Below are 72,089 nucleotides of genomic sequence, written 5' to 3' on the forward strand. Positions count from 1 at the left end.
GGGGGCAGTTCAGGGCATGTTACAATGAACACACACTCTCCCTAGTGGGAGCAAAGCATGCTGCAGCAGAAGGGATGCAAGTGCAGGGCCAGGCAAGGTTCTCCTCCTCCCGAAATAGGATTACTGTGAAGGCAGTCACTCAATACCCGGGGAGTGCCTTGCTTTACTCTCTAGAGGCCCCTCCTGGACTCCTGAGGTAGTGGCTGGTCTCTTCAAGTAGCCGCATCCAGCTCTGCTCAAATGGGGGAAAAAGCCACTGCTCCGCAGGGGTTGTGTGAACCACAGAAAATGGGGGCAGTGTTTACATTTCAAGAGAGGCTCTAAAAGAGATGAGAAAATAAGTTGCCTGGGACCATAGAAGGAGGAGTAAACAGTAGAGAGAAGCCCCATAATGAGGAGAAAATGATGAGTCCTGGAGGATCCCTTTCCCCTCTCAATAAAGAAGAGAACACTGTGTATGTAATGACCTATTTACTTTCCTGATGCAGAAAAGCCTGTATGTGTATGCAGGGGCATCAATAAAAACCATTTCTAGTGCAGCCCCATGTACCAAACAACTCCTTGGACCATTATCAACACCAAAAAAATGTCACCGTGGCCGATGTGGGGAACCCACCACAAATAGGCCCGTCTTCAGCGTCTTGGGCAGCCTTCCATAATGCTCTTTGCAAGCTGCATGTGTAGGTGAGCCCCAAACTCCTTCTGCTCACCATGAAAATTACCCCAACTGCATAATTTAGTTCTGTAGATTATAGCAACAAGAGGAGCAATGCAGCCAAAGGATTTGGTCAGAATCTGGGTTGAAAGCAGCAGCAGCTGCTGGGATACTAGCAGGCAGCACCCAGCCAGAAGTGACCACACTGAGCTGTTCCCCAACTCCTCACGTGATCACATCCCAGCTAGAGCACTGCCAAGCCAGGCTGGAATGTCCAGGTCTCAGGCGGAATCCGCCACCGCTGCATTATCCTTCACAGCTGCTGTTCATGTGCTCATTCTCACTGGGAGAAGAGGCGGGGAAGAGGAGGGGAGCCAGAGCTATTTTTAAACACCCTGGGCAGATCTTGGAAAGCACAAAGTGGTCACAAAAGCATGGGCCATGTTTTCAAAGATGATTAGAACGATGAATCAGGCTGGTTTGGGAAGGAGGGTGGTGGCTGCCATGTGAAATGAAAGCCTGCAGAGAGAAGCACTGCAGAGCAGAAATAGGTTTAGAATCCCATGGAAGGTACAGGAGTTATTCTGTGCAGGCTGGACCCAGGAATTTGTATAAGAAATCATGTTTATTACCAGAGATGGGCTCAAGCTGAAATATTCTGATATGCATTTTCCACATCCCAAAGTTCAGGGATGGTTGGATCCACAGTTCTATGTAAAAAGTTGAGGCCATTTGGAAACAGTTCTAGAACTGGATCAGATGGTTCAAATTTCAAAGTGGAGGAATGTTTGGATCAAGGGGTTTTCATTTGCACCCATCACAATGTATAGTCCTTTACAAAACACAGAGGAACAAATTCATCCATGGTGTAACTGCACTAGCAGAATTTGGTCCATGACTTAAGCCCAGGTTTATGCCTTGAGGAGCTGACAGTCTAAATTCAATGGAAATAATACAGACAATTATAGACAGGGTTTGAGGGAAGGAGCAGATGGAGTTGTAATCAATCAGAAGTGAAGAGCTAGGTGGGAAGGATGGAGCTAGGGAGAGATCTCAAATGGGAGATGAAAGAGGCTTGGTGTACAGAAAGTGGAAGACTTCAAAAAGACAGAGCATGGGGTGGAGAAAGGGCATTCAGGACAGGGAGGGGCACAGGGTCAGAGAGAGAGAAAACCACTTTGTGCCTTACAGGTGAGACAAGGATCTTGGATTTGACATGCAGAAGTAGAGGGACCCAGAAATGGGATATGAATGTTCAAATCTCCTTACAATTCTTGCACAGCTCCGATTGACAGAACTCTTGATTTAACTACTTTGGTGCTGCAGCTTCCATGCTGCAATTACATTTGAATTGGTTATCTGGTGCCAGCAGTGGAGAAGCTCAGATACCATGGTGACAGGGGCCGGATAAGAACTTAAATAGAACAGAACTGAATATAGTGCAGGTAGGTGTGAAGCAGTGACTGTCACCCATAAAAGCTGGGTGAACTGGTGTTGGTAAAAGACGGGAGAGGTGAGCTGTTGGGTCCATGGAGAAAAGATGGGGCTAAAGGAAAAGAGACAAGGGAAACAACTCTTTTCCTGAGCTCCTTCTGGAAAGCAGCCTAAGGGCTCACGCTCTGGGAGTGCCTGTCTATAACTAAGTTGTTAAACTTCCCATAAACATGTCTTTAATAGGCAAGCAGCATTTAATTACCATACAAGCAACTACATCCCTTTACAACTCTTCCAAACCCTTCCTGTAACACTTTCTCCCTTCTGCCGACCAGCCGTCTCCTCCATAGCCTGCCATGCCATCTGTTCTGTAACCCCCGCCCTCCCTTGAGCAAAGGAATCAATAATGATGACCAGAGCCCTTAGTCAGCTGTGGAGGAAGGGGAGGGAGAAGGGGGATAGATTTTCAAGACAGGACAAGTGCTTGCCATTAATATGCAGAATCCCAGTACATCTCAATTACACACCTCCCACGGGGGCCTATTACAGCTATCCTGGGCAGCGAACATGTGTCAACAGAGAAAACATCGAAGACTTCTCCAACACATTCCAAAATGAAATGCAGAAAAAATGGGATCTGAGCCTGTCTGCAGCTGCTGCTTTTTCTTTTTTCCAGCGTTTTTCATGTTTAACAGCCGTGTACCGCCCCACACGTTTGACATTTATAGGCTGCGGTTGCAGAGTTCCCATCTCGCTCCACATGGGGGAGTCTGGGACAGCACTACCGCCACATCCTGGTTCCATGCAAGTCATTTTGTGGCTTATGTTACAAGCCAACACTCCCTACTTTTTTTCATACAAAGCATGTGAAGTCCCAGAAAGGAATGGCAGTGCAGAGGGTATATATACATATAGGAGGGAGATATAATTCCTCCTTGAAAAAGCCTTTCTACCCTTAGGATGACAAACACAACACAGACACTCCCTCTATTCCTGAAACACCCCCACCCCCAACCATACAAAGAGAAAATTAAAATCTGAACAAAAACCCTACCCTAAGCAGAGCTTTGATCCTGAAAAGGGAGAAATGAAGAGACTCCATGAGGTTCACTAGGAACTTGCTATTGATTTTACACAGAAGGCACTCAGATATTATGGTGATGGGCAGCAGTATAAAACCCTGAGAGAGAGACAGAGAGAGAGGATGCTTAGAATTAACATCTTGTCTTCTCTTGTCCATTCCCAGTTTAGCCGGGTAAACCTCATTGGCCGTTCTGTTGAATATACCATGTGCATCCAAGTAGAACATACCTACTGAGTTGCTTATAGGGGACCAGAATTTCCAAACTGCATTTTGTCACACACCCTGCTTTGTATGCATATGTACCTATGCGCTGGAGTTTGTGTGTACAAGTCAGGCATGCACAAAAGGGCACAAGCACTCAAGAAACCCAGTCTGTACCAGGAACTGCCAAGTGGAATGCATTTCTCATGCTACTGAATATACCTGCTAAAGTCTAGGTAAAACACACCCTCTGTGTTGCTTACCGTACAAGGTACAGCCAGATAGAATGCTGCTGGGGTGCTGGTGAAATCTATCAGGCATTCCAGTGAGTTCAATGGCCAACACCACTCCAGCTGACTCAGTGACTAAGGGGTTAAGAATGGAGAGATGGACATGGCAAAGAAACTGCATGATTTTAATTCCTTTTTTGTTTTAAGTTTGACTTTTGGGGGCCAAATGCAGAAATGTGGTGAACAGGTGCAACTCCTGCTGAATTCAACGGAGTAACACCTGGTCTGAATTTGCTCAGTCGATATTATGTGGCCCAGGAATGGACTCCAGGCTTCCAAGATGTTTTTCTGACAAATCATCTATGTTGCTGCACCTTTGATTAACTGTATAGGTCACTCTTTCACTGTTTGCTCTCCACTCTTTCTATTATCTGAGAATATTTGTTGCTACCATTAGCTTGATGCTTATCCAGTGTTTACCTTCTTTCTTTATCTTTAGTCTAGTTGCATTTCCTATCATGCAGTGTTTGTTGGTAAGAAGTACTTATTTCTGTCTTCAGCCTCGTCTTTAATATATCCAGTATATTTTTGGCTGCTGGTTTCTGGAGGGCAGGAAGTTCCTTATATGTAATCTCCTTGTATATAGCGCCAAGCTTGCAAATGAGCTCATCTCCTGTTTAAGCACTTAATTAAGGGCCAGATTTTCACAAGAGATTAGCATCCAATATATTGAGCTGTTTTGCAAATGTGCCCTCTTCTTTTGGTGCCTGTTTAGGCATCACTCAGAAGGGGTGCCAGATAGAAGGTATGCACTCAGAGTGTGCCGAGGGTCCCCAAGTTTGGGGCAAGGGCTGAACTCTGTTCAAGCTCCAGGAGCTTGAAACACCCCAGGGACCTGGAGTGGTAGAGTCCCCTCACAGCACTCCGAGTGGGTCACCAAGCAGGGAGTGCTCGCAAGAATCTGCGACACCTATTTTCCCCCTAACTTGTGCTACCCCGCTTTCAATTTTTCCCTCTTATAAATGAGAGTGAATTACAGGACTCAAAGTGAGGGACTGATAGCCCCAACTAGACTCAGACATGTGTTTATTCATGAACATTTGGATAAGTGAGTTTTTATTTCAAGAATATTCCTGGAAAGAAAAAGTATCACGAATACTGGTGAAATTAAACAGCTGTGAGAGTATTCCTGCCGGAAATGCACTCAAGGACATTTTGAACAGTTCTATGTAATACTCACACAATGGATTAGTTGAGCAATTATGCTTGTTTGCAGATATTCTATGGATGGGAAAAAAGGGATAGGTCATCCAATCAGGGAAAAGAGACAATACCATGTGACTTAGGTGACCGAATATATGGAATGGATATTAAATAAAATATAGCAAATACTCATTGCAAGTAGTTTGCAAATGAACCATCATTTAAATTTATTTGTACAAACGATTGCGAACCACTGCAAAATTGTAAGTAATGAATAAATTAATAAAAGTCATGACCCATTTGGTGAACAGAAAAATAAAATGGGGTTAAATTAGTGGGATACATTATTTGTGATGGATAACTTAATCAGCTCTCTTCAGATGACATTTATGGACACAACTCTTATCCATTCAATGGAAAGTGCTTTAACAATGGTCTGCTCCAGTGCAAAATGTCCCTAGAAGATGTTCCATCCCTTTAGATCAGAGATGCTTTGAATGGTCAGTTTTGTGGATGAATGGTACCTTTGGATGACACCTACCAAAGATAAACTTTTTTTTGAACATACCATAGATTTTGAATACCACAAAAACTGGCCAGTTTTGTAAAATCTGCAATGATTTTTACACAATGTTACATACATTCCCAGGACATGTTAAAATGTTAGTTAGTTATGTTGTTTATGTAATCATACTGAGTTAGATCTCATTGAAGTCAGTGGGGATGCATTGATACATACCAGCTGAGGATCTGGTCCAAAACACATAAGAATAGCTGAGGGAGATGCAATTTTTAGAAGGATTAGCACCTAGAAATGGAGCCTTTAATCTCTAAGTATTTTATTTAATTCCACCCCAAATTTGCAACTATCTGATGGGCTGTTTGGTGGCCTAGCAGAAATAAGTTAGTGGCTTCAGACCATGTCCTTGGAAACATACATCCACATCACACACTCAAAACACCCTGCCACCACAACAGACACTGTTGTTTGTAGGTGTAGCAGGGGAACAGGAAAGCTCAGCCTCCATGGCCCATTTAGGTACTGACCTATCTGCTGAGACAAAAAATGTGAAGACCAATTGTGCTGTTAGATTTTGTGATGTTGACCCCTCATTAGAAATTCGACTGAGACCCACCAACTCATTTCACATAGACCACACCAAGCAACCAATAGATATTGTTCAGTGTCAGTTTGAGCCTTGATGTAGTGACCTGAAAGGCTCTGTATCTCTTACCAATTGTCTGAGTCATCTTGTCTCCTGCTGTGGTATTTCCAGTGCTTCTTGTTGTCTTTGTGCTAAGCATCAGACTTACTACAATACCCTCTTTGACTGGATGAATTTGGCTAGCATGCTCTACTATTGCTCTGATCATTTCAGTATTCTGTCATTTGATTGACTTGTCGTTGCACTCCTCCCCCGGGGGAAGATGTGAGTGTGGAATAGGAAGAGCAGACAGCAAATTAGAGTAAAGAATACTGAAACGGTCCATATGGTAGGACGCCCAGCCATTATTCATGGAACAGTATAGAAACAGTTATATGCCTGAATCTTGTTTGTGTAAAAAAATGTAACTTGAGCAGAAAGCTGCAAAGAGCCTATATATTGTCAAGGCAAGGGAAGGAGAATTGAAGAGTCTAGAAAATAGATGTAGCCAATGGTTCCACCTTGGAAAGTTGGCTTTTCTGGTGACCAGCCAGCCTTTAAAGTTACAGGAAAGACCAACTACTAAGAGAGGAATGGCAGTGGTAAACAATAAATTAAAGGATCCACCAGTGACCCCTGGAGAACTGGGTTCAAACCTGGAAGACATAAATGATACGAGTTGCATGGAAATCGGTGTACATTACAAAACTAACGCACCAATGTGGCACAGTTGCAGTCTATACTCAGCAATAATAGTGGGCATTATGGGTCAAGATTAAGTGATATTGGCAGAGATGTGAGAGGAATAGAAGGTCAGGTGCATTGGGTGTGTGAAGGGCCAGCGACTGGCACAACAGGGGATTGCATACATCAGGAGTGAGGTGCATTGGCAAAGCGGTGTAGGAAACCCTGGAGTGGAATAGCAAAGGGTGCTGCAGGTCAGAATTGGGGTGCATTAGAAAAACTGTGGGGAGTACGTGGTCCAGGACTGGAAAAGCAGGGCTGCTTCCCATCATGGCTGAGGTGTTTTAGAAGAGCTGTGTTGTTAGCCCCATGAGAATCACGGTTTCCCTTTCCTTTACTGGAGAGCCATTGAACAGACTCATTTCTGTTTCCTGAGACCTGCAGAAAAAGCAAACAGCTTCTTTCTTAACATTCATACCAACTGACTTTACTGAAGTTGTGTAAAAATTAAAGAAAAGAAACTATCCTGTTTACTTCCAGACTGAGAGCTTATTCGTGATAGTTGAGTATTTAAGAGCCAAAGTAAACAATCCCACAGGACAGAGAGCTGTACAGTGGAAAGGACACTGATCCAGCCTCTGCATTAGCTGGCTGACTGTCACCACTGCCATACATATATAGCAGATCACTCATGGGAAGATTCAGTCTTTCTCTGGACATAGAATTACTCTGCATCTGAAGAGCACAGTAAACCAGCAGGAGCTATGGCGCTGCAACAGTTCTATGTATGAAGGCCAGAAATTTCAAAAGTAGACTCTGATTTGAGCCACCTCCATTCTTGGGTGCTGAACTTGAAGACTCCTTAAAATTCATCAAGTCTGAAATGATCTCCAACAGCAATAATGATGAGTGTGCAAGAAAAGCCTTAAACCCACAGAGCTGTTGAATACTCATAGATTCCAAGGCCAGCTGGGACCACTGAGATCATCCAGTTTGACCTCCTGTAGAACACAGGCCATAGAGCTTTTAAGTCATTGATAAAAATGTTAAAAAGCATAGGGCTGAGAACAGGACCCTGCGATACTCCACTGGAAACACACATGTTCAATGATGAGTCCCTGTTTACAACTACATTTTGAGACCTATCAATTAGAGAGATTTTAATCCATTTAATGTGGACCATGTTAATTTTATGTCATTCTAGTTTTTTAATCAAAATATTGTGTGGTACCAAGTCAAACGCCTTTGAGAAATGTAAGTACATTACATCAGCACTATTATCTTTATCAACCAAACTTGTAATCTCATCAAAAAATGATATCAAGTTAGTATGACAAGATCTATTTGGCAATCAACATGGGTGTACAGAAATCATTATATTCCCCTTCTTTAATTTTTTATTAATAGAGTCCCATATCAGCAGCTCCACTATCTTGCCTGGGCTTGATGTCCGACTGACAGGCCTATAAATACCCCATTGATCCCATTGACCCTTTGTAACTACTGGTGCAACACTACCGTTCTTCTAATCTTCTGGAACTTCCACCATGCTCCAAGATTTATTTAAAATCAACATTAAGGATCCAGCAAGCTCCTCAGCAGCTTTTAAAAAAATTCTTGGATGCACGTTATCTGAACCTGCTGATTTTAAAATGTGGCGCTTTAGTATATGGTGTTTAACATCCTCCTGAGATACGAGTGGAACGGAAAGTGTCATTTTCCTAGAATGAGCCCAGGTCATCTGTTTCCGCCCCCAGACACAGAACAAAACTATTTATTGGTCCCTTCTGCCTTTTCTGCATTAATTCTGCATTGATCATTCTACCATTTCCATCCAGTAATGGACCAATACCATTGTCAGGGGTCCTTTTGTTCCCAGCACTGTATAGTTAAAAAGCTCTTTCTGATTGTCTGTAGCACACGTCTGTTCACTGCCTCCTGAATGCCTTCTCGTTGCCAGGGTGCCTGTGCAGTGCCCGGCCCCCGTTTTCTCCTTCATACAGCGCTCCATAAGCAAACTCCACACAGCCAAAGGAAAATCAGAATATTCCCACTTGAGGTACAATGTATTCAGTCCTCAGATAACATACTGGCCCTCCAAGCCCCAACCAGTTCAGTGTTGCTGTCTCCATAGTTGGGGGGTTCCCAGCCCTCTTTTCCAGAGCTGGGTCACAGTAAAATGTCTCTGTAAGAGCCAGTCTTGCTCCCTGCAGCTGCCTCTTCAAGCCAGCTACAGCTTCTCAGTATTCTGTTTCCTGAGCAGCCCCCAACTTACTGCCAGGATTCCTACTCCTGGCAGCCTCAGCTACTGTCCCTCAATCACCACCCCCTTTTCTCTGCAGCTTCTTTCTCCCTTTTAAGCTGGAATCACCTGATTCCTCTTAGGTGAGGCTGATCTTGTAACCTGGGCTGTCTTAGACCCAGGCTCCAGCACCCAAGAGCAAGCCACCCTGGCCATAAATTTCTCCTTGGTCACTTTGCTTCCCTTATCAATTGTCTACAGTTCTTAGCTTCTCATTTCTATTCATTACTATCAACTTCCCCTTGCTACCATTTTTATTATACTATAAAGCATTTTATTGTACTGTATAGCATGGGGAGAAGCTAATGGGTTTAACTGATTTGGGGCAGGATCTGGGAGGATAAAGGAGAAAAAAGTTTCTGACACCTCTATGCCCCCTGCCCTCCACCTTGATCCTGGGGCTAAACAAGAGATGGTTTGGAACCTAGCTCAAGTTAGATCAGCTTAAGCGGGGCCATTAAGCCAACTAGGGATTGCAGAGGTACTGCAGTGATCTGGCTATGCCCTCCCCCGCAGCCACACCCCAGCATCAGGGTTGTAAAGTAGGGGCTGTCGTGACAGAATAGCCAACTTTATGCTAACTGGGATTTCCCCACACCAAAGGGATCCTTAACTGACTGGTTAAGCTAGACTTACACCTGCTTGGGGCTGCTCAAGTGATGCAGAGAGGCCATAGGAGGGTCCAGGAGCTGGCTCATGCAGCATTTACAGGATCAGGCCCTATATCATGATAGCAGGTGGAGGACTGATGGACTCTTCTCAGCTGTGTTCCTCTAAGACACCTCTTTCTCTGCATGTCACTCGTGGTAAAACTAATTGGCCTGTCACTAGCAAGCCACCTTAAAAATTACGGGATGTCAACAGCCATCTTAAGGCTCTCTCTCTAGGGAACAGTGACAAAGAATGGGGTGACCCACAGCTGGTGTGTTCATTTACATAAGAGCCTACGTAAGTTCTAAGTTTGACAGAAATAACAAATGTCCTCGTGGCTCACACTGGCATGGTCCTTCCCCCTCGAGCCTCTTACTAATAGCAATTCCTAGAGGGATTCTCATGACATTCAGCTGGGCAGTAACTAGGGCTTGAGACTACTTCTGAAAGCCTGATATACACATGCAAGGAGGTCCCCTTCACGTGTATTGATACACGAGATGTTGGCATTTTTGTTGGCTAAAGAAATTAAGGTGGCATTTCCTGCTGAATTTTAAGCAGGCCAGTAGTTAAAGGTAAATCAATAAGCCGGTGAAATCACCAGTTACATGGCCTGGCACCAGCCTAGGGTATCAGCCCTTTGAACAGTCAATCATTTAAAGCACTGTTAAAACACACACATGCATTGCTATGGCAGGGAAGGGTTGAAAGGCCTGCCGAGTCTTATGGATCCTCCGTCAGCCCAGAACCCTGTCTGCCCCAAATGGAATCATGCAAGCAGCTGCCAGGATTCTCTGTTGCAAAACAGGATGAGCATTTTCTGGAGTCCTGCAGCGGCATTCAAGTGGGTCTGTCAAAAAGAGAGCAATAGGCTAAGATTTCAAGCTCCATAATCCCCCACCTGCGAGGTACAGCCCAACCCATTCCTATAACTGTTTGCCTCTGGCCTAGGGATTGGTGAACCAGTGGGAATAACCCTGGGGCAGTCAGTGATCACTCTGTGCCCAAAGTGCTTCCCAGAGCTCTGGTTTATTCTGTGTTTGGCCCCAATCGGCTGTGCATAACAGCAAGAGCTTCACAGCACCTCACCCAGACTGTGTCTGAGAAGCTCAGCCCTCTATTACAGATGAGCCCCATGTGCAGAGTTCCAACCCAGATCTGGATGCAGGCTTTCCCAAAATCAGATCCAGGGGTTTGGTTTGGCCCACAGTAGAGAAAGCCCTGAAGCTGGTATGTAGATTGACATTAGGGTGACCAGATGTCCTGATTTTATAGGGACAGTCCCGATTTTTGTGTCTTTTTCTTGTATAGGCTCCTATTACCCCCACCCCGTCCCCATTTTTCACACTTGCTGTCTGGTCGTCCTAATTGACATTCAGAACTGGGCTTTTGGATTGGGCCGGTCACTGCCTCTTGTGGTTCAAAAACGTTCTGAGGAAGTGTCACCCTATGCAGTGCCCAGCTCCGTTCTTCATGGCTCCTTTTCAGCTCAGCACCCAGACATCTGGAGCCCTTGGCCCGACTGAACCTCTGACTCCATTTGAGGTTGGCCCATCCCTGCTCTGGCCCTTCTACCCTTTCGCAGCTCTATGATGCCTCTCATTCTACCTCGCTTGCTTCCTTCTCTCATTCCCCGCTCCCCAAGGATGGCAGCACTTCAAAACAGCTTTAGGGATTCTCTGCAAGGAGAAAACAAGGAAACCCAGCGACAACAAGCTAATCAGCAAACAGCTGAGCCGGGGATAAATTCACATGGAAAGCTTGTGTTTGTTTATTACTAATGGGTAACGAAGATGATAACCTTTTAATCCAAAACCATAATGAAATATGCATATTTGTTAATGTGCAACTCTAAAATGCAAATCTTGCAAACACAATGAGGAAGGGCAAAGAAAGCGCTCGGCACCAAACCTAATTTATTCCTTTGGCTTCAGACATTTATCCAAATTGAGCTGTGTATGTAATATAAAGTCAAATGAATATGTAATTGTAATGTATATGTATAGCCATTTTCTTCTCGAATATGCCAACTGTTTATCATAATAGGAAGTAATACATATTTTGCAGGATAAAAGGTTACCTATTAAAATATTTTATACATCCCCCTTAAGCTTTTGTATCTATAAAAGCTCTATTTACATAGAGACAATATCTGGTTTCCCTTTTGAGATACAGCCTGACTTCAAAAGATATAAAAGAGATTAACAAAGTAAAACCAAGATTTTTATTCAAGTCCTTTTTCTTTTTCCCCTTTATCCAACTGCACTGAAATTAATGAGCTTTGCTGGACTTGTTCTAAATGGATGTTTTCCCACTTTTTTGTTTTCAGCCCCCGAATAAATGGCCTTTTCCTGTTGCTCTGTGTTCCCCTTTTATTTGCATATTTATGCACTAGGGACCCAGCTTTACTGTTAACCCTGCTTGCCGTAGCTTCTGTAAAGCTCCTCATTGCGAGCCCAGCAATTTGCAGGCTACAGCACAGTGAGCTTGGTGTATGCAAGGTTGGCTAGAGCCAACTTGCTCATGTCCCGGGTCGAGATGAATAACCATAACACGAGAAAAATAAGACCCAGCTTGAACCTTCCTGCCTGAACTCAAACCAAGCCGGAATGGAACCTATTTCTGCGAGGTGAAAAAGCTCAGGAAACTTTCTCATCTTTCCAGCTCTCTCTCGGGTTCTTTTATGGCTCCCATCACGATGGCATTTGAAGTCACTAGTCTGACAGTAGTCAAGCCTGGCCCAAAGCCTACTGAAATCAGGGGGAATCTTTCCAATGATTTCAGTGAGCATTGGATCAGGCCTAGGGTGACCATATTTCCCTATGCTGAAAATGGGACACCTGTTAAGATTACTTCTATTCAAGCCTGTTCAAAGGCAATCCATCAGAACTATGCAGTGCAAACATTTAAATTAACTTCAAGTTGACTGAGCCCCTGTTAAAAGAAATATTGCGTAGTTGGATTCTTTTTATTTACCTTCTTATCTTTAAGGCTTTAAGGTTCACACTCCCGTACACTTCTCCTACATGGGGGCAGGGGTGACCGACTGACCCTTCCTGCCCAGCGCTCTCCACCCTCTATGTCTGGCTGGGCCACCGGAGAGGACCTGCCTCTCCTGGTACCTGACGCCACATCTTCCCGAGGCACCACATGGGTGGGGGGCATGCAGGGTCACATGCCGCCACTCCCCAGATTTCTGTCAGAGTTCACACCAGAATGTGTGGGAAGGAAGAGAGCCGCTTCCAGCCACAGGGGAGGAGGAGGAGATGGGGAAGGGATGACATGGCCTGTGTCTTTGAAGAGCTCATCTCTCTCCACCTCCCTTCCCCATGAGACTGGAAGCAGCTTGTCCCTTCCTGCCAACACAGTGAGGAAAGGCAGCTAACTCCTCCAGGCTGCTGCTGGCCACAGACATAACCCAGCTGCCTCCGGATACAGCACAGGCAGGAAGGGGTTAAGACCTAAGGATGCATTGTGTACCAGGGCCCGGGGAACCCGCCAGAGAGGTGGCTCAGCAGGGGAGGGTGCCTAGAGGACAGAGCAGCCCTGCGCTTCCTGGGGGCAGGACCTCGGGCAGGGTGGGGGCTAGTGAAGAGGGTGCTAAGCCTTTGCTCCAGGGGACTGCTGTGGAGCCTGCAGCTTGGGGTGTGAACAGGCTGGAACCCCCCACCACTCCAGAGCTTCCCTGAAGGGCAGAGAGGTTTCCCCGTGCCGGCGCTGTGCAGGGCTTTAGCACATGCAGGGCTTGGCTCCTCTAGGCCAGCACCCCGGGCCAGAGGGTCTTGGGCTTTCCTTGGGTGCCGGCCCAACCAGAGGCATTGGAGGAAGGAAGGACCCTGCCGGCCAGGCTGATGGTGAGCTGAGCGCTCCGACCAGGGGCCGGTTCTCCACACATCGCTGGGAGTGGGATGCGCCCTGCCGGGGTGGGATATGGAGGAGCAGCAGGGCTGGGGGCGGCGAGTGAAGGGGCAAAGCAGGGAGAGGATAGAGAGAGAGGGAGCATGTAAAGGGCCGATGGGTGGGCAGCAGATGCAACACATAACCAGCTGCCTCCTGGCGCCTGCCCGCACTCACCAGCCACCGTAGCTCACAGTGCGCAGCCAGGGCCGTCTGGAAATAGGATCGGGGGTGGGGCCTTGCTGGCCAAGACCCAGCATGCAGTGGGGGCTACGCTGACGGACCAGCATAGGGAGTATCCAGTCCTGAGCTCTGCATCTTTGCCCCGCCACCAGCGTTGCACACCTATCCCCATTGTCGGGCACTGGACCCAGGGCCGGCTTTAGGCCGATTCAGCCGATTCCCCTGAATCAGGCCTCGCACCTAAGAGGGCTCTGCGCCCTTGCCGCTGCCGGTACACCATACCAAGGCAGCCCTGCTTCCTCAGGGGGCAATTTAAAGGGCAGCTGGAGCCCCGGGCCCTTTAAATAGCCCCTGGAGCCCCCCGCTACCCCAGGGCTCCCTTGGCTATTAAAAGGGCCCGGGGCAGTAGAAGCAGGGGTGCCCCGGGCCAGCCCCTGTCTCCAGCCAGCCCTGCACCCCCTGCCCTCAGCCAGCCCCTGCTGTACCCCCTGCCATGCCTGCAGCCAGCCAACTATCAAAACATAAATTATTTTCCTAATATGAAAGTGAAAATCTGTAATTAATATTCTTTTAGAACGTGGTGACGTCTATCAATATGGGTAAGAGATCAAGAGACATTAGTAGAAAGTACCCAAGTGGGAGTAAGAAAAGAGCCATATACAAGGCAAAGGCAGTTGAAAGACAGAAGCAAAAGGATGCTTTAAGCAAGTATTTTAGCAGACCTGATTCTACTGTTGAGCCAGAAGAGCTCAGTGAAGATGCAGATATGATTGAAAATTCTCCCGGAGAACATACGACACAGACAGAGAACGACAGCAGTGACGAAGAATTTGAAGAGCCAAATCAGTCTGAAGAAGACGCTCAGGACAGTCAAGGTGAAGAGAAGACTACAAAAAGGGCTGTAACTGATGCTGAAGATACTGAGGGTCAAGAATGCTTTTCTGATAATAAAGATGCGAGTGGTTTAGATCCAGAGCAGAAAGGCAACTTCAACTCTGCTGACCAAATAGAAATAGCTGATGATCCTGCAACTTGGCCAGAATACATTAGCCAGCGTATCAGGGAGTATTTAGTAAAACAACAGCTGCCTAAAATTATTGTAGAAGATTTCTCTAAAAATAAGATTGGGGAACACTTTTCAAAGTTTCACTGCAAAAGAAAACTTTCAAATGGTGAAATTGTACCTCGTCCATGGGTGATATACTCAGTGTCAGCTGACAAGATCTTTTGTTATTACTGTAAGATTTTTTTCCAATAATGTGACAAGTTCATTAGCATGTAATGGTTTTAATGACTGGTCTAAAATTCATACAAGATTGGCCGAGCACACAAACTCAAAAGGACATTTACAAGCTGTGCTTAGTTGCTGCGAGCGTCAGCAAAGGTTATCTGCTGGAAAAACCATTGACACAATACAACAAAAATGTATTGACCAAGAAGCAAAACGCTGGCATCAAGGTTTTGAGAGACTAGTCGCTGTCGTTCAGTTGCTAGCAGAACAAAACTTATCATTTCGTGGATCTGATGAACGGCTGGGAATATCATACAATGGAAATTTTCTTGTAGTTATTGAATTACTGGGAAAGTTTGACCCGGTGATGCAGGAACATTTACGAAGAATCAAGAACAAAGAAATACATGATCATTATTTAGGAAAAAACATTCAAAACAAACTTATTAGTATTGTAGGGAATGCTGTTAAACGTGAAATAATAGCTCGAATTAAGGCTGCTAAGTATTTTGCTATTATACTTACTGCACTTCTGACATTAGTCACCAAGAACAAATGTCATTGACAATTAGGTATGTGGCTGATGGTGTATCACCAAATATTCCGGCAGGCGTATATGAACATTTCATTAAGTTCATAGTAGTAGAAAGCAGCACAGGTGAATATTTGTACAATATCCTTTTAAGTGAACTCGAAGACCTGGGATTGGACGTTGCAAATATCCATGGGCAGGGCTATGACAACGGTGCAAATATGAAGGGAAACATATCAGGTGTACAAGCATGGCTTTTGAAAACAAACCCAAGAGCTTTTTTTACGCCACGTGCATGTCACAACTATAATGTCATTTTGGGAGACATGGCCAAAACATGTCCAGATGCGATGAGTTTCTTTGGAGCCTTGCAGCGTATTTACGTCCTTTTTTCTGGATCTACTAAAAGATGGACTATTTTTAGAAAACATATTACTGGCCTTTCTCTAAAGCCTCTTTGAGAAACATGATGGAAATGTAGAATGCAAAGCGTCAAAGCTCTGCGGTACCAAGCAGGGGAGTTTTATGATGCACTCGTTGAGGTAGCAGAAACAATTGATGATGCTCAAGCAAAAAGTGAAGCTGAATCGCTGGCTATTCAAATGAAGAATTATAAGGTTTTGGTTTCGCTAGTTTTCTGGTATGATTTACTTTTTCAAGTGAATTTTGTGCGCAAAGAGCTACAGAGTGATACAATGGATATTTCTGCAGGAATTTCTTCATTCGAAAAGCTTTGTAACTAGTTAAAAATGTACAGAGAGAAGGGTTTTCAAGAAGTGCTAATTGGTGCCAATGAACTTGCCAAAGATCTAGATGTGACTCCAGTATTCCAGACTAAAAGCTTGCGCAAATGAAAAAAAAATGTGAGTACGAGTCTGCAGACGAGCCTTTTTCTGATCCAAAAGAAGCTTACAGAGTGCAATGCTTCAGTCAAGTCTTAGACAAAGCTTTACAATCACTTGAACCAAGGTTTGAACAGTTACAAAAGCATGTGAGTTTATTTGGATTTTTATGTGAATTCAAAAATCTTCCCAAGGACATTATGCGAAAATCTGCTGCAGATCTGGAACTCGCATTGACAGATGTGAAACTAGTGCAGGAAAACGAACAAGTTTCAACTGTAAAATCAGTTGACATAAATGGCTATATGCTTTGTGAAGAACTGGAAGCATTAAAGCCAATTCTTCCGTCTGATTGTAGAAACTCCCTAAAAATGCGTCAATTTCTGGCATATAATAACCGATCAACAGCATTTCCAAATTTATTTATAGTAATTCGAATCTTCCTGACTATTCCAGTAACTGTAGCCTCAGGAGAGAGGAGCTTCTCGAAGTTAAATCTAATTAAAACATATCTGCGATCAACAATGCAGAAAGACCGATTAAACAGTTTGGCAATCATGTCAATTGAACGTGAAGTAATGAAGAGCTTACAGTTAGGCAATATACTGAAAGATTTTGCTGAACAAAAAGCAAGGAAGATAAAGTTTTAAAAACATATAGGTGAGGTGTACAATAAAGTTCCTCTTAACCAACTTGATATTTATAATATATGATGCAATGTATGGAATATATAATTTTGTTATTATTGATATAGTTATAGAAAGTAAATAATACACGGAAGAAAGGAAAGGGGTTTTTTTACGTGGGTTTTTTTTTAAGTCATTCCTGCTGAGGCCCCGCCGAAAATGTTCGAATTGGGCCCCGCACTTCCTAAAACCGGCCCTGACTGGACGCCCCCACTCACTGCTGGTGAGAGGGTGGCTGGCGAGCAGGGATCAAGCCAGCAGCAGGACCCACCAGTACTGATGGCGGGGAGGGAAGCAGAAAATACAGGCCAATTTGCCCATTTTTAAGAAAAAGTTGGGACATCTGCAGGAGGGCTTAAATACGGTACTGTCTCTTTAAAAATGGCATATCTGGTCACCCAATCAGGCCCGAAGCAAGAAGACAAGTAGGAATAAACTGGATTCTCTTTTAAGCCTTGTTCAATCTCCCTCTAGTGTTTGGTTATGTACTGCATTTACTCATGCCTGCCCCATTCGGTCGACAGTAAGTACAACAAACTTAAAGTTCATACGAAATATTTGTCACCTCATTGTGTTTCTTGGTTCTCTACAGGAGCAGCTGTGCCAGATGAAGGCAAGAAGAGGTGGAAATAATGGTAATATTTAGCTGTTGTCTGTACATTTCAAAACACTTTACAAAGGAGAGCAGTCTGATTATCCCCCTTTCACAGAGGGGAAACTGCGGCACTGAACAAGGAAGTGACTTGTCCAAGGACACCCAGCAGCAGAACCTAGGTCTCTCAGTCCAGCATTCTATCCACTAGGCTACCCTGAAAGGTACAGGGAATGCATGACAAAGCCTGCTCTTTACAGCCCCAAATTGTGCAAACACAAGCGATTTGGACCGTACAGAGAAGCATCCAAAAAACTGGTTGCTTATTAAAACTGAGTGACTTCCTGACATTTTGAAGTGTGCCTAACACATTCTTTACAAGATGCAGAAAGGAGAATTTTGAAATGGACTTCTAACGCAGTCCCATGAAACAAAGTAAAGAAAGTCTATAGATTTACTCCTCCTCTCTCCATGTCCCTACGAAAAATAAAACAGTCTTATAAAATATGGCCTGGAACTATTCAATGGCTCATCCACCCATAGGCTGCAGCTTCAGTTCTCTTCCCTGTCAGGGGCCTACAATTCCTTCCTCTAATAGAATTGATCTCAGGAGGCCTGTGGAAAGTTCTCTTACTAAAGTCTCAGTAAACTCTAAGAAGACATCGGTAGGAACCTTCCTGCACTGCTAGATCAACTGATGCTGCCAACTTCAATAGCAGCCAGTGTCATAATAAGATCAGAGACCTTGAAGTGAAGCCAAACTTTACAGTTGGAATCAGTCCAGCTACTAAGGGTTTGCAGGAGGGGGAGGGGGTCTTTCTTCTTCCAATATTATTTGAGACTTAGATAAATGTTAAAGGAATAGCAGCAAGCTTAAATATTTCTTTCAATGCTGACCATCAGTGAAGACCCCACTCTGTGAAAAGGCAGCATGGGGGAAAAGACACATTTGCTTTTGTGGAGATCTGGGCAGGGGCTGGCGGGGGGCGGGAGAACCCTGGCAGAATAAAAAAAGTGTTTCACTAAAAGTTTCCAGTCATTTTAGACTCATAAATCCTGACACAGATTAATGAGAAATTAATGCAGTGCAGAAATTACTGGGTGTGACAAACTGTCGGTCAACAGCAGGAGTGCCTGCCTGCTCGTGAGATGGAGCGGTGGGTATCCAAAGGGTAAGAATGCTCAGCAGCCTGTAGTTGTTCTTTAAAGAGGAGTGGGGGGGGGGTCAGCTGGGGAATTAAATAGCTTTATTCTGTAGCTTAGTGAAGGTGGAGAAGTGGTTACCCTACCTAAGGCTCGTTGGGATGATTTACGTTGAGATCCTGTTGTCCTATTCATATTACCAATGAAAATTGCTCTAGCACCAAATCATATTATCTTAGCAATTTAATGAAAGAGAGTGTGGGGAGAGAGACACAGAGGAAGAGACTATAAAAATGACGGAGGTACATTTCACTATTCATCTCTTCTGTTTGCAAAAAAAGAAATTTAAACAAGGGGAAAATCACCCACTTTGCTACCTGTTCTCTCCCCTCAGATCCTAGGATGACATTATTTTAAGTGTTTAACCTTCGGGAGGGTTGGTCACCGAAGTCACTCCATTTATTGGCAGCTTTTGAGTGCATTGTTTACTGCTGCAATAGAGAATTCTGCAGAGACGACTTTTTCAGATACAGGTGCATGAAACAGCTGGAAAGGCTGATTTGTCTGACCAGAGATTTGACCCCTGGACCCTCAGGGTATGGCTACACTTGAGAGTTGCAGCGCTGGGAGTTACAGCGCTGGTCGTACAGCTGTGTAGGGAAAGCGCTGGTGTGTGGCCACACTCACAGCTACCAGCGCTGCAGTGTGGCCACATTTGCAGCGCTGTTGGGAGTGATGCATTATGGGCAGCTATCCCAGCGTTCAAGTGGCAGCAACGTGCTTTTCAAAAGAGGGGGGTGGGGTGCAGTGTGACAGGGACCGGGGGAGAGAGAGAGAGTGGATTTTTGGAGCCGACACTGTGTATCAGCTCCCTGCCTTGCAAAATCAGAAAATTTTCCCCTATCCCTTACTCTTAACTGCAAACAGCCTGCAGACCAGACAAGCAGCTGCTCCAACGGACTCCCTTTCTCTCCCTCCCCCCGCTGTTTCTCTCATCAAGCAAACACTCTTCCCCGTGCCTGCCTCATTCACAGCAAGGTAGTGGGTTATCTCAATTGATTGTTCACAGTCAGTTACAGATTGTTTGTTTTTTAGATAAGCAGCTCCCGGAGCCCCGAGTTCACAACAAAACAAAGAGAGGCAGCATAACAAAACAAAGGGAGTAATTTAGTTAAAAGCATTCTGGGATATATCCTTATACCCTGGAGGCCAATAACAGCGCTGGTGTGTGGCCACACTTTACGACCAGCGCTGCAGCACCAGCGCTGCAATGCTTATACCCCAAGCAGACCCAGGTGTACGGCCAGTGCTGCAGCCAGGGAGTTGCAGCGCTGGATGTGCCCTGCAGGTGTGGACAGTTACTAATTGCAGCGCTGGAAAGCCTCCACCAGCGCTGCAACTCTCAAGTGTAGCCATACCCTCAGATTAAAAATCTGCAGCACTACCAACTGAACTAGTCATGCTCACTGATAGGGCAACAAAAGGGTTGGAGCAGGCATATGATAGATCAGGTGTCGGCAACCTCTGGCACGCAGCTCGCCAGGGTAAGCACCCTGGCAGGCCGGGCCAATTTGTTTACCTGCCGCATCGGCAGATTTGGCCGATTGTGGCTCCCACTGGCCGCAGTTTGCTGTCCCAGGCCAATGGGGGCGGCGGGAAGCCATGGCCAGCACATCCCTCGCTCACGCTGCTTCCCGCCACCCCCATTGGCCTGGGACGGCGAACCGCGGCCAGTGGGATCTGCGGTTGGCCGAACCTCCCGATGCAGCGGGTAAACAAACTGACCCGGCCCGTCATGCCAGAGGTTGCCGACCCCTGTGACAGATGGTCCCCTCTCCTGTTGTCTAGGCATCCGGGGCTAGATGGAGATTATGATGTTGCTTGCTTAAGTGTTTTGGGAGCATTCTTTGTAGAGAGCCTGGGGAAGGCTGAAATGTAACCCTCTCTCCCTCCTTAATTTTTTACAAATAATGAGATAAGGTGATGACAATGGTCCCTTTCAGAGTAAAAATATGTACAGGAGAAGAAAGTGCTCTTAAGTGTTAATGCAAAGAAAGAAACTGTGACCTCATGTCCCAACCAGTCCATGCAAATTTGCAATCAGAGCAACAACCTGTGGGTGTGGTTTCAGAGGAGGTGGACTTTCCATAAAAGGAATAGAGAAATATTTTTGCAAATGCTGCAAAAGCACCTTCCTTTATGGCTTCTGTTGATCCCACACCCAGCAGAATACCCGTAACCATAGCAATAGGCACTGAAGTGTCTCTATTGTGTGTAGAATGGATAGTGGCAGCTGATGGTATCAGCAGAAAGAAGTATTCAGACAGTACAACTGTGGATGATGAGTGGATAATGAGACTGCAGTCCCAAATCCCAGGAAGATGAAAATCCAAAACCAGGTAAATCAGGTAGGCAGCAGAACTCAGATACCATGGAAATGGGCATGATAGAAGAACCTGATTAGAACAGAAGTCAGAGGTGTACAAGAACAAATGTTCAAGCCAACTCAAATGTGACTGAGACATCACTACATACCATTTCTAATAGAGCTGTACATGCAATCTTCTTTCTGCTCAATCCTGACATGTCTTTCACTGGAGTGGGTTTGCTGGAAAATCAGATTGTGGTTAATCAAGGAAAAACAACGAGGAGTCCTTGTGGCACCTTAGAGACTAACAAATTTATTTGGGCATAAGCTTTCGTGGGCTAGAACCCACTTCATCAGATGCATGGAGTTGCATCTGATGAAGTGGGTTCTAGCCCACGAAAGCTTATGCCCAAATAAATTTGTTAGTCTCTAAGGTGCCACAAGGACCCCTCATTGTTTTTGCTGATACAGACTAACACGGCTACCACTCTGAAACCATTCAGTCAGGAGTTTCAGCAGCATAGCAAGAAGAACAGGACTCATCTTTATAACAGAGACCTGACTGATTCTGAGATGGATCAGTAATGGAGACCATGCCCCCACAACCAATGACACACGCCTGAACACCACACGATCCATCTCCCCAAGCATGTTCCATCATATGCATATTCTCTATATAATGGCAATATGACAACCATATGATAGTAATAGGACAACTCAGAATCTCTCAAGGATCTGGGGCCCAGCACTGAGCCTATGCTCTCCTATGTTCCATGTGTGGAGTGGTAGAGATGCACATTATAGATAACTTGATAGCTGTAACTTGCAGCCTGGTTGGCACTCTTCAATTCTAGGAGGGGATTGTACTGAGAGAGAGAGATTTGGCCTTTACACATTGCCATGACATGTAGGAAAATTTCCTGTACGCCCCCGGTCAGAACTCTCCCATACCTATACCCCCAACACATTCACCGCAAGAAAATAATGATTAGAAATAGGGCTGTCAAGTAATTGCAGTTAACGCACGCGATTAACTCAAAAAAATTAATCGCGATTAATCACACTGTTAAATGATAGAATACCAAATGAAATTTATTAAATATTTTTGGATGTTTTTCTACATTTTCAAATATATTGATTTCTATTGCAACACAGAATACAAAGTATACAGTGCTCACTTTATATTATTATTGTTATTACAAATATTTGTACTGTAAAAATGATAAATAAAATAAATAGTATTTTTCAATTAACCTAATACAAGTACTGTAGTGCAATCTCTTTATCCTGAAAGTATAACTTACAAATGCAGATTTTTTTTTGTTACATAACTGCTCTCAAAAACAAAACAATGTAAAACTTCAGAGCCTACAAGTCCACTCAGTCCTACTTCTTGTTCAGCCAATTGCTAAGACAAACAAGTTTGTTTACATTTACAGGAGCTGCTGCTGCCTTCTTCTTATTTACAATGTCACTTGAAAGTGATAACAGGTGTTTGCATGGTACTTTTGTAGCTGGCATTGCAAGGTATTTACATGCCAGATATGCTAAATATTCGTTTGCCCCTTCATGCTTCGGCCACCATTCCAGAGGACATGCTTCCATGTTGCTGATGGTCATTAAAAAATAATGCATTAATTAAATTTGTGACTGAAGTCCTTGGGGGAGAATTGTATGTCTCCTGTTCTGTTTTACCACACTTTGCTATATATTTAATGTTATAGCGGTCTCGGATGATGACCCAGCACATGTTCGTTTTAAGAACACTTTCACAGCAGATTTGACAAAACGCAAAGAAGACATCAGTGTGAGATTTCTAAAAATAGCTACAGCACTCGACCCAAGGTTTAAGAATCAGAAGTGTCTTCCAAAATCTGATTGAGATGGGGTGTGGGGCATGCTTTCAGAAGTCTTTAAAGGACAACACTCAGATGCGGAATCTATAGAACCTGAACCACCAAAAAAGAAAATCAACCTTTTGCTGGTAGCATCTGACTCAGATGATAAAAATGAACATGCATCCATCTGCTCTGCTTTGGATCGTTATTGAGCAGAACATGTCATCAGTATGGACGCATGTTCTATGGAATGATGGTTGAAGATGATGGGACAAGTGAATCTTTAGCGCACTTGGCATGTAAATATCTTGTGACCCTGGCTACAACATTGCCATCCGAATGCCTGTTCTCACTTTTAGGTGACATTGTAAACAAGAAGCGGGCAGCATTATCTCCTGTAAATTGTAACCAAACTTGGTTGTCTGAGCGATTGGCTGAAGTAGGACTGAGTGGACTTATCGGCTCTAAAGTTTTACATTGTTTTATTTTTCAATGCAGTTATTTTTTGTACATAATTCTAGATTTGTAAGTTCAACTTTCATGATAAAGAGATTGCACTACAGTACTTGTATGAGGTGAATTGAAAAATATTATTTCTTTTGTTTTTTACAGTGCAAATATTCGTAAGAAAAAATAAATATAAAGTGAGCACTGTACACTTTGTATTCTGTGTTGTAATTGAAATCAATATATTTTAACATATAGAAAACATCCAAAATATTTAAATAAATGGTATTCTATTATTGTTTAATAACGTGATTAATCGTGATAATTTTTTTTAATCGCAATTAATTTTTTTAATCGCTTGACAACCCTATTAGAAAGAATACCTAGCACTTTACCAACATTAACCAGCCCAACAACCCTATGTGACAGGTAAGTAAGTACTGTCCTCATTGTATAGATGGGGAAACTGAGACAGAGAGATTAAGTGACTTTCCCAAAGCCACTGAGAGAGCCAGTGTCAGAGAACCAGGATTAAGACGCAGGAGTTCCTGATTCCCGGACCTATGTCCAGACCTCTGAACCATGCTTCCCTCTCAAATCATCTTAAACCCTCATTGTTTCCAAGCTTCTATGCATGAAACGGGTTGTCTCCCTCAGCTTTGGTGTCAATATTTCTCTGGGTTTCTGCTGTTCCTCAAATAAATATGGATGGATCTATTCCAGAAACACTGTGACAGGCTGTTGTCTAGTCCCAGTGATGATGACTCTTGAAGTGTGTATATTGATCCCTAGCTCGCCATAGTCAGGATGTGGAACATCAACTAATTTGGAGCGTGCCGAGTTGCACCACAAGTGCCTTAATAGCACAAGTGGGTCACACAGTCATGCAAACTGCACTTCTCTGACTGTTCCACTTGCTTTTAACACGCACATTCTGTAGTGCTGCACCACTGTGCCTAACACACTTTCTTTTTAACCTCCCAAAATGAGGATGAAATGAAGAAAAAAAAAACAGAAAAAGAATCCTATTTGTCAAAGAAAATAATGGCTCAGTGGTTGCGGTGAAATAGAGATATTGTTACTTAGTGATAATAAGAGAAAAAAACATTGTCGGAATGATAAGGCCATTTCTGCTGTCTCCCCAAGTGATACTATCTCTGCTACCATGCGTCCTGGAATATTGTTAGGATATTTCATGAAGTGTCTTTGGCAGAATAAATAGACCAAGCTTATAGTTAACCCACTCCACCTCCAGTCCTCCCCCTTCACACAACAGCCTCTGCTTTAATATCATTGTCGTGCTGGTTTATATTCCCCAGTGCTTCTCTCCCACTTCATCCTAAATGTGTTGCTGCTCCATGCTTAGCTGATGAGGGACCTTTCACTGATAAGCAGCCCAACTTTGTCTTGCAATAGGTCATCAGCCAGCCTGCCGATCACATCTTGAAAATTACAGGAAATGTTGTTAAAAGTGCCAGTGAAATGAGGTGTGGGGAGGGGAAATAAAAACACTGAAACAAGGATACAGGGATCAGCTGAAAATCTGCTGGCACAAGGCCTGATGTTCTTGCAGAGCTTGGAGATAAAGCTGCTGACCCTTATACTAAGAAGCTGAGATTTTCCTCTCATGTCAGTTTGACACCTGTGCACCATCAGTGGAGTAACTCCAGATTTATGCCAGTGTGAGAAGAGATTCAGACCCTATCCTAGTCTTGTGCACCTGTCTGTGAGGGTGTGTGAGAGTCTCATGTATATTTGCACAATGGTCACCACTACAAAGTCAATATCTATCCACAAAGTCGTAAGCTAAGGAGTGATCTCCTGTCCTAAGTGTACGGGAAATGGTGTCTCAGGCCTGGTCTACACTAAGGGGGGGGGTCGAACTAAGGTCGTAGCTGAACTCGAACTACCTTAGTTCGAAGCACTCACCCGTCCAGACGCCGCGGGATCGAAGTCTGCGGCTCCCCCGTCAACTCCGCCACCGCCGTTCGCAGTGGTGGAGTTCCGGAGTCAACGGGAGCGCATTCAGAGTTCGATATATCGCGTCTAGGAGACGCGATATATCGAACTCCGAGAATTCGAATGCTAGCCGCCGACCCGGACGGTAAGTATAGACGTACCCTCAGATACTGCAATGTAACTCCTGGCAAATGTTCACTTTTTAACTATGACCCCAGTATATGAGTATGATGATGATGATGATAATAATAATAATAATAATAATAATATTTCTATAACCATAGAAACTTGTCTTCCTGAAGGGTCCAAAAGCATTTTACAGACTTCAGGCTTGAATCTTAGTTCAAAGGAGTTGATCCTGACTTAAGTGAGAATACTTAGATGAGATAATATCTGCCTACCAACCTCCACCATAGAGTGAACAACGGTGATTGAACTTGGGACCTTCAGCACAGCCTTCTACCAACTGAGCTAACTCCATTAGCTGGTAGCAATAGCAGGCTCTTATCCTTGTAGGCCTAACCTGACATGAGTAAATTGACATAAGTAAGACCTCATTTCTCAGTGGGTATGACTGGAGAAGCGAATGGAAGATTAAGTCCTAAATCAGAGTATAACAAGGATTAGGCTGGAGTCGACCTAGCTAAGACAAGCAGGAACAGATAAAATAAATGGATTAAGATAAATGGAATGTATCAGGTTATATAGGAACACCACATCGACAGAGTATGCTGTACATGGATTGGTTCCTGAAAAGTAACTGAGCCAATCACAAAGTGCGTGATGCAGTGTATAGTCAGGAATGCAGGTGTTAGTAAAGATGCAGATAAAGAAAAGTTTTGCTGTGTAACTTTGGATTTGTGATATCCCCTGTATCGAACGTGGCCAGCTTGGGCATAATGTTGCTGTGTGTCAAATTAATGTACTTGAATTCCAAAGTCAAACTGAAGTTTTGGGAACCAAATGGAAGAGGTTCTCAGAGGAACCCAACAATCCTCTGTATGGACCAATCACCAGAGAGAGGACATGACACACTTCTCCCAAGAAGTACATGCCTGTCTAAGGTTTATTGCACCCTACTATAGAACGTTATCTAAGGAACAAATGAAAGACCAAATCCAGGGACTTACATCTGCTTCGAATGTCTCAGGGTTGGACTTTTGGCAATTAATAAAGATATGCCATTGCCATCAAAATATGGACCACATTCTTCCGCTCTGCCCACTAAATTATGTCATACCAATGAAAGCTAAGGAAAGGAAAAATCTGATTGGCTATTCTGCAAATCTTGATAAAATCCTTTATTCAGAGAAAGCCTTTCCAAAGGCCAGGGAGGCGGAGAGGGAAACGTGCTCTGAAAGAGGTGTGACATGAAAATCTGCTTGCAAACAAAATGCAGCCTGTTGCTTCCTCCATCATTGAAATGCAGCCATCTCTGGGGTGTAACACAAAAGCTACTTAACAGCACTGCAAGCAACAATTTAGAGCAAGAAAGGTCCATGTATATGCATGTCTATACATATCTATGACGTATGTTTATTAATTTATAAAATGCCTTTCACTCCTGTCTTCAAAACCATGACTGAAGCTGCAGGAATAAAGATGATCATAACCCCAGAAATTCCCCAGGAAGAGTGAAGTCAAAATCTTTGGAATGAAAGTCTGTGGAGAAAACAGATTTTCTTTTTTTTTTTTTGAGTCAATATTTGAGGCACACCATGTGAGTTGTGGTAAGTATATCAAATACAGTGAATCCCCAGATTATCAGCTTTGAAGGCATTAGCTGTTGAAGGAAAACATCCACCCCCAACCTGTAGAATTAGAAAGGGCTAGAAAAAAAAAAGGCTTGTGAAACAGTGAAAAAATCCCTAACAATCCATCTGAATAAATAGGGCACAAAGTGTCGGCATTCCTATTAGTGTCTGTCGGTCTCGCTTGTGGGCCTGGTTCTTTTTCCTCACAGCTATTACCTGCTTTGAAATCAAGTTGACAGAGAGCTACATAGCTAATCAGGATGGGGGGGCAGATGCTCTCTTCAAACATCTCCTTAAATTCCTAGCTAGAGTCATCCATCTCCTCTTAGGCTCTCTTTTGCATCTTCCTGGGGCCCTTATAGAAAACGGTGTTTCGTGAGGAGTATAACAGTTGGCAAATGCTGGTTTTAAGTGCATTCCTACCTTTGTGGATTGATCATAAAAAGATCAAAAGTAAATAATCTCCCTGGTGCTCTTTTGAAAAGAAGCTAATCAAGCTTGGGGGGGAGGGAAGAGGGGAGGGGTTTAGACTTAAAAAAATGATTTTATTGTAATTAGTAGGAACATTTTTCCCCACCTCTCCCCACACCCCATTTCTCCTTTACTTGAGATTTCCTTGTTATCCCTCTGCTATTTTATTTTATTTTTGTATTTTTCATTTAAATAAATACTTCAGGTCTCCTTCCTACATAAGGGAGGGACTCCGAAGCAATCCTACAATAACACCACATTCAAAATAAAGATGGGTATGAACCAAGCATCCCCTCATCCCCATCTGAACACCTCCAAACTCTGGAGAAGCCCATCTCCAGGTTAAAAAGGTGGATCCAAGCTTCACAGCTGGCTTACTTCTTTGTAAGAGGCTGGTGCAAAATCCCAGGAACAAACACAGCCCCAAACTTGGTGGGAAGTTTGAATATGTACTCAGATCCAAACTTTGCCACTTAGGTCAATATCCCATTCAAATAGACGTGAAAAAGTAAAAAAGTTAGCAACAACCCTTCAGCCACAAGGCCATCTCCCCAGTCACACAGGAAAAGGCAGCGTAAGCCAAACAGCAACTGCTTTGTTCTTATACAGCATTATAGCCACTTACAGTCTGCAAATATGCACAACACTCTGGTCTCTGTTGGATCTGACAGGCGCTGTCCAAACTCCAGCAGTCGGCCTTGAATATTGATAGGAGAGTTTTAGTCGAAGCATTCAGATAAAAACAAGCCAACGGAAGACAGGGGGGAAAAAAACATTAGAAAGGGGTCACGGCTGGATTTGCTGAACAAATGAGCTCTCTTGTGACTAGGAGATCTCATCAAACTCCTCTCAATTTTATAATAGGAAGCAGCATAAGACAATGGCTGCCCTTCAAGTACAGCGTGGGAACATGCAGGCTGATGCTCAACAAGAAAAGCCCACCTAGAAGGGTATAATCATAAATTCCCTTAGGAGAGCTTTTCCATGCTGCTACTTAATCTCTCCTGCAATATAGTTGTGCTCACATTTCAAATATATCGACTGCACAGCTACATTCCAATAAGGCCCTAAACATATCGTTACTGTTAAATATGGATTTATTTTGCAGCAGGGTGGGAGGGATGAAGGGCTCCACTGGCCTGCAGTATATTTCTGGGTTATTTGGTGTACAGACAATGTCTTCCTTTAACAGATCTGGGCATTATTGTTATCGCAGTAGCACTATGAAGTCCCGGCAAAGACCAGGGCCCCATTGTGCTAGGTGCTGTACATACAAACAGAAAGCGAGAGTCCCCGTACCAAACACTTTACCATCTAGACAAGAGAAAGGGTGGGAGAAAGGGGGCATCATTATCCCAATTTTACAGATGGGAAGCTGAGACCCAGAGATGTTCAAAAGAGGTTTTCAAAGTGGCCTAAGGTGTTTTTAATAGGAATTAAGCCTCCACATCCCTTAGGCCGCTTTGAAAATCCCACCCTAAGTGAGCTGGCCAAGGTCACAGAGACAATCTGTGGCAGAGCCGAGTCATGAACCCATGAACCTAAGACCCAGTCCAGCGCCTTAAGCATAAGACCATTGAAGTCATTTTGAGAGGCCACTGATGTTGAAGTCAACGGGAATCCATCTGCTTGGACCCAATTATAGGATCAGACGCTGATTTCTATCAACTCTAGACACAGATGCCTGTGGTTCCAGCCCAGCAGGACTCGAGGTCCACTTCCATTTCAGAAGGCATGCATTGCCATGGTGAGCAGAACAGTGACAACCAGGAAGCTGAATCCATTTTATTGCAGGGAGTGGATATTTCCAAACAGCAGGCTGGCTGAGCCTCTCTCGCAAAGCTTTTTTATCTACCTGTACTCACTGTAGACCTAAACGAGATACATCACTGTACAATTAAAAGTTAAACCCTGTGCACATCAGTGCTGGATCTGACAGGGACACATGTCTAACTTTATTACCATGGTTTTGTATTTTTTCAGCATCACCCTACAAACAGGTCGCAGTTTTGATTTATATTTTGCCATCTGAAATGCATAAAAGATACGGCGCTTTTGCTTCCCCATTAATCTTCCGAGGTTTTGTTTGAAATTTTATTGAAGGTGACATGACAAATTACTGCCGGAGTCAATCTGTTCTTGAAGAGGGAGTCATTTAAAAATAAAAGAAGAACAGAAAAGAAACGGGTGAATAGGGGTGTGGGGGGGGGAGGGAGGACGCACTAATGCAAAGTAAATGGCCTCTCTGAATATGTGCTTCAGTTCATGTGCCAACGGAGCATCCTTTCAAAGGCAGCGCTGCCGGAATGAGAATGGCAGGCCAATTACCAACACGGCAGGTTCATAGATTCAGAGATAGCAGGGCCTCAAAAGACCAGTTGGGCCATTCAGGAGAGTAAGACTCCTGCATTTATTTTTTTGGCAGAACTGCTCACTACATCATTCTCAGCTGAGGCTGTCTGCAACCTATTCTTAAATCTGTGTAGTGACTGTGCTTCAGCCACATCCTCTGGGAGTCCATTTAACTGCCCAGTTTTTCTGACTGCTGAGAACATATCCCTGCTGTTTCGAGTCAAAAGTTTTCCATGGGGGGCTGTGGCTGTTTTGTGAGGCTGATAGCTAAGGTAGGAGCACGGTGGACGTATCTACAAATATCCTGCATATTCTGGATGTTATTCTGATGTATGTTGTCATGTGACATGTCCTGAAAGCTCATCTTTCCTCATGCTGTGATCCACTGACTTTAATGGGAGTTGGATGGCCCCAAATAAACCCTGCTTCAGAAAAGTGTGACCATTTAAGACAACTGAGAATGTAAAACTATCCCCCTACAGCTTGTATTCTGTCAGGAATGCGCAGCAGTGATGGCAAATGGCCTCTTAGGGTATGTGTTCACTGCAGAGTTAACGTGGGTGACTGACACCCATGTTTGAGCACCCATCTTAGCCCTGGCCCGGGTCTGAGCAGCCATACTGCAAAACCATACTCGAGTTACCGTGTTCTCACTGATGCTGCACCCACCTGTGTGCATTGTTAGGACTTCTGAGGTTATAGCCCATTGGTTCCTTGTGCTGCCGTAAGCTGATCTGATCTGTGAGTCTTTCCCAATGAACTGTGGGAGAAGTTTTCTGTCTTTCTGGGCATATGGGGGAAGTGTGGGAAGGCACTGGAGGATTCAAGTTGTTTAGTCTGTGTCTCGCTGCTGAATGGACAGATAACAGCTCAAGTGGAAGAGGCACCTGAGGTCTAACCCACGCCCAGCTGGGACAGTTAGCCTAGTTGAAAGCACCCAGGTGAGAGAAGTTTGTTTGCAGCTGGGACGAGGATAGGGGCAACACCTAGGTAAGAGCTCAGGCTAAATCTGCAGTGAAGACAGACCATTAATCTTGTAGATCCATTGCTCTCTTGGGCACTGTTTCTAGGATCTATTGTGCTGAGGTCAGCCAGGTGAAGTGAACCATGAGTGAAGTCTGTTAACCTGTTATGCAAGGTGAGACGAGACTAAAAAGGAAGTCTGCACCGGAGAGGTGTCTGTGCAGGTATTATTGGAGATTCAGCGTTCTGCTGCCTTAAAATATGGAGAAGACAATGGATTTACCATCCCTCTGATAAAAGGGATCCATTAGAGCACCCCATCTCTGCCCCTGCAGCAACTCATGCCCTGATTTTTAGAGATAAATAACAATAATAAAAAGCTACAGTATTCAAATTGGTGCATTTCTTTCCTTTGCTGTTTTATTAATTCAACTAGCTGCTAAGTAACTCAAGCACCCTGCTTGCCTCAACCTCTCACCCAATGGCAACTCAATTAATTGTTAAGTGCCTAGAATCAGAGGCCTCCTGAGCATTGTCTGTTTTGGAAGAAGCGGGAATACTAAGGAGCTTGGCAGTGAGCTCTATTTGCATGTGGCAGGTCTCAATAACTCACTCAAGTGTTTGACTGTCTAGCAGTCGGGTGGCCACTCATTGAAAGCAAGAGTTGACAATGAAAAAACTCCTGCATTTTTCTCCTTCTCACTGGGATATTTATAGAGCTGGACAAATAGTGCAAAAAAAAGTATTTGTTGAGAACTTGACTCAAATCATTTTGAGGTATTAGTGTGATTAAATATTTGACCTGTACAGTTCAAATGTATGTATATGTGCATGCTAATGAGGGACAAGATAGTAGAAAATAAGGCCCTATAGCTGTAGAGATCGAGGGGTGAGAAGTTGGGGCAATGGTGGCATTTTACACCCATTGGGCGAAGAGATAAATGACTACACAAGGTGCAAGGCAGTGGAGAACCAGGCCCAAAGTTTGTGAAACAGGCGCTCTGAAGAAAGAAGGTACATGGCAAAGGTTTGGATTGAGCAGGTATCACCTGTGACCTCATGGACTGAGATCCCAGTCATTAGTCAGCTGTAACACAAATCTAACCCAAACCCTTTCCTAAAAGCAAAAGATACGTCCATTATAGCTGATGACTTTTGATCTCTTTTCATGAGGTGAAAGAAGGCCCTGGGGCTTTTGGCTCCTATCACAACACACTCAAGATGTGCAGGTGATTTGGTATAAGCAGATTAATGAATGTATTTAAGGTCCCTTTGAAAAAAAGACAAAGCACTATAGTAAGTGTTAAATATGATTATTAATAATATTCACACTTTGCTACGTGTTACTTCTACATATTTTAAGGTGTTGGAAGGAGAGTTTATTTATACAACCAGTAATGCCCCTGGTGTTTGCTTCCCTATCTAGTTTCAACACTTTCTGCAGACAGAAAACTATCTTCTTCTTGTAAATATAAGGGTATCTCTCTGCATGAACAACCATTTTCACCACCACCTCACCAGGGCCAAATTCAGAAACACTTGTGAAAATCTTTGATTTCACACATGTCCTGGTGAAGCAAATATGAGCTGAGTCATACACAGCTCTGAGTAACACACGTTCTCGCACTTCTGGTCTGAACTGGTCCTACAGGCAGGTGCATATGGTGAATTTATACTAGAGACACAGCCATTCTGAAAAAATGAATTTGTGTTAATTTAGTGTTTGAATCCTTATCTAGAGACAAGTCATTTTAAGTGTGACCTTGCACTTCCCCCTCCATTTACTGACAATATAAGTCAAGGATATTCCTATTGCACACAGAATTGTTTGTTACAAAATTACAGCTGCAAATTATTATTTCCATTTAGACTTTATTTACTGGGAAAATAAAAACGTGACAGAACATGCAATTTTATAACAAGCAGAATCTAACGATTCTTTTAATCACTTAGCCAGACTTTCCAGGTGCATCTTGGCAGAATGCACCTGCTATACTGCTGAATTTTCCATGCACAGTATGTCCAGATAGAAAACGCCTACTATTTTAGATACACGTAAGGTAGAATGTACCTGCTGTGCTAGTGAACATACCAGGTGCACCCAAGTGGAAGGGGATTGGCATGCCACCAAAGTACAGTACATACAGGTAGAGCAAACCTGGGCTGCTGCCAAACATTCCATATACATGGGATTCGGATATTTCTTTTAAACTCCTGGGTGCTCTGGGGTTGTTCTAGCAAGTAAGCTACTGCCTGCTGCAGAATATTCCAGGTGCATCCATGTTGCACACACCTGCTGTGCTGCTAATGTTTCAGGGATGTCCCATTAGAACACACCTATTATGCTGCCAGATGTTCTAAGTACCTTCTAACAGTCCATTGGTTTCAATGGAATGTTAATAGTATGACAGTAGCACAGCAGTTGTGGTGAGCATCTGGCAGTGAAGGCGTTAAACCTACAGTCAACGGCAAAACAGCAGGCCGGGATGTGATTTGGGCATACTTCTGCTGGAGTGTTGTAACAGTAGCAACATTTCCTCGGGAGGAGGTATGCATTTTTGCCCAGTTGGCTGGAAAAGTAAGTGATCTAGAGCAGACAGAGTGAGTCTGGAAGTCATGGCTTCTCTCATGCCAAGGTAGCTACTGTTCTGGGTTTAGCTTTTGGATATAGAGGAGACGTTCGGTATCGTAAGGTGTTCAGCACAGGGTGCGGAAATGCTGGGATAGCAGCTGGATGAGGCACTAGTTCAATTAGTACCAGATCGTACAGGAGCCATCTATGCCAGTGCAAATCATCAACAGTAAAGGCCACGGCCAGGGGGATTTGTCTGAAAATCTGAATAAAACAGCAGCGATTTGACATCCCCACCAAGTGGCTGAGCCCAGTGAAAAAGCAGAACAGAAAAACAGGCCCCACTGAGATGAGGGTCAGGGTGAGGTTCTGAAAGGGGCTCAGTCTGACATCCATCCTGGGCAGACACCTTACTAGTACTCTCCTTTTACTGGATCGCTTTCCTTCCTGGTTTGTCTCCTTATCTTCCTCCTTCTACTTTTACATTTATGATGATTGATTGTAACACACAAAACATGCCTTTACTGTCCTTCTGCTGTATACTCTCCACTCTTGTATTCCCTATAGCCATTAACATCATTTTGGGAATACAGCTTGAGTGAAAGCTGGGATACCAGAAACAGACTCCAAATGACCCAACAGGCTCCAGGAGCCGGTTACCCACTGAAGGGCTGGAAACATTTTCCTCACTCCTTTCTGAGCAAAACCTGCCTTTGTGAGCTACCAGCAAGCACAGCCAGATAAGGAAGCCTCTTCACAACAACCACCTGGCACCTCTCATTGTTCCAAATATCTTCTCTCTGCTCCTTCAAATCCCTCAGTTCTTTTTCCCAGGATCTTACGGTGACCTCCTTACAGACCACATCTCCCACACCATCCTGCATTTGAGTTAAGATCCCATCTGTGCGACATATCTGCCGTAAAGTGCAGAGTGTAATCTTGTAGAGGCAGGTTCTGTTGTCTTAGCATCAACAGTTTTGTCTGTCCCTTGCAGTCTGCTAGTCTAGTTCTAGGTAGTTTTATCTGCTCTACACACATCTAATAATAATGGTAGGAGCCCAGTAGCTGATTCAGACATCTGTGGTAGCTGGCTGGTGTGACTGTACGTTGGATAGTGACCCCTGCCATGTGACTGATGACCTTTTGGAACACACATGCAGATGGCTGGGGCCAGAAAATGAAGAGTAATCTTTGGCCAGCACCCTGTGTTTCACACCCTCGTTGCAGCCAGCATGTCGCAGTTTCTGCAGCCGACTAGTTTTTGAGTTGTTAGGGGGGGAAAGAAGTTGAAAGTCTGAGAGTTTGCATGAATTTAAAGCTGGATACAAGAAGGATGCACACCCACTTGTCTATCTAACATCTGCCCCAGACAGCAGCTTGCTTTTTCAGAACTAGCAACTCTGGCATAAATAGCAAGCCAGTCACTTACAAAGGGGAATGTTATCAAAGGATATGGCCCCTGTTCTCCTCCAAAATATGAGTTACTCAGGAAGGCATCTATTACTTATTCCCCTCATCCCCCAATAAGTGCAGGTACGAAGTCTTTTAGAGGAACAGTTGGCATCTTTGGTGAGGCTCCTTTCATTCTGTATTCCTATCTGAAATGCATTCCAAAGGAGATACACAACTACAGCCACAGCAATGGAGCTGGGGACCATACAAGAGGATAGGGACAGTGAAAGGGGGTTGCCAGAGACTTATACACAGTATAGAGGATCTTGCACCACTGAGTTCAAATCCATGCGCCTGCAAAGTTTAAGGATATTTAGGTCACATTTTTGGTTTACCCATTATATAGATGGGGACCATCTGCCAAGTTCAGATTTGGTTCCAAATTTGCTCAAAGTTCAGGCACATTCAAATCTGAGCTGTTCGTTTGGGCTTCTCTCTAATTCACACAACTCTTGCTAATGCCCGTGTAAAATGTAGTGTATGAAATCATCCTTTCTTGTTAATAGGAACTGGGGGACAGATTTTCAAGAGCGCTCCCCTTTAGACACCTGGTTTTCAAAATTGCTCAGCACCCAAAGAGCACCTACCACTTTGCTGGAACTTCTGGTCTCTGCATGCATAACTCCTAACCCCTGCCAAGTTAGATACCTCATAGTACCCACAAGAGTGCCTGTCACTAAGGGTTATATGGAAAACCAAGCACGTGACACGGGTAGCAAGAAATTCACATACTATCCACCCTCACCAGAAATGCCACACAGGTAACCCTCTTTAGAAGACACAGGTATGAGAGACACTCCCTGAAAAATAGTGTCTCCTGGCAGGGAGTGTGCAGGCAAAGGATTTTGTGACTGGAGAGCAACTATCACAACAGCCCTTCTCTTCTGCTTGCTTACTCTCTCTCTCTCTCTCTCTCTCTTTTTTTTTTAAAAGAAGAGCAGCAGCAAGATCCTATTGACAGCCCTTCTCCTCTAACTATCCACTTGACTCAACACAGGCCATGCTCTTGAGGCTTGTTAAGGAAGGAAAAAAAAATCCCACCACTGTTTTCTTCCTCCACTTTCTTCTTTTTTTGATTAAAGAAAAGCAAGCAGCCCCCTCCTCCCTACTCTTTGGCTTGCTCCACTATCTTCCCGGCTGTCAAATGCTCCAACATTCCTTGCACGTAAGTGTTTTGCTTCAAAAGTTAGGAGACGAGAGGGAGAGGGAGAAAGAGAACCACATTGTACAGTCCCTGTTGATAAGGTTCAAAGCAGAGACGCCTCAGAAGCACATGCAGTTGCTTGTTTGCTCTCTCGCTCTCTCTCTTTTTTTTTTTTTAGAGCTAAATTCCACAGTAGTCTTTGCTTTCTCTTGCTGCCATTATCTATCCCTCACACAGGCTAGAGGTAGGGGGAAGGTAGAAATTATCCTGTTTACCTGGCATTATTTTTACCCCCACCCACTCCTTGAAATGTCAGCTCTAAGCTGCTTTGCACTCCCCTCTTTTAATGGCATTTGTAAAAAGGAAAAAAAAAAGCCTGCACATGAGGTTTATTTATTATTTTCTCTCTCTCTCTCTCTCACACACACACACACCCCTCTACAATGAAACCAGCTGGGGCTGCCTGAGAAAAGACCCTACCTACCTTCTCTTGCCATTAACATATTCCCCCACCTTGTAGTTCTCTGGAGTGTGTTTTCCTTTTCCCCTTAGTACCTCCCTGTGATTTTTCCCTTCTAATCTAGCACTGGAGTGGCAAGTGAGTGATGCTACATTATTACTCATGTGGGGAATCCAGCCAAGAATTTCTAGGCATAGCAATATACTCAGAACCATCTGTCTGTTTTGCTGAGGAGAAATAGGCAAAAACAAGTCCTATTAAACTAGCCATTGCAACCTACAGTCATTGGGGACATCAAGATAACATTTGAGTCACTTCACTGGGATATTTTGGGGCAGAAGCTCTCCCTTTATTATCTTGAAGGAGGATTTCTAATGGTAGAAAAAGAACTATTGGGATCCAGTAAAAGTTAAAGAGACCTGGAAAGATTATCCCCTCACATCCCAGCTGTTTAATATGAGCATTAATCTACTCAAGATGCAATACCCACTCCACAGGCCCCCTAAAAAGCAATAGATTAGTCTCAGAGAATCCAATTTATAACTTTCCTCTCCTTAGGCGGGTGGGCATTGAAGAAGATACCTTGTGACCTACAGGTGAAAAATGTTAGCTCCCAGATGAACTAGGCACCTCTCTACCTCACTCTGAGGTACAGGGTTTGTTAAGAGCTAATGTTTTACACCTGTGACAGGTTAAAACCCAGCCTGAATGTCTTTTCCCCTCTCCCAAGCAATTCAAAGCCTTTCAGCAACAGCTTTTCTTTTGTCTGCTCTTCAGGCGAACAGTACTGCTGGTAAATGTACCGTATGCAAAGTGAACACCTGCTCAGATTGTCAAGCCCAGTGGTAATAAGGCTCAGAGTGTCTCATCCCATTGTAGGTGACTGATTAGGGCAGTTGCTCAGTCCCTTTTGGAGTTTTTCTGGAATATAGCAGCTGTAAGTCCTCAGCTCAGACAGTCCTTCCTTACCCTACAGCAGGGGTCGGCAACCTTTCAGAAGTGGTGGGCCGAGTCTTCATTTATTCACTCTGGTTTAAAGTTTCGTGTGCTACTCATACATTTTAACCTTTTTAGAAGGTCTCTTTCTATAAGTCTATAATATAGAACTAAACTATTGTTGTATGTAAAGTAAATAAGGTTTTAAAAATGTTTTAAAAGCTTCATTTAAACTTAAATTAAAATGCAGAGCCCCTCCAGACTGGTAGCCAGGACCCGGGCAGTGTGAGTGCCACTGAAAATCAGCTCACGTGCTGCCTTTGGCACGCATGCCATAGGTTGCCTACCCCTTCCCTACAGCATGGCTTCTTGTGGGCTTTTATAGCAAAAGACACATTAGAAAAGGGGGCAGGGATTATGGCTGGGGAATGTTGGTGAATAGGTAGGAGAGGGGAATATATCTCAGTGGTAAACAAAGCCTGTTTTCTTTTCTTTTTTTCCCCTGATTTGTGTCACATTAGCCAATGGAGAGGAGTTAAGGATTCAGAGCTCTTCTAAAGGTCTGATCTGGTCTTTTTCAACTAAACCACAAAATGGATCTTCTGTGATATTTGGATTATGTGTTTCTCCCTAGACAAAGAGCAATTGTCAGCCTGAATGACTTGTGGATCAAGAGAAACAATAAACCAAAAAGTGTGCACAAGAAAAGTCTCCATGTGTGAGAGAGAACACGAGGTGTGTGTGTGTGTGTGTGTGTGTGTGTCACAACCCTGCCCCCTGAAATGTAATGGGGCAGTGCATAGAAAACAAGATGACAACAGTTACATAGCAACATACACCCCATGGGTGGCTTCCCTTTTTTAATCTGAAGCTAGAGATCAGCCAGGGAAGTTCAGATTCAGACTTTATGGTTCCAGCCCATTCTTATAATGGAACAATCATGGACTGCATATGTGAGCCCACAGCTCATGAGATGCAGATCAGCTTCTAGATTTGACCTTCCTGATTCAGCCCTTTTCCCATTGTAACCACTCCAGAATGTGTTATTTACATATCTATTTGAGGGCTGGGATAAGTCTGCCCTGTGCATTACATAGCACCCGATGACAAGACATCAAAGTTCCTTTCCGCCACCTGCGAAACAGACATTTCAAAGTTAAATATCTCAGCCAGTTTCCATTTTTCTTTCCAATACCTGAAAAGATTGCACCACATTATGGACTAATCACCTGTCAAATTTAATTTCTTAAGCTGAAGGTGCTTTAGAGTCATGCGGATGAAAGGGAAAAAACTCCAGCCAAACCCACTATATTATTATTTTTCATACTAGGACAAACACTTAAAAATAGCAGCATTGGCTTTCCCTTTTGTTTAAATGGATAGTAAATGTGTTACTGTCAGGCTAGGACATTCTGTGCAAAGTGTTAGCCTCCAATGTGTGTTCATAGCGAAACTGTAATCTCATGAATGTCATGAAAATACCAGTAGTCCTAGCTAGAAGCAATGACCTCCTCTCCCTAGGTACTGCATCTCAGCATTGCAGGGGACAGACCTGATGATCTAATAAACCTTTAACCTCTCTAGACACTAGGCTCATTACAAAGAGGGGCTAGTAGTACCCACCCCTTGTACAAGTTGGCCAACACTTTTAAATTTGTTCAGGGGCTTTTAACTTTGTCAAACTTCAAGCATTTGGGATGAAATTTTACATGCTGGGTGTCTACCTCTGGCTGAATTTTTTGGAAAGTTGCAGCCAAAAGAGTTCAGCCATTTCCAAGCTGAACCTAGGCAAAACATGTTGTTTTGCCATTAAAAAAACATTCCAGGCAACTTTTTCTTTCAGAAACCCTAGCACCTCCATTGCTTTGGAGAAAGAACTTGAAATTTGGCAGGGAGGTGACCTTTGTGTCATGGATGTGCCTTTTGCTGTTCCTGTGAAAATGTACCCAAATTTGACACTGTTTTAAGCCTTTCCAAAATCTACATACTCAAATACTCAGTAAAGTGCTTAGAGTTTAGCTGCTAAAATCTTGGATGATTCCATACTCTCTGAGCATGCTCCAGCCTGTCAGCTCTGAGTTCTGACTAGCTTGACATGTGCCATCCCCAGAGTGAAGCTGGACTCTTCTGTTGTCATTGCTGATCCTGGCCTCTCTGGGCTGGGGTGGGGCCATGCATTGGAAGTGAGATCAGGAAGTCTTTCTCTCCTGTGTTCTCAGCTCACCCTTCCCCACCCCGCCCCCCGCTGGTGCTCAGGCAGTGTAGAGGCATCTGTCTGATTCAAATGCAGAGGGGACAAGACCCAAACTTGGGGAAGGGAAAGGAGCAGATTGGGACAAGGAACCATGTGAAACTGGGACTCGGAGCCAAGGGAGGTGGGGAGACAGATTGGATGAAGAACCAGGAAGCGATAACTGCAACTGGCTGGGCAAAGAGACTGGGGACAATGAGTCGGGACAAGGGGAGGGAACTGGGCAAGGATACCGAGACTGGGAGTGTAGGGGAGGCTGATACTTGGACAGGGAGCCCAGAGAGGGAGATTAGGACTGAGTGGTCAAGGAGAGTAGGACTGGATGAGAAACATCAGAGATGGAGACTGAGACTGGGTAGGCAAGGAGAAGGGGACTGAGTCAAGCAGTGAGGAGTAAGGAAGTGATAGGACAGGGACAGGCTGGAGTCAAAGGGATCAGGTTTGAGAGGAACAGGCAGAAATGTTTGTGACCGCTAGTGAACACTCCCCTCCAGAGACTGGAATGGAATCCAAGGTTCCTCAATCTCATCATTCCACTGCTGTCAGCAAATATCAGTGAAACACACTGGTAAAGTATGTGTCTTCTCCTCCTCTAGAGCTGGTCCAGACAGTGGATTACAACCTACTACTACTGTCATGGTATGGTTGAGTGACACTGGAAGAGTCAGAACTAGAACCTAAGTCTCCTAACTTAGAATTGGGTCTAACCACTAAGCCATATACATTTATGCTCGTGATTGAGGGGAAAAACACAAACCAGCTTCAAATAGCATTTTCTGATTCACCGAAATCAATCTAAAACCATAGAATCATAGAATGTCAGGGTTAGAAGGGACCTCAGGAGGTCATCTAGTCCAACCCTCTGCTCAAAGCAGGACCAACCCCCAAAACATCATGGTTTGCACGCACGCACACTTACACGGGGCACGTTTCTGCTCTCACATTGCTAGTGGTGTAAATCAGGAGTAACTCTACTGAAGTCATTGTAGCCGAAGGGGTGTAATTGAAAGCAGAATTAGTCTCAAGATGTGTGTGTTTCCACTGAGTCTTCTCTGCCTTTGTGGATAGCCTCATGGGGTAAAAGCAACTGGAGGGGGGAAGCATTTAAATAAACTCTCTGAGTGATCCCTCCCTCTGGCATCTGTGAACAGGCTTGTAAAATGGCTGGAGTCAGCTGAGCAGATGTCCCTATAAAAGCGAAGAATGGCATAAATTAATTCATTCATTAAGGTAAGAATGTGCTGCCTTTGAGAAAACCGGTGCTAGTCTGCAGTTGCCATTTAAAGGAATTGCAATGGTGCGCAGAACAGTTCACTGTGGGCAGATCTGAGGGAAAGGGGCTGTTGTAACGGTGGGGCTAGTGGGTGCTGCTGAAACATAAATCACACACATCACAGGAAGGATTAACATGCTGGGAACATGTTCTTTTTTCCTTCCCCCGCTTCTATTTCTGCACACACAGGAGCTGATTTTAATACATCAGCGCTGGAAAGGGAGCAAGCACAGCAAGCGTGAAGGTCTGAGTATTAGTCTAAAAAAGAGATGAATAAATAGCCTTGGGATGGTGCTCATCTGCGCGTTCTCCACCCACTGCCCTACTCCATGCAAATACTGATTGCTCAGCTGAGACCACTTACCCCTTCCTAGGTGGCTTCTGTCTCTCCCCATAATATGAGCTCCCCGCCCCACCTTTCTACAGCCTGGGGCGAGTGAGGTGGGCATGATGGGAGACAAAGTCTGCTCTCATTTTACAGTCTGGCAGAAAAGGGACAGGTCCTGCAAGGTGTCCAAGTCCAAAGAACCTCCTTATTCCTGGAAAGGGAAGCAGAAACTAAGGGTCTGATTCTCCACTGCCCTGCCCCTTGTGTCGTTGTTTATATCTGTGCAAAATGGGCTGGATCCTGGGCTATGCCAGAGCTGGGCTTGGCACAGCTTGGGGTGGAGGGGTGAAAAGGTGATTGTAAGCCACCATTAGGCTTTCTCCCTACCTCTGATCCATTCCCCTGGGGCAATTTAGAGACATCTCAGTGCTGCTATAAGTTATTCCTGTTCTCCATGGCCGCAGGAAGGATTGCTGGATCATGCCCCCTATTGCAGCGGTTGGGAGAGACGATGTCATAGAATTGTTATGCCAGTTTTATGTCATCTGGGGATTCCTCTTACGCACATTGATTCCTGGGGGTGAGGGGGAAGCCATCTTTCTGGCTATTGGCAGTGCTGGAGTAGTGATAAGAAGCTGCACCATAGGGAGGGTGAGAAAAGGCATAATTTGACTTCTATATTGGGGGGGAGGGCAGCTCCAGTCAGGCAATGGGGCTGCGCATGGGGGGGGGACAAATTCCATGCCTGTCCAAGGCTGCCCCCCACCCCCAAACTATGCCCATGAGGGTAAGGGCTAAAAAGGTGTGAAATGAAGGAATAACCAGTTCTGATTGGGTAGTGTTTTACACACACTTAGCCCATGTATCAGTGATGAAACAAGGTGCAAGGGAGGAGAGACGCAAGTCCTGGGAGTGTGAAATACACCAGGTCCCGTGCTGATGCACATGTCAAGATTTCTCCTTTTCAAGATTCCCCTGACTCCTGTTAAGGCTCCCTCCTATTCACGTGTCTGAGTATTATGTCTTGCCGGCACGTGAACGTTAATCTGGAATAAGGGAGGGTGTGAATTTAAAGTGGCTATATTGTAGCTAAGGGTAAAGAGCAAAGGCTGAGTTTTGGGAAGCCAGTCTCCTTTTCACACTGAGATCTATAGTTGGCTGTGGAGGGGTCTCTCAAGGGAAGAGTTGGCAGTGCTATCTCCTGAGCCATTTAAAACTGGACCAGAGAGATCAGTGGAGAATACAGTGCAGGGAACAATCCTCTACTGGGCCCCCAGGGGGGTTGAACTAGATGGGACCTAATAGGTCTTTTCCATCTCTGATTTCTATGATGTGTTGTACACAAAGCAAGAAGCAGCAGCTAAAATCGATGCAGAGCCGGAGCCGAGCTGAGAGGTTTTAATCAATCTCAGAAGTCATTTATTGTGAGGATGCAACAAAGCGACAGATTATCGCTATTACTCAAGAAACCAGAACATGGATAGCAAGAAAGGAGCACTGAGCTCTTCCCAAGCCGGGGCTGGAATGTGCTGCGGCTGCCTCTTTCTTGGACTTAATAGCAGCACAGCTAGAATGAATAGCCGGGTGGAGGTGGGGGGTTTGATTACATTCCAGCTACTGATCAGTGGTGGATATAGAAAAGGGCTGATTTCTTTAGCTCCATAGACTAGAGGGGAGTAGGAGGGAATCAGAGGCAGCTTGCTCAGCCCCCCAGGGTGGAGGGAGTACCTTGTGTCACGCTCTACCGACCCCTCTGGCTGAAGCTCGGAGGAAACAGGGAGCAGATCTCGGAGGAGCCCTGTCCATGGTCAGAGGGAGGGTTATTGTGATGTGAGTGTTTGGGGGCGTCGAAGGAGGAAAGACAAATAAGCGATTATCCCAAGGACCACCTGCTCTGCAAAATGAACTAATCAGAGGGGGACTGGGTGGGTTTGGGGACCTGGGCAGGAGTCTTGGTGGAGGGTTTCAAGTGATTTCCAGCACCTAGAAGAAGGTCTGAGTGCCCTGTTTGTAGAGATGGGTGCACACCAGACGTCTGCTGTAAACATCCCTAAACTTGGAGAAAATTCAGATCTGAATTCCAGCTTTGTGTCTGATCACATCTGTGTCATGGGGCCCAAACTAAAACCTCAGCTCTGAGCACCTCTGAATTCGGAGGAAAGTTGGGATCCAGGTCCATACTGCATAGCTTGAGGCCATCTCTCTCCAGCTGTTACTAGACACTTACAGCAGCAATAAGGGTTTTACTGGTTGCGGGAGGATAATTGTCATGTTGTCTTAGTTGTGACTGGCTAAAATACTACTTGTATAACAGTGGGTAAATGCACTTCAAAACTGATGCTTTTATCAAGTATCAGTGCTTGTCATGGCACGGGTACCAGCTGAGCCTCACAATTTCACGAGTACTGTAATTATCATTATGTAGAACAGCTTTTGATAGGGTTACATCTGCAAGGGAAGGGATTGGATATCCTAAGAGAGATTTTCCATCCTTAACTTGTATTAAGTTCAGAATACAAATATGCTATGACAGTGTGCAAATATTCAATAAGTGTGTGTGTGTGTGTATCTATATCTATCTATCTATATCTATAAGAATTGCCCAGGAGACGATAGAGGGAGGGACTACTGAAAGGAACTCTTGGTTCTTTAATGCCTTCCCTCACTTCTCCCCAACCAGAAGACTCCCACTGATGCTCCCACACTGTCCTCCCTTCTACATCTCCTGCTGAAAAACTACAAGGCTGCTTGGCTGCTGCCACACCCCGCAGCTGAGAACATTCCACAGGCAAAAGAGCTTTCCATTCCCGGGTGATCGCAAAGTTTGCCTGGCCCTAAGACTGGCTCTGCTGATGGCTCCAGCTCCTCTCCACCATCTGGAAACCCTCCCAATCTTCCTAACCAAAGGACACCCCCACCTGGCACCTGCTAGAAATCTTCCTTGTTAATCTCTCCTGAAACAGACACCCACTGGCTCCCCCCACCCTGCTGCCAGAAACTCACCTAGTCCCCTTGACCAAAAGCACTCTCCCAGCAAATGAGAACCTCAATTCCTCCCCGACCTATACACCTATCCAACTGTCTACCAGAAGCCAGCCATATCCCTTCTGACCTAGAATCTCCACTGATCCAGCAGCTGGAAGGAAAACATCAACAGAACCTCCTTTATATTATGGCAGTACCAGCAGTTGTGTCCTGCTCCTGGTATGGATAGAGAGATTAAGTGTATCAATTTCATAAAGAAGGACCAGATCATGGCTGTCCTATGTGCCTGCACAGGGGAGTAAGGGAGGTTAAGGTGCACCCTTAATCCCCTGGGCCAGCAACCTTAAACATGAGTAGCAGTGCAGGGGACAAAGCAGACTCCACGGGGCCTCTGTCTCTCCACTACACATGTGGGCAGAAAAGGGGCAGAAAAGGAGTGGATGATGGATCTTTGGCTCTGACTCCAAATGCTTAGACAAGGCCACTGGGGGAAGTACACTGCACCAGGTATAGGGCTGGTGCAGAGTGGGTTTGTTCAGCCTGGAGAAGAGGGAAACTCTGAAAAGTCACAGTCTACTCCCTGGGGCCCACTTCAGGGAGTGTGCAGCAACAGATTGCCTATTGCACAGGTCTGTGGCAAAAGCCATGATTTAGTCCTAATTAAAAAAAAAATGTTATCGGTCCACGAGGACATTCCTGCCAACCAGCCAAGGGGCCAGGGAGGAAGGCTAATTTTTTTCCCAGTCATTACCTCATTGTTTTCAGTGCTTGTGTATTTTGCATCATCATGTTCAGTTCAAAACATCCGTGTCTTAACTGTGAAAACTGAACTGAATGCATAAGCACCTGAGAGGTTTATAGAAGAAAACCCCAAACAAACAAAAAGTAATCCTTAAGATTTCTTTAATGTCTTTTTTAAAAAATGGGGGTGGGGGGAGAAGTGGGAGAAGGCGAACCTAGCAGAACAACCTAACTATAAAAATGCAACTGCAGTTGCTAAAAGCCCAATCTATTTTCAAATGATGTGCTCTAATGGAATGTTGCTGTACATCTTTTGATGAGACAGGAGTCTATTTAAAAAGACAGGCGCCTTCGAATGTGCTTTTAAACCCTGTCTGTCAATTAGAACAACATCAAGGGTTCAGTGGCTGGGAAAAAAGATGACAGTAATGAAAAGCTGGGAGGGCAGGAAAAGAAAAGAAAGATAAAGACAAAAAAAGGTAGAAAAAGAGGAAGAGAAGGAGTAAAAGGAAATGAGATTACAAAACCAGAAAGGTCGGGGGAAGGGGGAGGGACAGGGCAGAATAAAGATTCATGCCCAAGTTAAAATTTGTCCCCTAAGGAACATGCTCGTTCGTAGGCCTGGACTGTGCTGAATACAGGGAGAGCAGATAACACAGTTGCTCTCATACAGCCTGCCCCTGTTGTCTTTCAAAGTTGTATCACTTTTCACTGGGGTGGCAAAAGGCACATCTCTGACGCAAAGGCCACTGCCTTGCCAAATGTTAAGTTCCTGCTCCAAAGCATGGGGGTGCTAGAGCTTCTCAAAGAAAAGGTTGCCAGAATGTTTTAACATGAGCAAAATAAAATATTATTTCCTAGCCTCATTCTCAGAAAGAGGCAAACTGTTTTGGCTGAAAAATTCTAATCATCATAATATAATTAATTCATTAATAAAAAGAAGCCTGAGGGAGACACCTGGTGTGGAAAATTTCAGCCCTAAATGTTAAAGTTTGGCAAAGTTATAAGCAACAGAAAACAGGGACTTATAATAGGACTTGTCGGGTATCCTTAGTACCAGCCCTGCCTATAAGAAAGTGCCTGTCATCTGAGAACTCATACGACCTCACAATGAGGTAAGTCATGTCATTACCCCAACCTTACAGATTGAGGAAACTGAGGCACATAGAGGTTAAGTGAGGTGCCTGAGGTCGCACAGGCACTCATGAAGCAAGGTCCATAAGCACATGCCTAACTTTAAGCACATGCTTAAAAGCAGGCACGTGCTTAAGCAACCTCCGCTGAATCTGGGCCACAGTGAGAAAGCAAGGAAGAGACCTCAAGTGTCCAAATGCTCTTTCCCTACTCTAGCCATTAGCCCACATTGCCTTCTACCTCTCACTGCAGCTCAGCTCTCTGCATTCCTCTTCCCAGCTCTTGGGAAACTGCTTGACATTTACAATTGACTAGCTATCTAGACAGCTAGGAGAGAAAGGATGACCCAGTCACTCTGTGCTTCAGTTCCAGCTGTAAAATGGGATACTAGCCCTGCCCTACCTCACAGGCGAGAGTAAATACATTAAAGACTGTGAGGAGCTCCACACCAAAGTAATGGGGGCCATATCAGTACTGTAGGTTGCTCGCTTCTGTTGCCATTAGCATTCCCTGCGCCGCAGAGGTCATCACAGTTTCTTCAGATAAAATGGGGCGGGAGGAGGGGTGTTAAAGCAGAACAACTTGTTGCTTTGTCCCTTTTATTGTAAAGACCAAGAGCCATCACAAGTAAAAGCTCCAAACTCTCACTCACTCTGCTGTGATTTAGATTCTTTGTTTAATTAGTTTCTAGGCTGTACGTTGTTTATAGCCATTATTTCAATGCGCCTTTAAAAGTTAGACCATCTAACCTACTCCAGTTCTCAGACAAACTAAATAAATCCCGCTCCTTCCCATTCCATCCCATCACTCACACTGCAGAGGTAGGGAGGCGTCCTTCTTACACGCGGAGTTGTGTATAAAAGGCAGGACGTGACTTCGTGAGATTTCATTACAGCCATTTGCATACCATGATCTCCCCATTGAATCCCTTCTCTTGTGTTAAGTATTATTTTATTTGTATGACTGTAACTCCCAGGGGTCCTAACCAGGACTGGCACTCCATTGTGCTGTCTTCAGGAGCAAGGCAAAGCCAAACAGATGTAGGCTCCTTGCAGATGCAACACCACCGAGGCCGAGCTCCAACTAGGTCCATATGACTGGCTGGCTGGCTGTTCCATATGTACAAACCTACAGCAAGACAATAGAGTTACACTAGCCTAAAAGTAGTGTGACAGGAGACTTCTATCTCTAGAGTGGGCCAAACCAAATTCGATGTCCCTAGCCCCATCCCCACACAGAAAGGCATTTGGGAAAGTTTATCTCAGGCTCCAAACTTTCTGGCTCAGTCTCATCTCAATGCAAAAATGTACCAGTGTTCTACATTTCTCCCTGGAAGGCACTTTGTGACTATTGAGTCATCTTAATAACACTGGTGCTAGTTTGGTGCTGAACATTTAGGGTGGGAGTTTCTAAGTTGCCCAAAGGAATCCCACTGGTGCCTAACTCCCTCTGAACCTTTGAAAATTCCAGGCTTAATAAATGTTATTATTGCAGTTCCAAAATATCATAGCAAAATAACTAATGGCAGTGCTGGCCACTCGTGAACATTCACAGGCTCAGCAAATATCCTTCCATTATCCCTGTGACATATTCCTTACTGGCCAAATCCATCCTTTCAAATTCATTGATGCTAGTCCATTCAGTCCTATGGCTCTGGGGTTCAGATTAAACACTGGCATCCACAAGTGCAACTTCATTGAAGTCAAAGGAGTTGTGCCCCTGTGTGTCCAGAAGGGAAAAGGCTGGATAAGTCTTAACCCTTGAGAGGAGAGGTTCCCCACAACAACTCTGTTTTGATGTAATGGGGTATTTGTAGATTTCATAGAATCATAGAGCATATAATCATAGATTATTAGGGTTGGAAGGGACCTCAGGAGATCATCTAGTCCAACCTACCGCTCAAAGCAGGACCAATCCCCAAATAGCCCCCTCAAGGATTGAACTCACAATCTTGGGTTTAGCAGGCCAATGCTCTAAACCATCTGAGCTATCCCTCCCCCCCAAAAAGAAAAAAAAATAAAGGTTGGAAGGAACCTCAGGAAGTCCTCTAGTCCAACCCCCTGCTCAAAGCAGAGCCAATCCCCAGACAGATATTTACCCCAGTTCCCTAAATGGCCCCCCCCTCAAGGATTGAACTCACAACCCTGGGTTTAGCAGACCAATGCTCAAACCACTGAGCTATCCCTCCCCCACCACCTTGCTGTGTTGGGTAGTATAGAATGGAAGTCTTGGCATGCTATACCTCTATCCATTCACATGGGGGCAGACAGAAAGGACACTTTTGAGGTTAAGGTACTGGGGCGTAACTCAGGAACTCTGGGTTCAATCCATACTTTTTCGCACATACTTCCTGTGCATTCAGTAGAGAAGTCACTTAAACTCTCTCTGCCTCAGTTCCTCATCTGTAAAAGCGAGGAAATATACTTCCCTGGCTTATGCGGCGTTGTGAGGATAAATTCATTAATGTTTGTGAGGCACTCAGATGCTCCAGTAACGAGGGCTATATAGTACCTAGATAGAGTGGGTACATTTAAGCAACCACTGCATAAATCTCCAGTCATCATTACCCTGAGAAACCTGCTGTTCTTCTGCTATTTATGATCCCCTCCTCCCAAACCTACCCTGACTATGACTCAACCCACAGTCTTTAAAGTGTGCAGTGTATTGGCATTTATATAGTACTTTTCATACACTTCCTCTCAAAGCTTTTTACAAAGCCATGAATTACATACCTGTCACCCACTGAATTCATTCATCCAAAAAAGATGCAGTCATTACGCACTCAGCAATAAGCCTCATAATACTACCCGCCATTGAGTTTTTATATGTGTGCGCCAAAGAGATAAAGTTACTTTAATGCCATCGCTGCTATTAATGCAAGAGAGAGCATGGGGTAGGGGGAGAGAAGTAAATGATGGGTGGGAGGGCTGGGGTCTCTCTCCATACCTAGATGTGAAGATGCAGCATATATTAACTTCTTAAGAGGCTGCAGCTGTAGAAACCTAATTGTGTGAGTAGCAAGGCGTCCTCATTCTAGCCTATAGGGGAGATAATAAAACAATAAAATACTTTGCATTTATTTAGCTCCTTTCATTCAGGGATCCCAAAGTGCTTTTCAGATATGCATTAATTCCCATAAAAACTCCCGAGAGGTTCTCATCCTTAGGACCAAGGCGCAGACAGGTTAAGTGACTTTCTCCACGTTGCACTGTGACTCGATGGCAGAAATAGAACCCAGGAGTCCTGGTTCCCAGTTCACTTCTCCAAGGAGCAGATTTACTGCATGCCCATCTATTTCTGCCATACCCAGGATCAGCATCCGCTCTTTGTAATCAGTTGTCTAGTGGGCAAGGTTGACTTTAACCTGTGTACTAATAATCGAGCATACGCATAGCAGCTAATTAATATCCCTGCTCAGCCCAAAACCCTAAAGGCAGACAAAAGCCTTGCCGGGAGTGGGGAGGGCAAAGCTGTGTCAGCATATAGAACATTATATATGATTATATTATATTCTACAAAGGCAGGGGTGGAGGTTGGGGAATGGCAGCAAAAAATGGAAGACATAATGGAGTATATAGACCTATGAAAAGTCTGGGGAGGGGGAGGAGCAAACCAAGCTCTGGATGTAACTTGCCCCATAGCTAATGATGCTCCTGAAGGAGAAGTCAGAGGTGGGAACAGAATTTGTGCTGGGCGTTATTCAACCAGTCAGGAGATCGGTGTTTCAGCATCAAGTCTTGGGTCCTTTATTTGGCAGCTGGGCTGAAATTGTCAGCCTCAGCCAGGCTCCATCAGTGCGAAGGCTCAGTCCTAGCATAGCTTCTGAATCCAGGTTTAACTGGGGAGCAAGCCCCTGAGATAACCTCCCTGATATCTCTTCTTCATTCATTCCATTAGTCCAACTGTTACTACTATTTGCAAGAGAGGGTCTTGTTAGGTTAGTCACTTCTACCTCTCTGCATGTCCTGTCACTGAATCCTACATTCATTTATGGTGCTGCTCTAGTAGAGAAGAAGACAGAAAGAGACAGAATGGAAAGAGAAACCAGGGAAAAGAAAGGAGGGCAAATCAAGGAGGATAGGCACTCTGGCTGAATGTTCACACTCCACCCACCTTTCCCATTCAAATAAATGAGAAGCCAAGCAGAAAATAGTCCCCTCTGTCAGGTGATCACACAGGGGCTATGATTGCACCTGAACAGGTTCCAGTAGACTCAGCTCGTTTTGTAGGGGAAGGAGTCTGGTCACCAACTCAAGAAAGTAGCTCCTGTGGAATCCACTCCAGAAATACTGGTAGCCTCTTTTTTTCCTAGCCCATGACCCACTTTCTTAATTATTTTGCCAGTGGTTAGAGAACATCAGGTGTTCCCAAAATGCTCAGGAGAATGTCAAATCTCTTAGCGTGGGCTTCATTGTACCAGACAGAGATACAGAAAGAGCACTCAAGACAAAGGGGTATGTCTCTGCACTGAGAACAACTGAATTCTGATAAAATAAGGAATGACCTAAACCTTCCTTCTCCCCGTTCTCAAGCTGAACCTATCTCTGGAAGAATCAAAATAGCAGTAACACTTTGACTTTCTTGAAAGTCTCCCATCCAAGTAGTGAATCAGCCCAATCCTGCACAGCTTGCAAGATCAGACACTATCAGGATAGCATGTCTGCCCCAGTTATATCAAAGGGAGCTACCTACGACAAGTGATTAGGCAGCCAGGCCGATAGATGATTAGACATACATACAGACTGATGATATCTAGACAGATGTCACAGCTGGGATCTAATTTACATCCTATCCTAAACTGTTGTGTAATATCATCATTCACTATTACAGAGTTGCTGCATTCCATCCTAGGTGGATGAAGTCTGTGCTGTATGTACAGAGCCTGGTTCTGGTCTTTCATTTAAATAGATCAAGAGTAACTACACTGAAGTCAATCATCTTACGCTGAAATAAAACCAGGGTAAGTGGGGGTGAATCAGGCCCAAAGTTGTTAAATCAGTTTGTAAATACCTTTTTGATTTTTCTTAATGAATGGCACCATCTGAATGCACGCCATTAACTTATGTTAAAATTATACTAATGCTAATATCGCCTTTAGCTCCCTTCCTCTACTATGGTGCTGAATGCTGAAAAGCTAACAAGTGATCTAAGCCCCTCATTCAGTTACAGTTCCAGGAAATTAATTTGGGTGCCAAACACTTGACTGAATATATAAAAACAACCCAGTGAGCACCCGAGTTCTGCATCCTCTGACCCTCACGTACCTTTCAAACACAACACCATGCAGCGAGGAAAAATAGTTTCCTTCTGCCTCCTCTATTTATAATATCTAAAAATGCAGAACTGATTTTACTTATGCTCATAAAATCATACTTCTCCATGGGAATTTAGAGATTAAATATGCTTTTAAAGCTTTCCACAAATGGCAAAGTAAAACATTATGATATCAAAGCAGAAAAGAGTTCATTACTTAAAGCCTAGTTTTCATCATAATAGAATATAAAGATGTTTATTCTACATTTCTCCAGCAACGTTCATACCAAAGTATATTATGGAATATTGTTGAGATTTTCAAAGCCATATAGGGGATTTAAACATCTAGTTACCTCTAATTTTAATGGAAAATCAAGATCAATGTCTAAATCTCTTACATCCTCTCTCTACACATACACCCACTCACCCACTCTTTGAGCAACCACTGAAATGCAACAGCTTCTAATGAGAACCCAGTAGTTGTTTATCAAACTGCAATGCCACACATCAGTTTAAGACAGGAAGCCAAGAAGGAGATATCTAACTGAAACTGCAGGAGGACTTTAGGGAGGCAGGATGCTCCACTTGATATGACCAGGACAGCAGAATTAACATCGTAACTCTCACAGAAAGTCCCATAAGTTCTTTGAGAGCCAAGATTTGTTAGAAGCTTGGTCTTAACATCTCAGAAAATATATCCAAGAGGCAGAGACTCTAGATCCTCCATTTGGTTAGTACCTCCAGCCTGTGCCATGACCAGCATTTAGGATGGTATCTTTGTGGATAGTCTTACTGGATGATTCCTAGAAGACCAGCAGATGTTTCAACTCAGGCTAATCCCACCTGTTAGGACATTATAAACTGAATGAGTTACAAATCGTAATACCACTGCACGAAGCACCTGTGTGTTGCAGATAGAGACAAGGTGGGGAATAAAAAGGAGCAGGAAATTTAAACCTGGCTACAGTTCACAGTGATGTCAAGCTGCAGGAAATGAAAGAAAAAAGTGAAGATTTATGAAAAAAGTGGCCAGTGTAATTATTATGTGTGCAGTATTGATTAGAGAAGATCACGCTGCCCCCAAATCGAAATGGCTTTTACGTGTTTGGGCCCATCCCTGATAAAAACACTTTCTTCTCTGTTGACAAGGCCCTGTTGCCATGGAAATACAGGGCTGGATGCATTGGCAAAGGCACGTTTCGATAAGGCAGGCCTAATGGATGTATTTTCACAACATTCACAGTTCTTTTCTGCTCATTTTCTCCTGGACAGACTCATCCATTCCTTCTATTTTGCCACTTGATGAAAAAATATCTTTTTAATCTTTTAATTTAGCTTAGATTTCCCCTCCCTCCAGCACTCCGGGTTAGCAATTAAACTACTTATCTGGAGGCGCCACACCAGGGCTGGATCCCTGTTTTTCATTATCAGGCTTTTTTTCTGTGAATCTTCTTTACTGCTTCCTGTCCATTGTGGTTGTTACTGCATAAGTAACCTACGCCTTCATGGTCCTGCTACCAAAGACAAGTATGAGCTGAATTCATTCCTGGTGCAGCTCCACTGAAGTCCTTAGAGCCATAAACAATACTGTGTTGATTGGCACACACAAGCGTACGTATCTCACTGGTGAGTGTGTGACAGATCCTCTCTGTGCCCAGTCTACACAAGAGGTGACTCTGTTAGAGACTTTTAGCTAAAGGTGTTGCAACTCAGGTTTGTAACTCTGCGTGTCCCTGGTACCGTCCCCAGTACCTTAGCCAAGATGGTGGCCATCACACAGACATATCCTGTAATTTGATACAGTAGGCTACCCTAGACTAGAGTCACTGATGCAAGTGGAGTTACAATGGGGTTGTGTTTGTCTCAGCATGTGATTTCCTGCTTAGTTTTCAACTGGGATCATCATTTGGCAACTTTACACTTCAGTGGATGGGGCTGCTCATGTGAGAAAGTGCTCACCAATATGAGAAATGGGCTCACAATATGGACCTAAATGAACCTCTCTGTGCCAGATTGTCACCTGCTGGAAATGGGCACAGCTCCATGGATTTTGGCGCAGCTGCGTCCCATTTATACCACACGAGGTTCATCTATACACATTGCAACATTTTCATTCCTTTTAAAATAACATGCAGACTGGAGTAGAAATGGGCAAATTTTGCACACACACACACATTATTCCATGCTCATTTGAATTTTGAAATGGATTTGTTTTCATTGACTTTGAACACCCTTTGAGTCTGTTTTCCATGAATATCCTACTAACCATATTCACCAGGAAGAATGTTCAAGGAAGCATCACATTTGAATGTGTGGAAAGGGAATTCTGAATTAATAAATTCAGTAATTGCACTAAAAATATACACATCCTACCAGGAGGAGAGAAACATGCCATTTGACAGATGTGTTCAATAAAAACCAACCAAAACACCTTGAATTCTGAATGCTCACAATGGACTGCTCCTGAGAAAGAGTTACAGACCCAGAACTACTGCTTGCATCAGCAAATGATTTCAAATAACCAATTAGTTTGAGAAGAATCTACAGTCTGCCCAGGAATAATTCACAAACAGTAAAAGAGGCAACATTCATCCAATAAATTATTAATTGTGAATTATTTGCCCAGCTCCAGTCAGGAGAAATGGCTCAGGTTATTACTAATTAGACATGGACCCTAGGTCAGCTGTGTGAATCAGGCATCATTATGGAAGTGGCTGAGAGCCATTACTGTACAGTGTCTTATTTTAAAGGAGTTGGGGTTTCAGGATAGCTCCTAAGGACAAATGTAAACATCACAAAACCTGCCATCGCGAGTGTCTGTAATGGATTATTTTGTTGACAGTGTCAGTGCAGAAGCCAAGGACTGAACAGGCATGGACACTGAACTGTGCTTTCATATTTCACCAGGCCAGAGGTGCTGACTTCCTGTGTTCCGGGGGATGCTCGATCCACACTCCACCCCAGGCCCCACCACCACTCCACCCCTTCCCCTAAACCCCCACCCCGTCCGGCCTCTTCCCACCCTGTTCTGCCCTCCATGCCTCTTCTTGCCCCCACTTCTTCCCTGTCCCTCCCCATGCCTCCTGTATGCTGATGAAAAGCTGATCACCGGTGGGTGGGAGGCACCGGTGGGGAGGGAGGGGAGCTGAGCCGTGGGGCTGCCGATGGGTGCTGAGCACCCACTGTTATTTTCCATGGGCAATCCAGCCCTGGAGCACACATGGAGTTGGAGCCTGTTTCACCCCTAGAGGTCAGGCTTCAGACACACTATTGGGTCCATATCAGTATGTCTATATGGCAAAAAAAAGACCTGTGCCAGGGAGTCTCAGAACCCAAGTCATCTGACTCAGGCTCAAGGGCTGGAGCCAGAGCTCCTTTGCTGGGTTTCAGAACTCAGTCCCCAGCCCAAGACCAAACATCCACACTGCTATTTTTAACCCCATAATGCAAGCCCTAATCAGTTGACCCAGGCTCTGGGACGCACTGTCGTCAGTCTGTTTTGGCAGTGTAGACATACCCTCTGTGGGAAACTTGTACTGTTCTATTGGTTGAGTGACTACCCATAGGACTTCAAACGTCAGAGCCATCAATCAAATGCCTTTAAAAAAATTTTAAATATAAACAATGCTCTTGAAAAGTGAAGAAACGGGAGTCCTGGGTTCTATTCCTGATTCTGCCTCTGTTAGTACAGCACCCAGTGTAATGGGGCCCTGGGCCATAACTTGAGAAGAGAAGGCAGAGAAGGAACATGATAACATCTTCAAATATGTAGAAGGCTGTTATAAATAGGATGGTGATGGTTGTTCTCCATGTTCACCAATGGTAGAACCAGAAGTAATTGGCTTAGTTTGCAGCAAGGGCGATTTGGGTAAGACATTGGGAAAAGCTTTCTAACTATACGGGTAGTTAAGCACTTTGCCTAGGGAGGTTGTGGAATCCCCATCATTGGAGGTTTTTAAGAACTAGACAGACATCTGTCAGGGATGGTCTAGGGATACTTAATTCTGCCTTGGAGCAGAATTATAGTGATCACTGGCCCTTCCAATCCCACATTTCTATGATTTCCATGCTACCCAAAGACTAAGAATCACCATAATAATAATAAGAATTCTTTGTGACTTTGGATAAGTGATATTATCTCCCTGTGGCTCAGTTCCTTCATCTGCAAAATAGGGGTCATGATACTTACCCAATTTTGAGATCTTTGGATAATGAGTACCGCGTAAAAAGCATTATTATTATTAAAGCTAATATTTTAGACTACAGATGCTCATACAACCCAGGATCAGCAACGGAGAGCAGTCCTGGAAAAGCCATAATAGAGAATGGGACTGCATGATGTGACTTGTGCTGTATTCCACCACACCCCACCCCAGTTGTTATTGACAAAAGACTGAACCAGCTTTCTGTAGTATCCTCGACAGAAGTAGTGAACCCGAAGGAGTATGACAGTCTCTCCCAAACACTCCTGGACGAGTTGTAAGGGTGGGAAGGGACCTGAGTAAACAGTGTAAGGTTCTTTCTGAAGTGCAAGAAGGCTGTGGGGGGAGAGGAGCGGTATTTGTGCACATTGTGTTTTTGTGCTTGTGTTGTGCACACTAGATAAGCACTTCTGGCCAAGATGGTAATTAAGAGTAAGAATGGGAAGGAGTCTTATTAACTAATTATGCCTCCCACCCCCACCCCTTGGTTATCTTGTACACCTGAGAAGACAAAGGGAGCAGAGCTACATGAGTTACATGAAATGGTCTGAGACCTTGATGCCTGCCTTATAGCACTACTTTACTGGTGTTTCATATGCTCATGCTTCATTGATAAAACTAGTCCCAAGAAGGTTTATTCATTTTGCAGGCATATTGTTTTGTCTAAAAGGGGTGATCGCTAAAATTAGGTGCTCTCCGGTTACTCATATTCCTTCTGTCTCTTTCAGATGCTTCTTGCTACAGCAACACAGTATGCTGTTTAGAGAATGAGGGAAAGTGAGGACTGATTCTCTCATCTCTAATTCCATCCTTATTAGACCAGTGAAAAGTACAGCCTCTGCCTCTCACAGCTTCCTCATTCTTTGTCCTTGGGGGGCCTGATCTAAGGGCTTACAGAATATGTCTCCTTCTCAAACACACACACACAGACACACACACATATATTTGTTTTATACACATCCCCCTTATAAATACAAAACAAAAATTTCTATAAAATACATATCCCCGTGGTATCTTTGTCCATTAATTCAGCTTCCCACCCGCAGTGTGAACATCTGGAAGTTGTTCCAACAAGTGTCCCTTTAACATATCACTTCCCCACTTCTCCCTCCACTACACCCCACACACAGTTGGGGGATCAGTGGGTAGCATCGCAGAGTCCTGAGGTGCACTCGGGCAGGCCTGTCCTAATCTGTCTCACCACTTTATTCAGCTCAGCTGGTGCTGGGTACACCACACTCAGCTCTATTGCTGACCTCTGCACTGCCTCACCATGTAGCCACTTCCATCACATCTTTTTGCAAAGTCATTAATGGAGATCGGTGATACATTGCACTCTTGGCACTGGGGCCACAACAGACTCCTTGCCCCATATCTATTTCACTTCATTCCTACTACCCCTCCAATCTGGAGTTTGTATATAGTTCTGGTGACATCACTTGGAGGAATTCTGGGTAGAAAACTTGTGCAAATGAAACTCTGTTCCCCAAGTTCACCAAATGTGACAAAGATCCCCTGTTCACCAACAGATGGTAGTAGCAAGCTTCCTACTCTCCATACCTTCAGGCCACACACACACACACACTGTCTGTACAGTATATATATTTAACTTTGTTGTTAAGTCCCTGGTTCTGTTTTTGGAAGTTCATGCTCAAAGCTGATTGGTGCAAACTGAGAACCAAATGCAGACTGACGTGTCAGTCCTTTTTTGGCCTCTACCACACACATTGCTGAGGGCAATGAAGAAGGAGATTGGAGTACAGGTTGGTTATTATGATTGTCTATGTAGCAAGAATTAGTTGTGACTTAGGTAAAGGAAATAGAGCAAGAAACTCTCCCCAGGAAGTAGGAGAAGTTAGGCTGCTGGGATCGTCAGCTACATACATAGGGAACCACTGGGTGTTTTTCACACAACTGAATCGCATACCGTATTCTAGTCAAGTAGCTAGATGCACCTGAGTGCATCTTTCCTTTCTGCATCTGGCACCACCAGAAGTGCAAATGTTCTGGTTGATTGCCTGGACTGAATTCTGATTCTTTTACTGAAGAATGTTTTCTGTCCCATAAACAGCGCAGTGTGAGCACGCCTGGGATGGGCCTCATGACAAATTACATTCCTCCCCTATGGGTCATTCCAATAATGGGCATTTAAAAAAAAAAAACATTTTTCCATTCTCAAAACTCCAGTTGAAAAAAATGGATTCTTCCACAATCTGTATAATTAAACTCTGTAGCGGTGTACCAGGTTAGGTCTACTCTTAACTTTTGCTATTTTCTTTAGAAAATTTGGCCTTTTGAGGCAAAAATACAAAATTTGTGAAATACCCCTGGCTCATCTGATCAAAACTGTGAATTTATCCCAAGAAGTTCATCATTTTGCAGCAAAAAGCTGTGTCTATTTTCCCTGAAGTGAGAAAACTGTGGTGACAATTAAAATGGATTGATCCATCCTGAACGTTTAAAAATAGAATTTTTTAAAAAAAATATTTTCTGCTCGTTTCCTTGATTCTCATTATACAACATGCCATAAATGTGAACTCTTAAGAATATCTTGGAGCAATTCCTTCTGGGAGTTACCCAGGGTGCATTTCAACTGCGGCCTCAAGCCATGAACATTTTGAGGGTACCAGGCCTGAGGAAACAACATGTAAGGATAACAACAGTAGGTTGGGTGCTCTTTCCAGTCAATAGACGCTGAACTCAGCCATTGTGTAATCAAGCTCAGTTTAACCAATTGCAGTGTTACTATTATTATTACTTATTATTTGAATTATAGGAGCACCTGAAGGAGCCCACCCAAACTGAGGACCCACCACACTAGGCACTGTAGAAACTGTCCCTGCTTCGAGGGGCAGACAATGGGTGGAAGAGGAAAGAGAGGCACAGTGAGGTGTCAATAGGGTTGTTCCTGCTTGCACCAAGTCTGAATTGCCCCAGTAGCAGCCAATGGCATATCTTGTTGTTCATATCCTTCCCCATGTCACCTTCCCTGTCATTCTCAATCTACCTGTTATGACCATCCCAAGTCATATCTCTCTCCTGCTCCTTCTCCCCCGCACACACTTCTCTCACAAACTTCCCCACATCCCCATGTCTCTGTCCCATACGCCCCCTCCCTCACTCTTCCCTGTTTCCCTTCTACATACTTCCCCCCATTATTCATGTCCCCCAATTTCCCCACACAGCCAAGAAAAATGTCTCACGTTCCTTGACATGTCAATTAGGGTTGGGGGTGGGACCTCTCTTCCATTTCAGAGAGATCAAGCCCATGCTGCCTGTCATCTGTAAGCAATATGCTAGACATGTTTCTTCCTTCATAAAAAAAAAGTAATTTATTTTCTAATTACAAAAGAATATAGGATAAAAAAGAAATGATGACTGCCAGATGGCGAATCACCGTTTAGCAGGAGCAGGAAAAAGAGGACTCAGTCAATCACGGGGTAAGTGATAAGACACTGCAGTGAACTACCGAAAAGAAAGGAAGCTCATTACACGAGGCACTAAATTATTCTTATTGAGACTTCTCCTCCTTCTTCCCTTCTTCTATTTTTTATTCTGAGCCATAAAGCAAGTAATTCTACTGAGACCCTCTTTGAAATGATTAACATTTCCATTTTAACTTTTGTTTTTGATTGTGTCCCTGTCATTAATCTCCCTGTCTCTTTCCCTGCCCTGCTATTCACCCCACCTTCTAACATGCTTATCCATTCTACTGCTTGCCTGCGCCCATGAATGCAGCAATAGTACTTCCTGAAGGTGAGGACCAATGCTGGTATTCTGGAGATGGAAGGTCACGTGCATGGACGGCGTGTGGACTGCCGGCTTGGGGAGGCTAGTCCACCAACCCCACCCCTTCTGCCCAAAGCCTCACCTTTTCCGCCAGGGCCCCGCCGTAGCCCAGAGCCCTCCCAATGCAGCCGCTGGCCTCCGCCCCAGCCTAGCACCCCCAGCCCCAGAGCACCCTCAGCCCTGGACGGGCAGTGTAGTCCCAGCCCCCCCACCCACCCCAGAGTGCTGGGAGGGTGGGCAGCATGCCAGTGCCCCAGTGCCAGCCCTAGCCCAAGCCAGGGACCCGGCAGAGGGGAACTGGGAAGAACCTGATCAGGAACCAGGGCAGAGTATGGTTGGATCCATACCTGGCTGTTTGGGAAGGCACAGCCTTCCCTAGCCTATGATACCTGCCACCCATAGTCATGTGGGTTCACCACCCTTGCCCTTTGGCTGAGTGCAGTGCTGACACAATAGCATGGCAGGTTGTTACCAGCAGGGCTGGTGCAAGGATGTTTCGCGCCCTAGGCGAAACTTCCACCTTGCGCCCTCCCCCACCGTGCCCCTGCCCTGACGCACTCCCCCCCGCCCGAGGCAGCTCCCCCCCCTTCGCCCTAAGTCATCATGGCCACACAAAGCATGTCGGGGGTGTCCCTAAGTCTGAACAGCACTCTGTACAACCAAATTCAGTTCTGGTGCTGCATCTGCCTATGCCTTCCCCCAGTGCAGCGTTTCACTGAGACTGAATTGAATGTACAGCCCCTGTTGGGAAATTGCTGTAGAAATGAGAGTGGGTTTATACCACATTTGGACCGAAGATTTCCCATTTCCTTAGGGAAGTTACAGGGAGGCCTGCAAAGATCTGGATGGCTCAGGAGATGGATTAATCAGATGTGTTTGTGTGTCGGAGGGTGGGAGGACTGATATCTCTTGCATCTTTAACCTGATGGGTGGTGCCCTGTTTGCAACCAGCAATCCAAGACAGATCTGTAAGGTACTGTGGTCTAGTGACTAGGGCACTGCACTGTGAATCAAAAGGCCTCTGTTCTGGTGCTGCTACTGATCTGCTGTGTGATGCTAGGCAAATCACGTCCCTTCTCTGTGACTCAGTTTCCCTATCTGTAAACTGGGGATAATAACTGACTTTCCTTTGTAAAGCACCTTGAGCTCTACAGATAAAAAGTATCAGAGGGGTAGCCGTGTTAGTCTGGTTCTGTAGAAGCAGCAAAGAGTCCTGTGGCACCTTATAGTCTAACAGACGTTTTGCAGCATGAGCTTTCGTGGGTGAATACCCACTTCTTCGGATGCAAGTGGTGGAAATTTCCAGGGGCAGGTTTATATATGCAAGCAAGAAGCAAGCTAGAGATAACGAGGTTAGTTCAATCAGGGAGGATGAGGCCCTGTTCTAGCAGTTGAGTGAAAACCAAGAGAGGAGAAACTGGTTCTGTAGTTGGCAAGCCATTCACAGTCTTGGTTTAATCCTGAGCTGATGGTGTCAAATTTGCAGATGAACTGGAGCTCAGCAGTTTCTCTTTGAAGTCTGGTCCTGAAGTTTTTTTGCTGCAGGATGGCCACCTTAAGATCTGCTATTGTGTGGCCAGGGAGGTTGAAGTGTTCTCCTACAGGTTTTTGTATATTGCCATTCCTAATATCTGATTTGTGTCCATTTATCCTTTTCCTTAGAGACTGTCCAGTTTGGCCGATGTACATAGCAGAGGGGCATTGCTGGCATATGATGGCATATATTACATTGGTGGACGTGCAGGTGAATGAACCGGTGATGGTGTGGCTGATCTGGTTAGGTCTTGTGATGGTTTCACTGGTGTAGATATGTGGGCAGAGTTGGCATCAAGGTTTGTTGCATGGATTGGTTCCTGAGCTAGAGTTACTATGGTGCGGTGTGCAGTTACTGGTGAGAATATGCTTCAGGTTGTCAGGTTGTCTGTGGGCGAGGACTGGCCTGCCACCCAAGGCCTGTGAAAGTGTGGGATCATTCTCCAGGATGGGTTGTAGATCCCTGATGATGCGCTGGAGGGAGACCCCTGCACCAGCCAGCTGACTGCCTCCTCACCCCCACACCTGCCTGCCACTTGCCTCCTCACTCCTCTGCCAGACCCCCCTGCCCGCAGCAAGACCCCCACATGCCTGCCGCTTGCCTCCTTGCCCCTGTGCCTGCCCACCACTCGCCTCCTCACTCCCCTGCCAGACACACACACACACAGCCCTGCAGTGAGATCCCCATGCCTGCTGCTGGCTCTCCGGGTCTCTCCTCACTCTCCCACCTACCGCTCGCCTCCTCACCTCACCACCCGCCACTGGCTCGCTGCATCCTTCCTCATTCCCCAACCCTTGCAGAGGAGGGATGCGGCAAGTGACGGGGACCTCAGGAGAAGAGTAGCTGTAGTGGAGGAAGACTTACCAGGCAATCAGGCAGCAGCAGACAGTGTGGGGGCCTTGGGGAAGGAGTGGAGCAGGGAGGGGAAGAGGCAGGACCACCACACCCAGGTGTCCGGCAGCAGGTTGGCAGTGGCTGTGGCAGGAAAGACTTAGCCTTCCGTGGCCTGTTATACCTGCCGCCCATGGCCTTGCTAAACTGGGCATTAATATTAATTGTGTCAATGGGAATTTTGAGAAGCACTACAATAGGTATCGTTAGTCTGGTATTTTATTACCCATATTTCTTTGGTGTGAATCATGGACTGGACACACCTTTGAAAATGAGCCAGGCTGACAATGAATACTTTTGTGACACTAATCAAAATAAATCCAGTGTCTACTACTGAAGAGGAACAAAACCTCTGGCACTTTTTTTAAATACAGTCTGCTTTCCAAATTAGCTCCACTCTGTTGTCTTTTGCTGCAGAGAGATAGATCTCCATTTGGGTGTAACAGAGCAAAGTGGTTCTCCATAAATAGGAACCAACGATTTGTAACTGGGGGACTCTGGGGAATGAGTTTTGTGTTACACATATCTTTCTCTTTATAGGTAGCACAGCAGTGGTGGTGGGAGTTTTTATGTAGAAAGAGCTCTTGGAGGGGTTGAAAGCAAGTATGTGGTAAGGAAGTCCTTAAGAGAGACTAGAAGCACTACAGCATAGGGTACTGAATTCCACAAAGACTACAGCAGTAATTTATGGCAGTTTGGTCTTTTTCATTTCTGAAGCTGTGTAGGCAGTTTAATAAGGAAGTGGAGATTCCAGTCCCTGGGTATATTTTTATTAAAACAGGAGGGGTTTAGCTTTTAGTGGTAAGGGAGACTGTTAATTGTACCAGATCACAAATATGGATACTCTGTTATCAATAAAAATCAAATCTTGCACTTGAAGAGAAAACAAATTACAATTAATTAATCAGTGGAAAACATTTCATTTGATCCAGGAAAAGCAGCTGGAACTATCAAATCTAGGTGGGCAAACAGGATAATCAAATCAATACCCACACTTTCTTATTGGCACAGAGCCACAAGCTACAAAGCAAATGCACACATGTGAATCCACTTCATTTCTATTAGCTGATCAGTTATATAATGAAGTTGAATTCAAACCTGAATGGGAGCCAATCATTCATGTCATCCACTGCCTGGATCTATGTCTACACAAGAGGGATGAACCTTCCATACTGTTATTTTACCCACATCTGGTACAGCTAATGTCATTTTGGGTACAAATTACACTCCTTCCAGCTGGGTTCCTGGTATCTACTTCTTGCCAATAAGAGGCTCAATTTCTTTCTGTCTTCTCCCACCTCTACCTTCCAGTTCTAGCTTATGGTGGCAAACCCCTTTCTTTATGGCAAACAGAGCACTCTGTGAAATGCACTGTGTAGGAAGCAGGGGCAAGAAACCAATAATAGCCCCAACGTGCCCTCTTCCCACTAACCCAAGGTTAGACGCACAAGAGATCAACCCAGCCCATTAATATAATCTTTAATCAGTGCCATTGTCAACAAGAATAGCTGTAAATGACTAGGGCCAGACATGGAGTTTAGTTAATGGGGTCTTAATTGAGACTGGATTATAGTGCCCCAACACAGGGTCAGAGGTGGGGAAGAATGGTTTTTTTTTTTCTGGGCTGGGGGGAGGGTTTGGTGATTGTTTTTAATGAAGTTAGCACTTGTTAAAATTACTAGTTGGACAGCTGTGGGCTGCAAACCTCTCTTTATCTGCTGAAGAAGTCCGACAAAGGCTTCTGCAAGGCAGGCTTCCCTTCCCCAGTTCCCAAGTCCTTCTGCAAGCAAACGTCACCCTTGTTCCAGAGGGAAGTTCAGTCTCTGGGATACAGTCCCTGGCCTCTCTGGTGAGATTCCCCAGCACTAACTGGCCCTTCTGTGGAGATTTTTGGCAGCTTGGGCACCTGTCTGCTGGGAACTGAATGCACCACCTCAGGTTCAAAGCCTGTCAAAAAGCCATCCGTTTGAAACTGGTCTTCAGTAAAAAAACAATCCGAGCCAGGTTCACACAGCTAACCTGGAGATTAAAAAAAAAAGCAAAAAAACCCCATCTCCTGTTTCCACCCACCCTGAGCTGCCCAGTCTCTAATGAGGGAGAGTAACTGTGGGTGAAGGAGAGTCCACTGACAAATTGAAATCTTTAGGGTTTTATTTTCTACAATAAGCCAGGACAAGCCCATCTACTCCTAGGTGCATTAAATAGGCTTATATTATTAACATGCAAGAAACTCTGCCTCTCTGTGGTTAGAAATATAGATTCCGAAGATGGGCAGTAGCTCTCTTAAATGAAAAGGAACAGGATTAGTGGCTTTTCCAGCTAAAAAGCCAATGACTCCAAGTACACTGAGATCTGTGAGTGCCATTCACTTTTATGCCTCATGTGGTTGCTAGTTTTGGGATCCCACTAGTGAATGAAGAAAGATGCTCCTATGGCTAGGGAACTAGTATAGGATTTGTGAGAGCTAGAGTCAAGTTTCGGTTTTGCCACTTATGTGATCCTGGGCAAGCCACTTAGCCTCTCCATGCCTCAGTTTCCCATCTGTCAACTGGAGATGAAAGCACTGCCCTACATCACAGGATAAATGTTAAAGATTAGGAGGTGCCCCAATACTAAGCTATCCTGTTTGCCCACCTAGATTTGATAGTTCCAGCTACTTTTCCCTGATCAAATGAAATGTTTTCCACTGATTATTTAACCCTAGACATTTCTCTAGGGTTAGATCTGTTATTCACAACATTCTCTCCTGTAAACTGGAATAGCTTGTGCCACAAATGATCCTGTCTCTAACTGGTGACTTTTATGTCTCCAAAGTTACATGTGGATGCCAGAGTTCTCAGCTCTGTAACATAAGTATCTATACTCTCTTCAGTTTCTTTGTTTCAGATAAAGAAATGGTAATTCTCTACAGTCTCATTCTATCTGGGGTCACAGTACTCATCAAACACCTTGGTCAGCTGCTCTAGGGTTTCAAGAATTAGTTCTGGCAACCGTGTTTTCTCCCCAATGAGAAATTAAAGAAGCTTTACCTTTATTTTCTCATCTTCACCCCCCTTCATCAGCTCTGTAAACAGACTTAATTCTTGCTTTCATTTTTTCTCTGTTTGTGCAAGGTTTTTTGTCTGGAAATCCAGCACTTTTGATGATCTAAGTCCCTCTGTTTGCTCTTTTGCTAAGTGCTGCTTTGTTTGCCTGTTAATTGCACTATCTTCTTTGCTGTGGGTCTCGCTACACTGACCTCTGCCACCATGTTGCATGTACCATATGCTGGGTAATAACATGAAAGGACTCCGTGCCTGTAATTTTAAATAGGTCTCTTAATAAAGAGCCAATTTACAAAGATGCTGCAACTGCAACTAGCATTCCAGCCATGTGCACACAGACCAATGTTTTGTTGCTTACTCCAAACTCCTGAAAACTGTGCTGCTCCCTCCACATGCCATGCAGGTTGTTATACGAGGCACATGTAGGATTGGGCTGCTCATCCTACCATAAAGTTCTTGCTCAGTTTCTCTGCTGTTAATTTCTCCAGGCCCTACTGTAATCAACCGGAGTTTTGCCATTCACTTCAATGGGCCAGAATTTCATCCTCTGTCTCTTTCTTCCTGTTGATCAAGACAGAACTCTATATGCCTTCCTATTTGGGATCAGTCAGCAACTAGGCAAGGAAACCTGCTCCATTGCCTTAGTGGATGGAGATTGAAGTCACAATTTCCACCCTTAATCGTGCATGTCCACGACAGGCCAACAGCTGTGACCTCTGAATCATTAAAATCTGACAAAGGATTTGTTCTTTGGAGAGGAAAGGCTGAACTTTTATCCTGGGATAGAGACAGCTACCTGGTGGAGAACAAAAGACAGAATCACTCTCTAGTCCCTAAAGAAGCTTTCTGACCATTTGTGTGTGTGAATTGGTGGTGTACTCCCTGCTTCAAAGGAGCCATCACCATGCAAAATGTATTCATTGTTACACAGAACACCAACTCAAATTAAAACACCGTTAAGGGGGCAAGTTCTCAGGGGGCTTCTGTTCATGAGTTCATGTGTTGCAGGCATGGGTGCATGTGCGCACACAGACACACTCACACTGCACACTTAGCCTAACTGGGCTCATGAGGAGGTATTTGCATGCGCAGTTCAATATGCACATCCCAAATGAAAGGGATATGCCTGCACTTTGTGTGCGTTGAGGTGTACTGAATCTTTAGCACCAGCTTTTTAATCTAAATGCCTCCCCCCCCCCCCAAAAAAAAGAGAATTCCTGAGTGAAAGCAGGACATTTGGACCAGATCCTCCAGTGCATTGAGGTTGCACTGCTGGGGTACTTTGGCCCCAGACTGGGTAAAAAGCCCCATGAGGCTCTTCCCAGCCTAAGGGTGGCCTTTCAGTGGAGTGCAGCCAGCGCCGGGATTTATGCGTTGCACTGGCTTCTTGCTGCCAGTGTAGTTGCCAAGAGTTATGTGGCTACTGAAAGGAGGAAGGGAGGTGGTGTTAGATCAGGGTAACTACAGCAATCCTCAGACTACTCTGAGCACACATGGCAGAATTACAGAGCAGCACTGGGGGTAGGGGGGGCACAACTGGACACCGTCTTCTGATGTGCTCTGTGCATACTGGGGGGATTTGAGCATCTGACCCTTTATCTTCAAATCACTCACATCTGCCTACTTGGACCGCAAATTCTAAATACTAGGGCAGTCCTTATTCAGGCAAAAATGAGAGTGTTACTGACAAAGGGCAAGGTAAAAATGGAGTCGGAATATCAGGATTTGGCCTATGGGAGGTTTAAAATCCCTTGGCATTGAACGATCCCCCTGGATTATCTAGCCACAGCAGGGCAAGGAAAGGATGGAAAAGTAGCCTCATGTCTGAATTTCTTGGCTTTTCCTGCCTCCATTTAAACCCTCCTCATTATTTATTTTCGGGTCAATTTTTGCAATTCATTATAAATGTTGTAATCAAGACCTCTTGCATTTTATATCCATTCCAATAACTGAGGTCATTGGTCATCTCTTTAGGGAGCTGGGACCTTTGACCTGCCATTAATATTGTTCCCAACGTTCCCCTGACGTCCCAAGGGACAGCGTTGCAGCAGCATGGCTCTCAGTAGCGACATTTCCCCACAATGCTGCATCTTCGCCATCACGTGGCGCTGGAACGTTGCACCTCGATACAGAAGGGTTGTGGCGCTGTGACCAGAGCATGTCCGATGGCTTCTGCTGATTGAAAAATTCAGTGATGTCATGCAGCAAATCGAATGAAAGGGCTTTGTTGTGGTTAGTATTTACCCCATGGTGCTAGATGCTGTAACACATACATTCCCTCCCCGGAGATCTGACCGACATATAGGTGGAGGAAGGCCATGTGATGGGGGGCTGCCCTAGCTGGTGGATAGCTCCAAACTCACACTCTGTGCCTTTTGGGTGACCAGATGTCCCGATTTTATAAGGACAGTCCCGATTTTTGGGTCTTTTTCTTAGATAGGTTCCTATTACCCCCCCAATCTACGCCCTGTCCCGATTTTTCACACTTGCTGTCTGGTCACCCTACGTGCCTTAGGGTAGAGGCCCCTTCTACAGACTACAGGGAGGCAGAAATCACTCCGACACCTTTATTAGTAACAATCCCCTTAATCAGCAAAGGGCACTTTGATTAGCACTCATAGCCCAAGCACTCTCCAGCATCAGTCCCTCAGTCACTGTTCAGGGCACCTGCTTTCCTTGAGCTCTGGCTAATCTTCACATGAGGCGCAAGCTCACAGCCTCCACACAGACAGGCTCCTCCCTGGGCCTGGCCTCCTAGCCCGGTGCTCAGACTCTCAGCCGGCTGGGTCTCTGCAGAGGCAGCACCATAGGCCCCCTCCAGCAGCCTGCACAGTTCCTTCTCAAAAGGCATCCCTGGAGGAGAGCGGGCAAGTAAGGGTGGGATTTCCTGCCAGGTCCCTAGCCTATCAGGACTCTGGGGTGTGGGGGAGAGTGGGCTCCAGTTGCACAGCAGAGGTAGCGGGTGGGAAGAGGGTTGTGACTAGAACAGGAATACACGGTGACACAGACCAGTTACCTGCCTCGCTGCAGTTGGATCTGATTGGTTTTCGTATCGATGTCCAGCATGCCACCTGTCTCGTCGTTAATGTACTGTTGACACTACAGTAGAGGCAAGTCTGGAGAAGGGATTTGACATAGGACCAAGCAGTGGCACTCAAGTGTAAGGGGAGAGATGGAAAAAGATGCAAAGGCACTTGCAGTGCCAGAGGACAAATCTGTGCCAGAGGACAAAGGAGGCCGGCATGGTGGTAATGTGGAGGAAGGACTGCAATAAGACCCCAAGCAAGTATTGTGGAGCTGAGTTTTGAAGGCCCTTGAAAGGCCCTTGTGTTGGGTGGAGTGGAGAACAGGGACTCGAAGGGATGACATGGTCAAAGCTACAGAGCAAATAGATGACCTTATCAGCTGCATTTGGATTGGATCTGAGTGGAGAGGAATTTATTTACATATTCATGAAGATTTGGCAAATCCACTCTAGCTGTGACGTATGGTCGTACACAGCATGACTTCAGGGCTCTTGAATTCCCCTGTGAATTCATTTTCACAGGCAAAGGTCAGATGCATGAAAACCAAATGGCCCCACACATGCAGGGGACTGGACTAGATGACCTCTCGAGGTCTCCTCCAGTCCTATGATTTTGGGAGGGGAGGTGATCATAACTATGAGCAACACTCTGCCCTTTAATCCCACTTTAAAAGAGCCCCAGCACATTCATTAAAACCCAGAAATAGCTCTGAGCTGCTTGTACAAATTCAGGTCCAAACTTTTTCGAAGTCCAAAAGTGTTAGGATCCAGGGGTTTGGTTTGGCCACTTACAAGGTCAGGGGGACCTGTGTTTTCCCAGCCTTTTGGAGAGTTCGCAACAGGGCTTTTGCCAACTCTGATAAAGGCCTTAATAAGGGGGCCAGTTATAGTACCAAATGAGCAACTCAGCATGTTGTTAGCACATTGAGATTGGTTTGGTTTACACTTGGTAGTAAGCTAGGTGCTGAAGAGGCAAATAAGTTAGTGCTGTCTTTTTTGTGTGTGTTTTCGTACGGCACTTACCACAATAGGGTCCTGCTCCATGACTGGGGTTCCTAAGCAATCAGTCAACCAGCAGTTAGTATCTAAGGGCAGCCTAATCCATTAATGAACGGGGACTGCGTTCTTGTGCTTGTGTTTACTTACAGAATCACCAGCTTTCAACATGTGCCTTGACATATCTGAGGACTAAATATGCTTATGAAAGGAATCACATAATATGTGTTTCACTTCAAAACACTTTTCACTGGGATTTGCCAGGCCGGGGAAAACCACAACAAATCTTCCTTTTAATGCAGTCAGAAATCAAGTGGTCACCTTCTCATTGCTATATGGGGCAGTGCCATGCAGGGGCTGAATGCTGTTTTGGAAGCCTGGCTATCCACCTCTATCTCCCCTTCTCTCCGATTCATTGCACACAGGACCATTGCAGTTACCCCCTACACATGTGCACACACACGCGCACACACACACACACACACACACACACACACACACACACCTCCTATCAGCAGGACTGCCAGCCCCTGCACCTGTGATTAAATGAACATGTGAGTCGGATATGTGATTATGCTCCTGTGCTTCTATTAAAATGTATTAACAGCAACTGAGGGGCCCGAATGGAGACTGGCTTTTAGCAGGAATTTCTGATGAGGTAAAAGGCTCATGTCTCATTTGTCAAGCACGAGGCTAAGCCCATGTTGGTTAGTCGATGCAAAATTTAATTTGCAATAAAATAAATAATAGAGTCCAAACATCAGGGTTTCTTAAATGAAAAATGCTGCAGCTCATTCAGTGTCGATACATCCAGCTCCCAAATAAAATAATAAAAAAAAAAAAAAAGTAAATATTTCAACACTTTGGGACTGTCACCTGCTGAGCTTTAAAGTCCAGAATTTGCTTTGTACATAGATTAGATCCTCAGGAGCTCTATAGGCCTCAGCAGCCACTGGATCAAGCTTAGAATGCTTTCTTCTAAACAAAAAAATTAACCCCCCATATTGTCCCTTGTGTTGAGAAAGAGCTTAAAGGGATTGAGAGTTCAAGGGCTCAGTCCTTATCTTCAGTGTGCTCTTGCCTGGGCCCAGGGCATGGACAAGATTTCCTAAAGCTCCAGGATGTAGATTGAGTTCTACATGTCTGTTCTTCTGGCACAATGGAACTTTGTACCATAAGGGTGAATCTCATCTGTGCAGGAGACAGAGCTTTCTATGGGGCTGGTCCTAGACTATGAAATGGACTCTCCCCAGGAACTAAGGGCCATCACAGACCTCCCCTCCTTCCTCGCCAAGTGCCAGGTATGCTCCTTTGACCTGCCTTTTCTAACATGGACACAGAATAGAAGGTACATGTCTAAAACCAGTACCAAAACAACACAATCCACTGCACACACAGTTCTCCTCCTCGCAGAGGATGCAAGAGAGAACAAACCACATGTGACAGGTGGCAGTCAGATTGCTTAATGCACCACTGAAAGGTGCTCAGATACTCTAGTGATGAGGGCAGTAGAAGAACCCATATAGATTAGAACAGAATAGGTTCCGCACAGTACTCAGAGGGGCAGGAGGTGAGTTCCATAATGATGCTCATGTGGCAGGAGTCCTAGCAGAGTGCTTGAAGCAAGCAAAAGTTCAAGGTCAAGCAAAGTTTGAAGACCAAAAAGAACATCAGGACCTAGTGGCCAAGTCCTAGTACAGTGCTCAGAGGGAGGACATGCAGACTGAGAGCTGGAGCAATGCTCAGAGGCAGCCAATCCTCATATCTGAGCTGCATCCTGCCTTGATGCTTAGGGATAGAAAAAGATTGAGGAGCCAACTCCTGGCATGGCCCTCAGAGGGGGCAGGAGCTCTCACAGCCCATCTCTAGTGACCATCTCCCCTCTTTTCCCAAGTGTTTCAGGGAAATAGATTCAGTGACTTATCTACAATTACAAAGGATGCTCTGCCCTGCCTTAGCCACACCCCGTAATGCAGTTTGTTATATAGCTTGTGAGGGGGCTGTGCTGCTAGATGTTTACTGATTTGTATTCATCAGACTCTTTATACCAGTTCAGATCAATACCCTGAGGTAATGGGGAGAAGCCATTGGACATAGCTATGGAGTAACCAAAAAATATGGTTTATCGCAGAAGTGGGCCTGGAATCAGGTGTGAATCCAAAGTTTCTCAAAATCCATGAGAGTTTGGAGTTGTGGTCATGACTCAGGCTTATGGTCTTGAGTCATGACATTCAGGGTTACATCAAAGTCAGGGCCGGCTCCAGACCCCAGCGCGCCAAGCGCGCGCTTGGGGCAGCATTTTGCTGGCAGGGCGGCAGGCGGCTCCGGCGGACCTTCCGCAGTCATGCCTGCGGGAGGTCCACCGGAGCCGTGGGACCAGTGGACCTCCCGCAGGCATGACTGCGGAGGGTCCGCTGGTACCGCGGCTTCGGTGGACCTCCCGCAGGCATGACTGCGGAGGGTTCGCTGGTCCCACGGCTCGGGTGGACCTCCCGCAGGCATGCCAGCGGATGCTCCACCGGAGCCACGGGACCAGCGGAACCTCCACAGCCACGTCTGCAAGAGGTCCCCCGGAGCCGCGGGACCGGCGACCGCCAGAGCGCGCCCGCGGCGCGCCGCCCTGCTTGGGGCGGTGGGATTCCTAGAGCCGCCCCTGATCAGAGTTAACCCAGAGTAACCTCAGTGACTTCAAACGTGTACTTTCAAGTTCACACTGCTGTCACTGAGATGAGATTCTGGCTCCAGATCTGGCTCTGAATTTCCCCAGAGTCTGGATCTGGTGGCCTGCTCTGGCCTCCAAAGGCCAGCAGTAGGGCCCTGGATATGGCTGGCACGAAGGCAAAGTATAAAGCCCCAGCATCCTTAACAATACCAGGATTTTCAAAGCCAATCCCGACCCCCACATTTCCCTGCTATTTCCCCTTTCTCCTTTCTGAAAACAAACAAACCCAAACTAGAGGCTGTCGGCCTGTCGCATGAATGCAAAGGAGGGGGAGAGAGAGAGAGAGAGCAAGTGAGTGAGTGTGCTTGTTGGAGAGAATCTCTTTCCTTTGGGCACTGAAGTGTTCCGACATCAAACCTTCTGTCCTCATTAAGAAGCTGTGTGTGTGCCATTGTGACATCTTTATTCACACACCCCAAGACTTCAAAGCCTTCAGGAGATTTCCTTGGTGGGTTTAACATAAAAATATCAGGAGATGAAACAGTGCAAAAGGCAGCCCGGTGCATTCTT

At 45.0% G+C, this 72,089-nt stretch overlaps 1 long non-coding RNA gene across 1 annotated transcript; it reads left to right on the forward strand.

The window, feature by feature from the left end:
• The first annotated feature begins 33,251 nt into the window (after nucleotides 1-33,251).
• Nucleotides 33,252-59,114, forward strand: LOC123373625. Its single transcript, XR_006580787.1, has 3 exons — nucleotides 33,252-33,425; nucleotides 58,355-58,468; nucleotides 58,931-59,114. It is a non-coding gene; the product is annotated as an uncharacterized LOC123373625 (long non-coding RNA).
• Nucleotides 59,115-72,089: the final 12,975 nt, after the last annotated feature.

The sequence above is a fragment of the Mauremys mutica genome, chromosome 7, assembly GCF_020497125.1.
Source record: "Mauremys mutica isolate MM-2020 ecotype Southern chromosome 7, ASM2049712v1, whole genome shotgun sequence".
NCBI classification, from domain to species: domain Eukaryota; kingdom Metazoa; phylum Chordata; order Testudines; family Geoemydidae; genus Mauremys; species Mauremys mutica.